This window comes from Nannobrachium achirus (genome assembly GCF_963921795.1).
Source record: "Nannobrachium achirus genome assembly, chromosome: 10".
In the NCBI taxonomy this organism is placed as follows: Eukaryota; Metazoa; Chordata; class Actinopteri; order Myctophiformes; family Myctophidae; genus Nannobrachium; species Nannobrachium achirus.
In genome coordinates, this window is record NC_137819.1 from 56255531 (window position 1) to 56327619 (window position 72089).

At 43.3% G+C, this 72089-nt stretch overlaps 1 protein-coding gene across 1 annotated transcript; it reads left to right on the forward strand.

Moving 5' to 3' along the window:
• The first annotated feature begins 3239 nt into the window (after window positions 1-3239).
• On the forward strand, window positions 3240-58887 carry epb41a (erythrocyte membrane protein band 4.1a). The gene is made up of 20 exons (XM_080734368.1): window positions 3240-3577; window positions 5738-6004; window positions 9532-9636; window positions 10379-10421; window positions 10575-10650; window positions 12526-12744; window positions 14096-14183; window positions 15401-15553; window positions 15653-15750; window positions 19605-19780; window positions 26598-26851; window positions 27677-27751; window positions 28562-28609; window positions 32387-32449; window positions 36085-36255; window positions 47566-47694; window positions 49385-49489; window positions 52126-52206; window positions 53293-53417; window positions 56395-58887. Exons 2-19 carry the CDS (start codon window positions 5951-5953, stop codon window positions 53389-53391), a joined length of 2037 nt encoding a protein of 678 aa, XP_080590494.1. The 5' UTR covers window positions 3240-3577; window positions 5738-5950; the 3' UTR covers window positions 53392-53417; window positions 56395-58887.
• Window positions 58888-72089: the final 13202 nt, after the last annotated feature.

A 72089-nucleotide genomic window follows, 5' to 3' on the forward strand; every position in this document is an offset into this window, starting at 1 on the left:
TAATCGGGAGATAAGCGACTGTCAGGTCGCATACACAAACTTTAGAAGGCAATCATAGGCAATCAGGAGGGAACATGGGAAATGGGACAGATCCATGTTGATGACATGACTTTAGAGATACTGTGTACCGCTTTTGTGATTTTAGGCCTAAATCTGTAGGAGCAGTGTCCAAAAATGTGTTTTGCAAAAGTTGGCCTGATTGGGGGCCATGTGAGAAATGAGGGGTGGATGTTGTGGTTTGCCATCCAAGGAGTGTGTGTGCAAAGTTTGGCATTGATAGGGCCAACGGTGGCAGAGAGAGAGCAGAGCAGAGCAGAGAGACTAGGGAAAAAGTGTGACATGACGTGGCTGATGTTGACAATGGTGTGTTACAAGTGTTACATGTAGTAACACTGGTTTGGTCCTTTGAGGGTTCCTCTGAGCAAACCTCTAATTTCCTGCCCAGACTGACATGCAGCTTTGTGTAAAAATGTTCCCTATATTACATGAATGAGTTGTCAGTGTGCAGCGTTGATTGCCAGGCCAGATATGGAGGCAGGAGAAGCTCAATCCTGGACCATTCTTTTGTTCCGTTCCCTTGGCTCTCTTCCCAGGCAGTAATGAGGGAAAGTGCCTTCTCGATTGAAGCAGATTAACCTGTCACCTTCATTAGTAGACAGTCCTTCTCCTGATTTCCACTGCCATGTTCTGCCAATGAGGTGACATACAGTACAAAACAAAATCCACAATGAGAATGTTGGGAAATGAATTCCTTAGAAAGTAATCAATTTCCAGAAGACTCAGTTTCCCCCAAGAATATAACCACAGTCCACGCAAGGAACCACGCACCAATAAGTCCGTTTTAAATAATTGTATTAACAGAATCCAATAATACATCAGTCAGTGGTAGATCAATATTCTTCTTCTGTATAATAGACAGTGACAAGGCTTTTATATAATGAAGACAATAGGATGGTATGATGTCATATAGTGCCAAGTGCTCCATGTCAGCCTGTGACATGACCTTCATCAGTGGATAGAATGCAGAGTTGTCGTCGTGATGGTGTAATCTTGTTGTTGACAGCTCCTAAAACCTCTCATAAGGGTAAAGATTGTTTACTTAACCAGTGAAATGTCAGACACTTGTACAGTGTCAAGGTAGCAGATTTAAGATGTTTTTATAACAATGTTAGAACAAAGAGGTTTTGTTTTGGAACACGCAGAGTGGCAACAAACACAATTAAAAGATGATCTGTTCTGTGCTTTGACCATTAGACAAAACTGGTACGCAAATCAATACTAATTATTAACCAAAAACCTTTCTATCAGAGACAAATTATTCCTCTCAATCCTCATGAAAGGAGTGAAAGGAGTGTTCTGCGACTCTCTTCAATCCTCTTGTAACGGAGGTGATCCGAACCTCCCCACCCGGCTTCGTACCCGGGTCTCCCACGCGAAAGTCCAATATAAGAGACATCTCTTTGGTCCGGGGGAGATACTTGACTTTTGAGGCTTCAAGGCTAGGGCTGCGACTCTCTCCGTCACACTCACCCCCCTTTGACCTCCTCCTACGGGGAAGCCCGAATCCGGGTCACGGCATCAATGTAACGGAGGTGATCCGAACCTCCCCACCCGGCTTCAAACCCGGGTCACCCGCGCGAAAGTCCAATATCTTAACCACTAGACCAAAGAGACATCTTTTTGCTCCGGGGGAGATACCAGACTTTTGAGGCTTCAAAGCTAGGGCTGCGACTCTCTCCGTCACACTCATGTGAACATCAGATACACTGTGTTCTGTGACTCCATCCCTCATATGAAAGGAGTATTCTGTGACTCTCTCTCCTCACAATCCTCATGGTAAAGGAGTGTTCTGTGGCTCTCTCCTCTCCTCTCTCCCCATGAGGAGAACATGGCCTCGGTGGCTCATCCATGCTGTTACTATTCTCATCCATGCTGCTACCCTGCTGAATCACCAGCTTAAGCCCTATGTGTACTTTATCATATACGGGGCGCAGTGGCCCGAAAATAGCCGATCTACAGGCTCACCACACAGCGTTGTGAGCTTATAGATTGGCTATTTTTGGCAGTCGGACGACTTGCAGAGAATAAATCAGGCAATAGAGCCAAGCAGCAAACCTCCAGCACAATGACACAGGCAGCGTCGCCACAGCGACACGCAGCCAACAGCGCTGGAGCGCGAGAGGGGGTTATACAACCTCCTTACTTCACAATACCCCTCTTCCCAAACACATGGACGTTGCTGGAGTTTAATGACTCTTCCATATTGTATGCTGTGGGACCTATCTTTGGAGCCCAGCTGCGCGCACACGCACACACACACTCACTCACTCAGTGTGTGTGTGTGTGTGTGTGTGTGTGTGTGTGTGTGTGTGTGTGTGTGTGTGTGTGTGTGTGCCTGCTACTGTACGTGCACGCTGCACACGTACAGTAGCAGTGTCAGGGCCTGCTGTGTTATTGCCTCTGATAAACGCTTATCGTTTTGTCTCAGGTCTAATAAAAGTGCTTTCTTAACGACACCTTTTGCGGTGGCAGCAGTTGTCCCTGCGCGGTGCGCTGAGCGAGCACCTTGTCAGCCCCCCTACACCCCCCCCCCCCCCCCCCCCCCTGACACCATCTGCACCTACCGGAGCAGGGCAACATCAGCAGTTTTAATTACCCGCTGACGTGTACGGTGTTCTGGGGGTCTGTCTCCCACTGTGGATACAATCATTAGGAAGGTCTCCTGCCTTCTGTCTCCTTCCTGCTCTGTGCGTGTGTGTGTGTGTGTGTGTGTGTGTGTGTGTGTGTGTGTGTGTGTGTGTGTGTGTGTGTGTGTGTGTGTGTGTGTGTGTGTGTGTGTGTGTGTGTGTGTGTGTGTGTGTGTGTGTGTGTGTGTGTGTGTGTGTGTGTGCGTGGGTTGGCATGGCATTTCACGAATAATTAACATCCTCCTGCTTCCAGTAAACATCTGTAAGAGCACTGAAAATCCCCAGTGATAATTTAATGCCGAGAGTCTAAATATGGCCCCCAAATGTACCCCGTCAAGAGTCAATTTGGGTCAATTTGAACAACAATTTGAGTCTAGCGGAGGAGGGAGGGATGTGTCCTGTTTTCCCATCATGCCACGGTGTAATGACTGTGTTTTAAGTCAACAACATGATGACGCAATCTCAGGTAAAACCACTTAACCAAAAACCTCTCTCTCTCTCTCCTCTAATTTATTCCCTTAGCTGTTGCCATGACGACAGGGGAGGCTGAAAACCAGCCGAAGAAGGCTTGTGAGCAGGAGCCAGAGCAGGGCCTGCAGGACCCCGCCGGGCCCTCGGAGCCCCAGGACCCCCAGCCGGCCGCGCCGGAGGAGGAGCAGCAGCTCAAGCCGCGCACCCGCACCTCGGCGGGACGCGGCCTCTCGCGCCTCTTCTCCTCCTTCCTGAAGCGCCGCTCGCAGTGCGAGGGGGAGGCGGCCGACAAGGGGGAGAAGGGGGCGGACGGCGACGAGCCCAAGGCCCCCATCGCCGACCCCGAGGGAGCCGAGGAGCTGAGGATCGAGGGAGACGTCGCCCCGGACCAGCACTCGGTCAGCAGCGCTGAGGCACAGGTGACACGCGGGCAACCCTTTCAATTATACAAGCCACTAATTAGGTTCTAAATAAAATGGACATTACATTTTTTTATCATTGATTCCTGACGTGGGTCCCCATCCGGAATCAATGATAAAAAATCTTCCGGAATCAATGGGGGTACATTTATTGTAGTCAATTTATTGTCTTAGGAATGTGACAAAAGTCAAAAAATATTATTGAACTCAGGTCTCCATGGCATGAGTAATCGAAGTCATTTTGGGGGTGAACTACTCCTTTAAGTAACCCCTTATTGTGTTTTAGCCTGTCGTTCAGTAATATACTGTACAAGTATGTTGTTACTATATGGGAAGCATTAAATTCAAATGTCATTATTATTTATTGAATTGTTTATTTATGGTATTTGAGAGGCCGACACTGGCAGTCTAGAACAGGGGTAATCTGTATCTCTGTCCCTACTAAAGTAGACCAATCACAGCAAAGTATGTCAGAGGAGCTCAGTTGACGTTGCTACACCAATCACAGTAACTGTGTTTGCTGTGTTAACATACTGTAAGCCAGGGGTTTTCAAAGTGGGTGACGGGGCACACTGGGGTGCCGTGACGGCAGTCCAGGGGTGCCGCGAGATAATTTGATAATATCTAGAATTTATTTGGACACTTGAAAAAACATTTAGTATAATTTTAAACTTGAAGTACAAAGTTATTTTCAATCAGTTCTAACCAAAATGGCTATTATCTCAACGTTTTCCTCGCAACATAATCACTAAAATATTGTCACTGTCGGGCAGAAACCTTGTATCTCCAAGTTTCAAACTTTTGGTAAAGCAAAGCCCTGCTTCATCATACACGACTGTCACACAACAGAACACTAGTGAAAACAGCAGATCTACAAGCACACAACGCCTCGCGATAGATCTGCTGTTTTCACTAGTTTAGTACATTTTATAGATGATAAATAGTAAATACGATATGCTATAAATATTAGGTGCTTGGAGTGAAAATTATAATGTAGGGGTGCCTCGGATTAAAAAAATATTTATGGGGTGCCCTGAGACAAAACAGTTTGGGAACCCCTGCTGTAAGCCAACACAGGTCTCTCAGTGTCCAGAGGGGGATGGATGACTAACTAGGAGACTTTAGAATAGAATATTGCATTCCGTTATTCCGTCAAATTAAGAGACTTGTTAACATTATACAGCCTAATTAAACACGGCCACGACACTATAAAACTCTGTTCTCTTCGTCCCATCTATACTATAATTTTGCGAATGTCTGTCTGAGTGAGTGAGTGAGTGAGTGAGTGAGTGAGTGAGTGTCTGTCACAGCGTTTGCGGGGGGGGGGGGGGGGGGGTTCTGGCCCTGTTAAAGATGTTGTCAAAAAATCATGCAGATCGGTACACAGTATCTCTGTAGCCGTTAAATGGAACGGGTATTTCTTACATTGATGCTCCTACATATTAGCATGCAAGCACCAGTTAAAGTTACTTTCCATCCCTCATATACTGTGTGCACATTGCACATCCCATAACCCACACACTGCACATCATTTCGGAGCTCATATCTTTGAACGGGTAAGGGCTAGTAGGAGTAATTCTCTCTCTCTCTCTCTCACTCGGTCTCTCTCAGTATTCCTGAGGCCACAGTGTGATAAGGGACTCATTTATTGTAGTCAGACTGTGCCAGCTTGTCCCCAGAGACCTGAGGTAGTAACCTAAGTAAGGTTTGTCTGTGGCTGTCTGGCTCGCCTTGCTGGTTCCTTTCCTTACCGATCGGGGCGGTTATTTTTAAAGAACCTGCTCCACCGTCAGGAACTGTGTTTTATTTGCTTCTTGCTGTGCTCAGCTCTTAATTATTCATCAACATTGCCTTGTTTAGCTTCGCCAGCACCGTATAGCAGTTTTCCTGAATACCAACTTTTGGGCTGAGGACTCAGGTTTTGCTACTCTTACGTTGTGGTACTGAGGTATTTGTTGTACCAAAACCTTTTCAGGGTATCACTTTCATCATGTAAATAAAGGTTCTATTTTTGCATCTGAATAATTATAGCCTCTCCACAGAATTTGTCAGCGTGAAGGCTTATTCTTCTCATATCGGTCCCAAAACACACTAGAACCAGCAGCTACGAAGCAGCGTATTTTTAGATGCTGTTGTTTTGATGTTGTTGTGTCTCTCCAGCCGGTCCAGGTAGACCAGAAAGAAGACGTTGACGCTGAGGACGAGGGCGGAAAGGAGAAAGAGGAAGACAAGGAGAACGGAGTGGCAGACGGTGCCCCGGAGAAAGAGAAAGAAGAGGAGGAGTCCAAACCGGAGGGAGAGGCAGACGGGGGAGAGGAGAAGACGACAGAGGAAGAGGCCAAACCTCCCAAAGCCCCTCGGCGACCCAAGATCATGCAGATCAAAGTCACACTGCTGGACGACACTCTCTTCGAGTGTGAGCTGGACGTAAGAGGCAACTCAATGATTCCCATCATTATAATCACTTGATTTATTAGCCCTGCTTCCTTGTACGACGGTGTCGTGCATCAAAATGAGCTCACAACGGGTTAATTTTATGCAAATTGATTACAACGTATCCACCTGTTTCCGCGGGAGTTTACTGGAGATTATTTGGACCACACTTCCGGTTTAACAGCAGACATATACAAGCTCACGTCGCGTCGCAGATGCAGCCCGTTGTGAGCTTGTAAATCACACTCGGCTGCGGCACCGGAAGCTCGGTACAGCGTCTGCGCAATGCACTATGGGGCGTTGGATATATAGCCGTTGGATATATAGCCGTTGGATATATAGCCGATCTACAAGCACACAACGCCTCGCACCGCGAGGCGTTGTGTGCTTGTAGATCGGCTATTTTCACTAGTTTAAATCATTTTTAAAATTATGAAAACAACTGAACGGTTTTGGACATACATGGTTTCCACCCGACAACGACGATATACTAAATGTGCATCTGCTGGAGAGACCAGTGTGCTGAAAATGTTCTATGAGTGGCCAGAATAGAAGACAAAAATAGATATCAAAGTGTTTGATGTTTCCTTTATTGTTCCACTCCACCTAGTGGTAACAGATAAGCAATACCGGTTTGAACAGCCCAACCCTAGTCTGGACCTTCCGTCCCTTATGACAGTACAGTTACAGTACGCTTGTATGTGTCTACAGGACAGCATAAGGCAGATCCGCCTCCATGTTTCTCGCTCCCAGACCACGTCCTCGACCGTCGCTCAAAAAAGACAGCGCTTCCCACAGTTGGTCCTTTGAATGAAAACAATAATAAAATAAACTCGAAATAGCCTGGATCTATTTGGACCAGCCGATCACAGTTGGACTAGTACAGACTTATGAATGAACTGCTATTGGTAGCCTACTTTTACTTTTACTGTATTACTAGAAATACATTTAGGAGACTACTTTTCCCACGCTGGCTACTTGCAGTCTCCAGAAGTTTTTTTCCCCCTCTCTCTCTCTTCCCAAAATTGTCCCTGCAGTCACACTGTGTTGTCTGAAAATAAACCCCAAACATGAAGCTATAAACTGCATACTGCAACATCGATACAATATCACGCTTTTCCCATTTTGACAAGTCTCCGCGTATTCATACATCCTTTTTAGTACTATAGCATTGTCGCCAGCAAGTATTACGGCATGCGTAGCCTTCTACACACTAGAGCGACGTGACAGCAACAGAACACACAGGACACGGCCAGGAAGTACAGCCGAGTACAGCCGGCCAATCGCGACGGTCTAGGAGCGAAAAACGGGGAGGCGGGGGTAGCGGGGGCCGATCTGCCTCATGCCGTCCTGTAGACACATACAAGCTTATAGTACGTGTCCGACATGCATGATTGTACGGTCAACAGATCTACTGATGACTGACTCATCTGCTATTTTCACTTGGATCCATGTGCTTAATTTACCAGCCCACAATTCAATTCAAGATTCAGAATAGCTTAAAGGGATACCAGTAAGACTCCCTAATCGAGAGATAAGGGACTGTTGGTCGCTTATCTCCACAAATATCACAACCTCCACCTCTCACGTCATACGGGCAGCCATAGTTACACCTGGAATGTTGAATCTCCATATATGGAGATAACCTATGCATCACACAAAGTCTGACCTCACCAGCCCATACTTGGGCATGGACGACTTATATCTCCATATACGGAGATGGCCATATATGGAGATACGATGACATCACAGAGTCCACAGCTGATGATGTGGCGTGATGTCATACAATACACAAACAAGCCCTATATAAAGGGGCAATTCTCACCAGGGAAGAGAGCATTGCCTGGAATGTTGAATCTCCATATATGGAGATAACCTACGCATCACACAAAGTCTGACCTCACCAGCCCATACTTGGGCATGGACGACTTATATCTCCATATATGGAGATGGCCATATATAGAGATACGATGACATCACAGAGTCCACAGCTGATGATGTGGCGTGATGTCATACAATACACAAACAAGCCCTATATAAAGGGGCAATTCTCACCAGGGAAGAGAGCATTGCCTGGAATGTTGAATCTCCATATATGGAGATAACCTACGCATCACACAAAGTCTGACCTCACCAGCCCATACTTGGGCATGGACGACTTATATCTCCATATACGGAGATGGCCATATATGGAGATACGATGACATCACAGAGTCCACAGCTGATGATGTGGCGTGATGTCATACAATACACAAACAAGCCCTATATAAAGGGGCAATTCTCACCAGGGAAGAGAGCATTCCTCGACTCAGACCTTATCGCCAGGACAGTTGGTTGCTAGGGTAAACAGTTGGTTGCTAGGGTAAAACCATGGTTGCTAAGGTGGTTGCTAACGTACACTAACAGACCAGCAACAACAGACTGTTGCCACAGCAACGTACACAAAGGTTTGTGTACACATGTGGTGTGATGTCATACTGATGCGGAGATATGAGCAGGGCAAAGGTGTGACGTGTGACGTGTGACCGACCGACCGACCGACCGACCGACCGACCGACCGACGGCCGGTGGAGGTTTTGATACTAAACTGCGACCTACGGCCGCAATTACACTTTCAAAAAAACATTTGGACGTTTTATCGTCTAATCAGGCTTTTGTGAACACCCTGGACAGACTTCAAGTTGATTGATTCGGTATTTAGATATTTTATATTCATTTTATAAGACAAACTCCATTTTAACCATGATAGATCATCGAATATACCCGTCCTTTTTTTCTGGTGACTCCTGACGCCCTCCTATCTGGCCGTGTTTTTTCGATAACCTTTATCATTTATTTCGAATCATTTTTTATTGTATTTATTTTGTTCATTTTCCCTAAAAAAGGATTACAAATAAATGAAAAAAGTTATCGAAAAAACACGGCCAGCTCACGTATTAGGAGGATAGTATGACACCAGAAAAAAGAACAGGTGTTTTCAATGAATCTATCATGGTTTGAAGTTACAATGGGTTTGTATAGGAAGGCGGCGTGTCTTATGACATTAATATCAAATATCTAAATACCAAATCAAGCAACTTAAAAACTCTTCAGGGTGTTCACAAAAGCCTGATTAGACGATAAAATGACAAAAAGCTTTTTTGAAAGTGAAATATCCCTTTAATGTATTTCTCCATAAAGTCGGCAATGAATGCGATCTGCATACCAGGATATTGATTTCTAGGTATTGGATAAAACCCCCACTGACTCGCTAGCATCCATGTACTAGACATTAGACAATACTTTTTGTTTGGACTCGACAGCTGCTTAATGGGCCCATGGGGAGTAACACTGAAACTGTCATGAGCCCACTGGGATACTACTCTGTTATCACCATCTGCTAATTAATGCTCTGCACATTAGCCCTCATTTTATTAAATTGTGCTTCTGTGTGTGTGTGTGTGTGTGTGTGTGTGTGTGTGTGTGTGTGTGTGTGTGTGTGCGTGTGCGTGTGCGTGTGTGTGCGTGTGTGTGTGTGACAGAAACATGCTAAAGGCCAGGATCTGTTCACGAAGGTTTGTGACCAGCTCAACATACTGGAGAGAGACTACTATGGTCTGGCCATCTGGGAGACACCTACCATGAAGGTATCACACTGTCTGCTCACTACACCACCGGGGACCCCCAAAATAATCATATTTTAACTGGGGACCACCCTGACGAGCACTAGGAGTTGAGGCATTACATTTTGTATAACACGGTTCTATTGTGAAAATAACAGATCTACACGGCTATTTTCACAAGTTCTGCCTCTAATATTTGATCATTTGGTCAATGTTTAATTTGTCATTATAGAGGTATTAAAAGTCCTTAAATTGTCACTTTAGAAATTTGCAGATACCTTCTACTGTATATACACTTAAACCTTATGTTGGTTTGTTTACTGTTGAGTGAGAAAACAGTGTTGCACATTAAGTTAATCATCTGGGGACCCCCCAAAATAATTTGGGGATCCCGAACCATAGGTTCCAGTGGGAGATACAGAGATATGATCTTACATAGATTAGTATTCATTAGTTTGTTACATTGTTCATCACTCTGACACATACTGTATTCATGTACTTTACTACTGCTGCTGCACTGAGCATGTATTACAGCACGCATTAAAGACACAATCTGTACGTTTTATGTCCATTATCTCCCTCTCCCGAAAGAGAAAGGTAATTGCAATGAACAATAAACATACTTCTTCTAACATACTCTTCCACACAGATTGGTTAAAGGTGCAAGTGATTTGGTTAGGATAAGTGTTAATTAAATAGCTCTATTTTCCTCTAATTTTCCTCTCAATTTTATTCACCCTATTTCCATTTCCATTTTGTTCATCAGGTATGGGTGGACTTGACCAAAGAGCTTCGTAGACAGATGCAAGGTGAGACAAACCAGGAACTGTAATGCTTACCGAAAACAGTAGCTCTGCTGTACAAGCTTGTACTGTTGCATTAAGTATAACTCAGGCTAAATCCACGTTCCACTATCTTTATTTTTCCAATTACTTTAACACGTCTACATGTTCTTTCTTTAGGCCCCAACTATGAATTCACATTTAATGTGAAGTTCTACCCACCTGATCCAGCTCAGCTTACTGAGGACATAACCAGGTACTATGCATGGAATGGTTCCCCGTAGAATGTCGTAGCAGTGGTGGATAGACTAAACATTTGTTTGAGGTCCATATTTCACTTTTGGTCCACTTTAACCAGATAAATGTTATTTTTTTGGGGGGAAATGTGTCTGATATTATGTTACTTAGGCCTACTTATTTTTCCTCATTTCACATACTGTATATGTACCGTAGATATTATATGCATAGGGGTATATGACTCTAAATTACATGTAAAGAATACAGTATATAAAAATATAAACCACTCTATCAGATGCCCCTACATCCATAAATGCCCTAAAATCAGGGGTCTTCAACAGGGGTCAGGGAACCCTCAGAGTTACTACAGGTGGGTCACCAAGTCTTTGTGTGATAGGACTTTTTATTTGACATGAACCACTTGAACCCTATTGAATCCCTATTCTGAGGGTAACATTAGCCAAAAATAGCAGATATACAAGCTCACAACGCCTTGCAGCTTGAAGATGGGATATTTTTGCCAAATAGATTTTGTGTAGTGGGAAAAATAGTACAACGGTCAAATGTACTTAGTATTGAGGGTTTAAGTTGGTTACATCTCTGAAATAAACTAAAAACATGAATTCACAACACTGATAGTCAATGAAGTCTGCAATCTATGAAAGATCTGCAACACAAGTGTAGTGGAGGTCCCTGTTTCATCTCTCTCCGCTAAGGGGTCCTAGTGGAGGTCCCTGTTTCATCTCTCTCCGCTAAGGGGTCCTTGTAGTGGAGGTCCCTGTTTCATCTCTCTCCGCTAAGGGGTCCTCGGTCTGAAAAACATTGAAGACCCCTGCCCTAAATCAAAACTGTTTACAGCAGGGGTCTTCAACAGGGGGTCCGGGACCCCTAGGGGGTCCTCTTACTACAGGGGGTCCTCCAAATCTTTGTGTGGTAGACACAAAAAAATCGCCTTTTTTATATTTACCACTTGAACCCTAGTGTCCATATTCTGAGAACTTTAGCCAAAAATAGCAGATCTAGCGCGAGGCGTTGTGAGCTTGTAGATCACCTATTTTTGGCAAAGAGCTTTGGTGTAGAGAGGAAAAAGAGATGGCTAACTACAGAGTGAAAGGTCACTTTTATTAAGTATTGACGGTTCAAGAATCCAAAATACACTGATTATTGTGCTGTCAAAAGATGAAACTATATGGAATCTATGAACAGGTTGTGGGGACTGGGGGTCCCTGCTTCCTCTCTCTCTCAACTAAGGGGTCCTTGGCCTGAAAACGTTGAAGACCCCTGGTGTACAGTCTGTTCCACATCTGATGCCTGTTACTGTACCTCTGCCTGCTCAACAAACACAATGTTGTGCTGACATCAGCAGTAACACCATTCAAGCCTAATTGCTGCCTACTCCATTTGTGTCTGTTATAACCGGCTTCCTGAAATTAGTTTTGTTTTGTTTATTAGCACACACAACATTTTAATCAAAGCAAAAACATAATACTTTACTTGGGCAATGCTGTGCAGGAGAAATCAGAGCCCACAAGGGTTTATGATAGGCCTCCGATAAAATGACAGAATCATTGACGGTGTGAAAATTTAAAAAACTTGAAAATGAGAAAAGAAAATGTACGTAGAATGTACAATACATGCTTACACGTAATTCAATGGGATCTAACATACAAAAACAAATCGACAGATCGACAGACAAACAAATAGGCAAACTGTGTATAGGTTAATTTATTTCATAATATCACAAGTCATGTTTTTTTTTATGAGAATTAAAAACAGGATTAGTGCTGTAGAATTCCAAAGAGTGGACTATCTGCACCTTATGGTGAACTGTCTTGACGGCCCGGAGGGATGACCAAATTCATTGCACCACTGTTTTGTTTTGGCCCATGGACAGGTATTACCTGTGTCTGCAGCTGCGTAAAGACATCCTCGCAGGCAGTCTGCCATGCTCCTTCGTCACCCTCGCCCTCCTTGGCTCCTACGCCCTGCAGTCGGAGTTGGGAGAGTACGACCCGGAGGTGCACGCGCCCGACTACGCCAAGGACATGAAGCTGGCCCAGGGTCAGACCAAGGAGCTGGAGGAGAAGATGATGGAGCTGCACCGTACATACAGGTGAGTGTGGAGCTGCACCGTACATACAGGTGATGGTGGGGATTTGTACAGAGCAGGGATTATCAACACAATCACACGCACGCACACGCTCACTCATACACACTCAGGGGCGTCACACCAAATTCTGGGCCCTGGGTACAAGGATTCACTGCGGGCCCCCCATGAATGTTAACTATTGAAAAACACCAGATATACAAGCTCACAGCGCGGCACCGAGTGCCGCGCTGCGAGCTTGTATATCTGCTATTTTTTTTAAATCGTGAAAATGTGTGCAAGAAACCTATGTCAAGGACCCCCAAGATGATATGTATTTGGCCACGGACCCCGATCTCAAAATATTTAGTTCCAGGGACACCCAGAAGCAAAATTTGAGTTAGAAATGTTCGCTTAAAAAATACATTATTCAAAGATTTTCACACATTTTCACAACTTTTCAAAAATAGCAGATCTACAAGCTCGCAGCGCGGCACTCGGTGCCGCGCTGTGAGCTTGTATATCTGCTATTTTTCAATAGATAAAGTTATTAGGGCCCCTCCACCTTGGGCCCCAGTAACTCAGTCCCACTTTCCTACCCCTTGTGACGCCCCTGTACACACTCATGGTATACAGCGGCTCTCACGTGTTGGAGCAGACGCGAGGCTGACATAACGTGTGTCCCAGTAGTTAGCGGGACAGTACCGTTACAGGAAGGTCAAAGCGTCAATCCTGGCAAAAGCCATGTGACCTTTCCAGGTCTCCTTGAGCAAGGCATTAAAGGACAACTTTGTTTTTTTTTACAACAAGGGTTCATATTTTAGATTATAATTATAGAAAAGAAAAGATGAGTGTTTAAATGTTTTCATTTACTGCTTTCTATTGTTTTAGTGATTCTAGTATTGATATCAGTGGGTGGGGGTATTTGTACAAGTGGCTAAATATGTATTTTTACTATTTTACTATAAGCCGGGAATTTCTTTGTTACTATTTACACCAGAACCCAAAGTCACATCTGCCCATGAAAGACTGTGGTGCATCTTGGGAATGGGCTTATTGTTTCTAAAAATACATATTAGCCACTTGCATGCAAATCAAAATCGTTAAAATCATCTCATCTTTTATTTTCTCTAATGACTATCTAAAATATGAGCCCTTGTTGTAAAAAAAACAAAGTTGTCCTTTAACCCCTAACATGTGCTCTCATTTTATATCGCTCTCTAGGTAAGAGTTTCAACTAAATGCCTTATACCAGATCATATGTGTGTTAGTTGTTTTGATCTATTTTGTGTTGTGTGTGGAACCATGCTGCAAGCCACATTTAATAAGATTAACTCTGAACTGACATTCTGCATCCTCTGCTCCGGTTTGCTCCAAGGTCAATGAGTCCAGCACAGGCAGACATGATGTTCCTGGAGAACGCAAAGAAACTCTCCATGTATGGAGTAGACCTCCACCAAGCCAAGGTAAACCCACACCCAAAGAAACTCTCCATGTATGGAGTAGACCTCCACCAAGCCAAGGTAAACCCACACCCAAAGAAACTCTCCATGTATGGAGTAGACCTCCACCAAGCCAAGGTAAACCCACAGCCAGCTGAGCAACTCCATGGGTTTTACATTCTTGGTTTGGGTTATGAGGCAGTCCATGAATTATACTTTGTATACTCTATGTCGATTTATTCTTGTACCTTGTGTGTATGTGTTAGAAACATTCCCTATATTATCCTCATACTTGGCAATAAAGTAATGCAGATTCTCTTGCTAGGACTAAAAATGCCATTGTTGCTGCCAAGTAAACATGCTCATATTGTATAATCTTCATTCAACAAATTATTTAAAAACTAAATCCTGGAATTACCTTACACTTTAGATTAGATCAGATGTCCTTTATTATCCACAAGGGGAAATGGTTTTGTTCGGGTCAATGCATGCATTCAAGACAATGCATAAATATACACCACCTTAAGGGTGACAGCGCTGTTTAGCTGATTAAGCTCTGCACTGCGTTTTGAGTGAAAAGCCTGCAGGGAAGACATGTCATATTTACAGACCATTTCTGTAAGACAGAGAGAGAGAGAGAGAGAGAGAGAGAGAGAGAGAGAGAGAGAGAGAGAGAGAGAGAGAGAGAGAGAGAGAGAGAGAGAGAGAGTGAGTGGACATTTCTGAAGTAGGTGTACCTGCCCCCCACAAAACACATGCTTCGTCAGTTTTCCCATTAGAAATGAGGTCAACCGGACTGAAATAAAATATGGATGTCATAATAATTATGAAAAGAAAGGGTCTGCTGCCCCCCAGTGGATGATAGTTCACATTGCAACTTGGTAGCTATAAGAGTTGCACTGATAAAATAGAACTTCCACCCTTTTCATTTCAAGGTCCATTATTCATTCAGCATTTGAGCCACGGATATTTATTTGGCCACGGGCCCCCATCTCAAAATATTTAGTTCCAGGGACCACCCAGAAGCAACATTTTTGTTACAAACGTTCGCTTTGAAAATACATATATTCAAAGATTTGCACACATTTTCACGACTTTTTCAAAAATAGCAGATCTACAAGCTCGCAGCGCGACACTCAGACAGTGCCGCGCTGTGAGCTTGTATATCTGCTATTTTTCACTGGTTAAAGCATTCAATCTAGGCCTAAATGGGTTCAAATGTTCCGTCTCCTTGTCCTCAGGATCTTGACGGGGTGGACATCATGCTTGGTGTGTGTTCCAGTGGCCTGATGGTATACAAGGACAAGCTGAGGATCAACCGGTTCCCCTGGCCCAAAGTTCTCAAGGTCTCCTACAAGCGCAGCAGCTTCTTCATCAAGATCAGGCCTTCAGAGGTACACAGGCGCTTCAACACAATACTCATTCATGTGTACGATATGGGATTACCGACCCTATTACTGTAAAAGTGCTTTTCTCTGTGTGTGTGTGTGCAGCTGGAACAATATGAAAGTGCAATTGGCTTCAAACTACCCAACTACAAGGCATCCAAGAAGCTGTGGAAAGTGTGCGTGGAGCATCACACCTTCTTCAGGTAGGAATGGACAACTCCTTCTGTACTGTCTTCCTATGGTTCCACGACAATAATTATTACTACCTTGCTTTGTGCCACTGCAGTTGTACCCTAGCCTCGCAACAGCCAGACTCTCCAAAAGGAGAGTCTGGGAGTTCTCCATAGACGATGCATTACGCGATGACATAGTTACTCACTTTGACTGACAGGTCCATTCAGTAGTCATCAGCGCATCAAAACATCGTCGGGAGAACATCAAATACGTCTTTTCCAGACAGAAATTCCAAAGGTGCAAACTGTTGTTCGTTTTTAAGTTATGAGATGCCGTTGATTTCAGATAAAACTTCGCTTAATGCAGCTTTTATTTGCGATTTGTGAACTCGCATCGGACATGGGGTCTGCCATGTTTGTTTACAAAATGCGAGAGCTGTAGCAGCCGCTCGACCAAACACGAGCAGTGTGAGGCGGGTTCGCTCGAAATGCAGCCTTTTGATTGGAAATTGAGAACCTAAATTCTCATAAAGAGACTCGATGGGAGGGACACCAGACCGAGAAAGGAAGCACTTTGGTGATGACGTAACTCGGGATGGCTTGCGAGGCTAGTTGTACCCTACTGGCTCACTTGCCACCAGTGAGGAGCCTCCAGGTTCAGGTTCAGGTTTATTGTCACACGTATCCATACAAGTACAGATACAATGAAATGCTTGTGCCAGGAGCACTCTCAGCCCTATTACACAAAGACATGGTCACAGTGACCGACAAGAGTGTGGACCCACATACCATGCAGGCCACACGATACCACCGGGAGGACGTAGCGCCTCCGTTCTGCTCCCTGGCTTTCCTCCCCCAAACACAGCCAATTGCGTTTGTGTAGATGTTCGGCAAGCCAGATGACGAAGTGTTATTGATGAAACTGTAGACAGTAGTGCAATGACAATAATACCTTCAAGGTTATACTATACCGTGAAATACTGCACATCTACCTGCGATAGTGCTTACAGGAGTGGATGGGAATTGTTGACATCAATATAGGTTTTCATACAAGGGATTTAGAGCAGTGAAAATAGAAGCGAAGCATTACATTTAGCTGATAAAATTGACTTTTAAAAACCATCTGCCTGATAACAAAAGCATCAAATGATTCAGCTAAACCTTTCCTTATCTTAGTGGCGCATTTAAAGAAGAAAAAAAACATGTTATTATTTTGTGCTATACACCTCACCTGTATTCTTTCAGTTTCCATGTTGTGTCTGCATTGGTGTATTCGTCACTGTCTGGACAAAACCTCTTAACTCCATTTTTGAGGTTTTTGATTTTTTGGCATAAATCAGGGCTATTGAATTGATTTATCCTGAGTGTTGGTTAAAATAATATTGAACCAATGGAAAGTAGTAAAAAGTGCTTGGGACAAAACTCCACACTTTATGCCAAACCAGCTAACTCCACCCGATTGGCCCTCTCTTTTTTCATAAATATGTGCTATTGAACACCCTTTACGTCTGTGTGTTGGTTAAAATAATATTGAACCAATGAAAAGTAGTAAAAAGCCCTTCGGTCAAAACCTCCTAACCTCCACTTGAGCTCTTTATCCCGAAAATGAGCATTTTTGGAGTTAGGAGGTTTCGGCCCGACAGCAGAGATATGTAGATTTACAGCACACCACAGGCATGGCAAGTGCAGTAATTGCAATGAAAAGAACAATAGAGGGTATGCACGTCCACTGGGACCCGCCCCCCTAATCTAGACTGAGTGGCAAAACATTTAGCAGCATGGAGCGTTGGAGTTTGGAAGTGCTAGTTGCAAACCACTCAACGGCCCTGCATACCACCTGTTTCTAAATTGCACATACTGCAGGAGGCAGCAGGATGTTGTGTTGTTGAAAACGAGCGCTTCCTAACTCTGACACTTGGAAAAATAATCACCTGCACAGAATGTCTTGACAGAAAGTAGCTCATAACATGCCTATGGTGGATTTTTATGAAACAAAAACTTTGCTGATAGAAAGAGGATAATTCAAGCTTTCGGTACAGCTGCAATGTTGGTGAGTTTAACTTTGTTTAATACAATCAGAAAGGACTTTTCTGTTTGGATGTATGGGCTGTCAATGGCAGAAATTAGTTTTTTGCCACTCAGTAGGCATTCCCAGACTTCCCACATATCTTCCAGCAACAGTGATGTCATGCGCATACCCTCTTCATCTCAACATGATATGATGGGAGTAATGAATATACTACCCCATCTCAGCTCATGGTGTTGTGTTACCAGGAGAAACAACAAGGTAGTTTCTGTACTGTACAGCTGTCTGTGGATGTTCAGTATGTGCAGGAGGACAGAGTGTTCAGCATGTACTGTACAATATGTACTATAATATACTGTAGTTTGAGTCATGTTTATGTATGAGTCATCTGCCATGACTCATACACACATGTACACTGTATCATTATAATATCACAACATTAAACCTCATACATTATACCGTACCTCTAACTCAGGCGTCTTCAACGTTTTCAGGCCAAGGACCCCTTAGCGGAGAGGGAGCTGATAAAGCAGGGACCTCCACGACATATTGTATAAAATTGTGTCGCAGATTTTCATCGACCTGTTTGATAGCACTGTCATCAGTATATGTTGGATTCATGTTACTGTGTTTTATTTCCCCAGACATTTAACCACGTTGATAGTAAATTTTACCTTTCACTCTGTACTTGGTCTGATATTATTTTACATCAAACCTATTTGCCAAAAATGGCAGATCTACAAGCTCTCAACGCCTAGCAGCGCGAGGCATTGAGAGCTCGTAGATCTTACATTTTTGGCTAAAGTTCTCCTCAGAATAGGGATGCTAGGGTTCAAGTTGTTCATTTAAAAGAATTATCCTATCACACAAAGATTTGGGGGGCCCCCCTGTATTAACTCTAAGGATCCCCCTAGTGGTCCCGGACCCCCTGTTGAAGACCCCTGCTCTAACTCAATATCTGACTTACTGTATGGTGTTATTTGGCAGTCAGTGGTCAAGATCAAGAAAATGGTTGATGTAACACATGTCATGGTGTGCGTAACCTCTGATGAACTATTCATCGTAGAGGGTTGACACTGAGTTCATTTGTCTGAAACTATTTCACTTCCCTGCTGCAAGGTTCCTACTGTAGATGATGTAAGATAAGTAGACCTTTACCGTTCCAATCCTGGGGAAACAGCGTGGGCTCCATATGGAGCGATGCCTTCAATGCTGTATGCTGCTGTGATGTCATCCATTGACTCCACAGTGTGAAAGTATGAAACATTTCCAAAAGTTTCCTAAAGCCGGCTCCATTCCTGAAGAAGGCAACATTTCTATGTGAAAGTATAGTTTCGTCATGTTTAGTTTTGAGGAGAATAATGAATTAAGTTATAAGTGAGAAGAACGTAACTGCAAGCTCCACTACAGTATGTAAATCGTTTTTTAAGCGGTGGAGCCGCTCCTGTGTTTCGAAACGTCTGTGTGTGTGTGTGTGTGTGTGTGTGACTTTGTCTGTCTGTAGCCTGCAATACCTCTCCTGACCACACACACACACACACACACACACACACACACACACACACAAATTTCACTACCCTTTTTGAGAGTTGGATTCGATCATTTTAAGGTATTGGTACTTGAGTATTTCCAATAGTTTTACTTCTACTACATATACCTCAACCCCTGCATGTACCTCAAGGTGCGCAGGCCTCCACCGCTCAGTTCACACAGGTGTGATTTTTTTTTACATAGTGGTATTTTGCAGCTGAACTACTGGGTGCACAACTCTACAGAATGTTGCCACATTGCTTCATGGGGTTGTGCTGTGCTGTCGTGTGAAATTGAAATACAAGCGTTCCTTGTGTTCTGTAAACAGGCTGACCTCCACGGAAGTGGCCACCACACCACGGAAGTTCCTGGCTCTGGGCTCCAAGTTTCGTTACAGCGGTAGGACCCAGGCTCAGACCCGCCAAGCCAGCTCTATGATCGACAGGCCTGCCCCCCTGTTCCAACGCTCCAACAGCAAGAGGAATTCACGGAGCATGGATGGAGGTATATTGCTGTGTGTGTGTGTGTGTGTGTGTGTGTGTGTGTGTGTGTGTGTGTGTGTGTGTGTGTGCGTGTGTGCGTGTGCGTGCGTGCGTGCGTGCGTTGCATATCGTCGTTGTCGGGTGAAAACCTCGTATCTCCAAGTTTCAAATGTGTGCGCTCTTTCGCACGCCTCGCGGTTGTGTGCTTGTAGATCGGCTGTTTTCACTAGTTTAAATCGTTTAAATGATAAATGCCAAACGAACGGTTTTGGACATACAAGGTTTTCACCCGACAACGACGATATGTCAGTGAATGATTCAGCAGAAAAAAATAGTCTTTTCCCTGTGTATCCCAGCCAGAAGTAAGTATGAGTTCCAGCCAATCCAGGATGACTGGTTCTATTTGATGGATTCACGAGCGTTCCCACCCATGATGCCACCCTCAGGTAGTGTGCTGCTGTGCACCCATCACCTTCCTACATCCCAGAGATGTGCTGATGCCCTTGCTGACAGCCGCTGCAGCGCTGGGAGGTGCTCTGGTTTCACTATGCTCTCTCTCTCTGCCTCACAGCTTTGTCATCTGGGACACGGGGTTACGTAACCTGTGCCCTGATAGCATCTGTGTTTCACTTCTGCTGACAACACGGGGTCAGCCACTCAACAGAATAAGCTAACTCACACTGAGGCGGCTTGGGAAAACAAAATGTCCCCTGGCAACTAACAAATCAAGCATCTGCCTTCTGCCAGTTTGCTCTCAACGCTTAACCCCTGGGTTTGGTCCCAGAACCCAAACAGGGATTTCTCTTTCCCGGGTCCCTAGACGCTGCCTCTTAGCCTGGTTCCTGATGATGGTAGGAACGGCTCTTTCCCAGCGTCTCATCTGGGACCATTTCTATCTCACGTGAGCTTCTGCTGGTCTTGATGCAGCAACAACTGGCTCATTATCATCTGTGCTGTGCTTGCTGTGCTGATCGCACCACGGCACTTTGTCGTACACGCTAACTGCAATTCGCAGAAGCCCCAGATATTCAGTGACTCTGGAAGCTGCTTGATTTTTTCACAGTGCTTTGTTTTTTTATATAATGCCCGTCTTTGCCATTGCACCTACCCGTGGTAGCACTGCCTTCATTGTGCCTACATGTAGAACTGTCTGCTTCTTGTGGAACATTCCGTTCTCTCTTCTGTAATATTAAATGCAAAGTAATTGTCTACGCACGCCGATGTGATTCAGCTCCTGTCCTCCAAGGCGTCTCTCCAGTCATGAATGTAAAAGAAACACGGAGCGAAGCCTCCTACTCTCTCATCACAACCACGTTCAGCTCCTCTGCTACCTACACCTCCGTGTCCACTGACCCACGACCTCCCGCACGCTCAGGTATTCACTCCGTAGTGCCCTCCGGGGAGTAATAAACTCTGATACTGACATACTGCTAACTATGAACGTACCCCCAGACATGTCTCAGGAACTTATGATCGCCACATTATCAGTGAATTCCAGAATGTGCCATAATGAGTGTAGTCAGTCAGTGTTTGACAGTGTTGTAGAGCAGGGGTCTTCAACGTTTTCAGGCCAAGGACCCCTTAGCTGAGAGAGCGATGAAGCAGGGACGCCCACAACCTGTTCATAGATTCCATATAGTTTCATTGTTTGACAGCAAAATCATCAGTGTATTTTCGATTCATGTCAATTTGTGTTTTCAGATACGTATTTAACCACTTGAATCGCCAATACATAACTTGACATTTCACTCTGTACTTAGTCTGCTCTTTTTCCCCTCTACACCAAACGTTTTTGCCGAAAATAGCCGATCTACAAGCTCACAACGCCTCGCAGCGCGAGGCGTTGTGAGCTTGTATATCTGCTATTTTTGGCTAGAGTTCTCAGAATATGGACACTAGGGTTCAAGTGGTTAATATAAAAAAGTTTCTATCACACAAAGATTTGGAGGACCCCCTGCAGTAACTCTGAGGACCCCTAGGGGTCCTGTACCCCCTGTTGAAGACCCTTGTTGTAGAGGAGAGGGGACAGGCGTCATTACTGACGTGACACGGTGGAAGGAGGGGCAGTAATCTACTCAGACTTGAACCCATTTGACCTCAGAACCCCAGAAATACAATGATCAACCTCGTAATCCTCCCCCGCCACCCCTTTTTGATATTTATGTCCAGGTGCTTTTCCCTCTCTGTTGGCCAGAGATGTTTGTGTATTCTAATGAAAGGCTGTAAAAATTTACATTTCCGTCACATTTGAGATTGCTACGGTACAGTAAGTTACCACCTAGTGGCCGTTTATGACACAGTGCAAGTATTTCATAACATGGAAGAAGCTTGTCCTGTGAGCATATTTTGTACCGGTTCAATTCCAAGCAGTCATCTGTAATATATAGGGTATAGGCCATTCATTCCCAGTATCTGCTTAGTAATTTATGTTTACAGTACATTTAGTGATTGATGTCCCTGCTGCATCAGATGTTTACAGTACATTTAGTGATTGATATCCCTACTGCATCAGATGTTTACAGTACATTTAGTGATTGATATCCCTGCTGCATCAGATGTTTACAGTACATTTAGTGATTGATATCCCTGCTGCATCAGATGTTTACAGTACATTTAGTGATTGATATCCCTGCTGCATCAGATGTTTACAGTACATTTAGTGATTGATATCCCTGCTGCATCAGATGTTTACAGTACATTTAGTGATTGATATCCCTACTGCATCAGATGTTTACAGTACATTTAGTGATTGATATCCCTGCTGCATCAGATGTTTACAGTACATTTAGTGATTGATATCCCTACTGCATCAGATGTTTACAGTACATTTAGTGATTGATATCCCTACTGCATCAGATGTTTACAGTACATTTAGTGATTGATATCCCTACTGCATCAGATGTTTACAGTACATTTAGTGATTGATATCCCTACTGCATCAGATGTTTACAGTACATTTAGTGATTGATATCCCTACTGCATCAGATGTTTACAGTACATTTAGTGATTGATATCCCTGCTGCATCAGATGTGAAGGCGGTAGTGCAGAGGGAATCCCTGGCAGAGAGTGATGATTGGTTTGTCCTCCTGGATGGCATCTCACCACCTGATGTCATCCAAACACTCAAATGTGAGTCAGCGCTCATTTCTGAAATCCACACACCGACCGATACAACACGGTCTGTTATTCTGCTACAAGGTCACAAGGTCCCTGGTACTGTAGAAACCAACTTTAAGGGCAACTTCACTGATTTCTAAACCTGAACTCTATCGTCCTATTGTGCGTTCTATTGTGCGTTCTGCTCATTCAAAGGTACTGGAAAATGGCCTCTCGCTTACATACTGTAAAAGGATTTCGTGTTTTACCACATTTAGTCGTTAGAAAACTGCGAAGTTGGCCTTTATTAAAGGAATAATTCATCCCCTAAATTACTTTTTTTCTATTGATTACTCACGCCATGGATACTTGAATTCATGGATATCTTTTCGTTTTCTGTCGCATTCCTAAGAGAATAATTTGATTACAATAAATGTACTCCCATTGATTCCGGTAGGGGACCCAAAGTGTATTTGGGTCCCCTACCGGAATCAATGGGGGCGTTATTGGCTTAGGGGGTTTATTGGCTTAGGAATGTGACAAAAACAAAAAAATCTCCATGGCGTGATTAATTAATAGAAAAAAAGGCATTATTAGGGTGAACTACTCCTTTAACACCCAAAGAATGCAAACAACACCCTTACTGTAATCATATCATAATGATTGTGATGAATTCATTGAATTTAGACATTTTCTTCTGACATGTGAAATCCACCTTGTCTCAGCCTCTTCTTCATCGTCAATGCTGCGCCGTGGCTTTCCCAAGCTCGTAGTGATAAAAAGAGCGATACCACCGCTAGTGATATCAGCAGAGAGATGTCCGGATAAGAAGAAGATAAAAGTACCAGACACTGACGACTGGTTTGAGCTGTTCAGCCCCACGTTGCTGACCCGTCTCGTCCAGACCTCCAGAGGTAGACCACATTCACTGGAGGAATTTTCTAATGAATCTGCTCTAATAGTTTTGCCTTTTCACACTCGCTGATGCTAGGAGCTGTGGGGAAATCAGTCTGAAGACTAGTGATGGCTCCCTTTGTTATATAGTAATAGTAACTGTGTGTTTTCATAGTCGACGATGAATAGTTGCAGTCGGGGACTTCTTCTACTAAAGTGTCGGTGAAAAGATATTCCTTCAGAGTGAAAAATCGTTTCAGGGCCCTAATGTTTGCAGAAACACTGAGCACCAAAACACACCACACGCCTGCGCTATTGTATGCAAGATCATGAATCATGTGTGCTGTAATCTGTTACTGGCATTATCTATGCTTTGTTGACAGATGGCAGTCAAACACATCCTCTTTCTTTCTCATTTATACAGTAACTTAAAGGTGCTTTCTGCTCTCTGCTCATCCATTTACATGACAGCTAACCCTTTTAACATGGATCCTAGCATTCTGTTTTAAGGAGTGCGTGGAAATCTGACGTGCCATTTTTCTGTGTCTCAAGAACACACTCATTAGCTGCTGGAAAACTATGTGTAATGAAATGTCATCACAATAGGATTCATCTTAAAAAAAAATCTAAAAATGTCCCTTTAATGTGGTCCCAAACAGCTCCCATAACTCAAGTTGTCTTCGCCAATCTGACACACTCTGCTAAGCTTGGTTGAGCTGTCAGTGTTCGTGGATGATTCCTGGCTTCATCAGTTCGATAGATCAGACAGCCTCTTTGTCATTATGCAGCCACTTTCCACTCCAGCTTGGGTGGGAACGAGTGCAACCAAGGCCACTGACAGAGAGATTAAGGGCTGTTGAAGGCCGTGAGCGGAGAGATCAGGGGGAAATTGGTTTTAGTTGTTCGATCGCGGCTGTTTGACACCTTTAGGTGCTGCTCAGTAGCTGGGCCAAGTTTGCTGCATCTTTCAAATGAAATCACGAATCCGCAGCCTGAACCGCAGAGCTGCCAATACTGTGCTCCCCCGCTATTCACACCTCAATTATCCTCGAGATTTAAGCCTTAACATTCATGCCTGGAGAATATGTTTGCGTATTGAAGTGAATGAAACTCCAGTATTTTGCTGAGCAGAATGACAGTGGAGCCTTACAAAACGAATTGCGGCTATAAAGTGTTTTTATATAAAGTGAAAGCTTGGGCTGCTCCGAGTCATAAATCCTTTACTCCATCGCTCTCCCCTGGTGGGTTTCTTCTCTCTTCCTACCAGCAGCGCTGCTCAAACAAGATCCCACATTCCCCCGCCAGCAAGTTCCAGTGCCAAGGACTGCACCAGGTAACGTTAGGCGGGTGGCACAGAGGAGGAAGCCGCAGACATCAGTGGCGGACGATGCTAGAACATCGTCCGCCACTGAAGCGCCAGGGAGCGCGGAGGCCAAGACTCAGCCTGCAGACCCACTTGAAGCCATGCTACTCCAGACGCTGGCGGAGCTGAGGCTGATGGAGCAGAGCGTGGCCTACCTGCAGCGGGAATGGCAGGCGTCTGCTCGCATTCTGGCGGAGAAGCAGAAGGAGGGGGAGTTGGCGGGTGTGGACGCCCAGAGGCTGGCCCTTCTGCAGGAGGAGCTGCTCTGGCTGCAGCGGCAGGTGGAGCAAGAGGGCACTCGGGCCAGAGGAAGGGCCCTGGCGCTAAGCCGAAGGATGAGGCTGCTTCAACCTTACAGCCGGAGGGGCGACGACTCCTGGTCTGTTTTGTTGGATCGAACCCCGCCCCGATCGCTCACTCCATCCACCCCAGGTACCAAATAGAGAAGCCAGCTCTTGCCGACAACTAAGGCATTGCAATGACAAGTGAACGCTCTTGCTTACTGACCCGGGATCCCGCCTTGGCATTTTCTGAAAGATGGTGATTGCGATTAACGGTAGCTTCAACAGCGCTTTTGCTCTAGCCTCGTCACTGGAAATGTTACGTCCAGGTATTTGGCCTCACTTTAGCTGCGGAGGTGCGTTGTTATTACAACTTCAGCAGAGGAGGCTGTCTTTTGTGCTTAAATGAAAATCTATATTTCTTCCCACAGGAAACAATCAGTGGTGTCTTACACCTTCTTTTGCTCTTGCTTTTCCAATAGGGAGCATTGTCAGTGGCTTCAATAACCCAGTGCTACTATGAAGAATAATGATTCTAACTTTTCACAAGTTGTAACTTTCTTCATGCTGCAGCAGCAATTGGAGTGACATACTCCAATATATATTCTTGGCTTCAGCTGCTTCCAGTGGGTATTGCTGTCGTAGCGAAGCAAGTCACAGTTATTCATCTGTCCATTGTTATCGATCACATCCATTCTCGCCTTTGCAGTTCACAGGAGCGGGTAGAGACAGTACTGTGTTGTGCTGTACTGCTCTGCTGCTAACAAACACCATGTATCTGTCTGATAACCTTTCAGTTCCTTTAGTGTCAGACAAGGATGATTGGTTTAATTTGATGGGCCGCTCACCGCCACCAGAGGCTATTACCTCCTTCAAACCTACAGGTAAAGACAGGGTGCAGAAACAAGGAAAGTGTGTGTGTGTGTGTGTGTGTGTGTGTGTGTGTGTGTGTGTGTGTGTGTGTGTGTGTGTGTGTGTGTGTGTGTGTGTGTGTGTGTGTGTGTGTGTGTGTGTGTGTGTGAGTGTGTGTGTGTGTGTGTGTGTCAGTCAGTGTGTGCCCGCGTGCGCGCACGTGTGTGGATGTAATGGATGTCATGGATTCTCATCTTGTGCTTTATTGACCAAATGATAACTCTTATATAATACATTTACATTTATATTTGATAACATCTCAGACGTGGACATCCTCTCTCTCTTCTTGCAGCCATGGCGTCTGACACTCCAGACAAGAACGCGCGTCCGGTCAGTGCTCCCATCATGTCCCCAGTGTCTCCAGGGGAGGCCGTCCCTTCGCCCCTGCCCTCTGCTCTGTCTCGCACCGACCGCCAGGAAGCGTCCACGCCAAGAGGACGCCAATCTCGCACGACGGAGAGGAGAGGCGAAAGAAAGGTGGACAGCCGTCCAGTCGAGTCCCCCAAAACCCACAGCCCCAGACCAGAGTCCACTCCGGACATCAAGGTACTGTAGAACGCATTTCAACGTTCTTGAACTGAATATGTTCCTAGTAGTCTTGTTTTTTCTCAGTTTATCACTAAATATCCTGTTACTCAATTGCACTGACCAGTTGCACACTATACAATAACACTGCCCCTCTAGGCACCCCAGAGCAACGTTCAGGATCTGAGTTAGAGCGGCTCGTATAAGTGTTTCATTGCATAGTTTGAGAGGCTCATTACGATAAACGCTCGTCCCGTTCTCACATTCCAGTCTGGAACTTCTGGATCATTTTCAAACAGTCTTAACATTCTCTTCTTCGTTCTTACAGTGTAGCATCGGTATCTGGTAACGAGCAACCCTATCGTTTGCATCTTTGGGCTATTTTTCTTTTATTTAGCCTTTATTTAACCAGGTTAGTCTCAGATTGAGATTAGAAACATCTCTTTTGTTAGAGAGATCTGATTAAAAAAGGAGCACAGAATTACAGACATGGGCAGTTTGTACATAATCTGTACATAATATAGACTGCCATGAACATTTAAAATTAATCAACAATAATAATAATTTAAAAAGATCTATGAGTAAAAACATTGACAGACCTGCATTTCATTGTTCTCCGTCAATTTTAGCTTACATTTTTATTTGGGCATTACATGAGACAGTCATTCCTGGCCAGAGGGGCAGAAAAGTGGAAGTCTTTTTTTAATTTATTCTACCAAATTCAGTACGAACCTCAGACACTTTAAGTGCCACTTACAGTATAGTGTGCTCCTGGCATTGGGGATTGATTTATAGTCTATAGTTTGTCGCAGGCCAGTGTCTTGAGCTGTATCTGTGCTACTGCAGACACTGGCCAGAAGAGAGCGAAGGCACTCCCCCTCTGTGGCAACCACCAACGGGGAGAGGGAGAAAAAGAGCCAGGTTTGTGATCGCGGCTCCACAGTGCACGCCCTAGCGCATGACACGGATGCACGGAAATTCTTTATTCTTTTTTACGAGTGCTTTGTGGCCGTATTGTATGTGCTTTGATTTAGAGTTAACCACTTTCTCCCTGATGTCCCTATTTTGGGCACGTCATTATAGGCGATAAAGTAAAAAAAAAAAAAGAATTCCAACACTCATTAATAATACCACAAAAGTTTCTCAATTTCATTTGTTTTTTGGAAGTATAAAATAGGGCTTAAGTAGCCTCGGATCGCTTCCAATTTCTGGCTTTTGATCCGGTTGGGAGCGGATGGCGTCCTATGTCATTTTGTAGTCAAAATGGACTACACTTTGGCAGGAAATACCAAACCGGTTTGAACCCAAAACAATTCCCTGCGCTCAAGGACATAATTTTAGTACCTACCCAATAAAACCCTTGATGCTGCGTTTTGCTTCTTTTTTGAAAAGTTTGTTTGGTATATCCATCTTTTAGTCCAACTCACAGCGACTGGCAAGACTACACTGCATTTAAATAGAGATTTGGGAAACAAGCGGAGGAGCCAAAACAAAGCGACGCCGCTTCTGCCGTCTGCAGTCTAGGATGCCATCCGGTCTAGACCGGATCAAACGACCTGTTTAGTATGAGCACCAGGCTTTCCCCTGAGAAAGCCTGGTGACGCGAGGTTAGGGCTTAAGTGGTTAATGGTATGGCTATGGATTGGATTAAAATAGAATACAATAAAAAAGGTGTAAGGCACCCGAAATGTCAACGCAATGATTTGTTTCTTTCCTCCTGTGGGGGAGCAGCACTCGCCCAGAGACAGAAGCAATGCGGACATGGCGCGAGTCAGGAAGGTTAGAAAGTGTTCCGTCCTTCCTCCCGCATGAGGATCCAGTCACCCTCCTCATCCTCGCCTCACCGGCACATCAGTGGATTTGTTACATTTTCATGCGAGCTTTTTTTCCTTTCTTACCCCGACTGTACGAACCAAGCAGCTCTCCTTTCCGTTTGTGCACCTGCTGTGCGTTTTGTTTGCTTTCCCGCTGTTTGTGTGTCCTGCAAGGTCTTGTATAGCTTCCCCAGGGATATACAAGGGAACCGCACAAATCACTTGACCAGATTGTTCCCTGAAAGTCACTGTTCTGAAAACCATCTAACATTTACTGTTGTTTAATGTTATTTAAGTTACATCTCTTATGAAAAGAACTGAAGAGAGTTTGGTGTAGTATTTTACTTATTTAGGCCTAGGATTATTGAATGCTTTAACTATTGAAAAATAGCAGATATACAAGCTCACAGCACGGCACAGAGTACCGTGCTGCGAGCATGTAGATCTGCTATTTTTGAAAAGTCGTGAAAATGTGTGAAAATCTTTGAATATATGTCTTTTTTAAGCGAACTTTTGTAACTCAAATTTTGCTTCTGGGTGGTCCCTGGAACTAAATATTTTGAGATGGGGGTCCATGGCCAAATACATATAATTTTGGGGGTCCTTCACATGAAAAGGTTTCAGAACCACGGACATACAGTAGAAACAGAGTTTTTTTTTTTTAAACCTTAGAAGAACACTTATGGAATCGGGTCAAAATCGGTCAAAATTCCAATGTTCACAATTTAAAAAAAATAGCAGATCTACAAGCTCGCAGCCGTGCTGTGAGCTTGTATATCTGCTATTTTTCAATAGTTAAAGCATAAAATAATTATACACAATACTGTGTACCCGTTCTGAATGGGTTAAAATGTAACAGCACTACAGCTTTGTAAATACAATACCTTCAGATGTCAGCTTTAAAGAAGTGAAGTGAAATAAAGGAGTCAAAATAATGTCCTTTCATATATAATGATATTATGTAATATAACATTAGTATATCATATGTCACATGTATATAAAGAATTCATGTTATGGTTATGAAAACCCCTGGTTTCTGGTGATTCAAGTCCAGCAAACCATCCAGACGAGGCAGTGATGACAAGCGTTAAAGGAGTAATTCACCCTCAAAATGGCTTTTTTTCTATTGATTTCTCATGCCATGGAGACTTGAGTTCAATTAACTTTTTTTGTAATTCTCGCTTTCCTAATTGATTATAGTAAACTTACCTCAATTGATTCCGGATGGGAATCAATGGGGGTACATTTATTGTAACCAAATTATTAGGAATGCGACAAAACCCCAAATATTATTGAACTCAAATCTTCATGGCGTGAGTAATCAATAGGGAAAAAAATGGGGTGAACTACTCCTGTAAACACCTGGTTCTGTTTACCGTGCACTGCACTGCAGCACCCAACCTCTCCCTGATGTGTGCACCACCACCACCGTTTGAGACACTTTCCCTTGTGCACTTTGTGTCACGTTAACTCTGAGAGTGCACAGAGTCAATGTAACATTGTGCACTCTCAGAGTTACAAATGGATACATTAACACTGATGATTTTACTGAGTACCTGAGGCCTGCCAAGGCAAATGTACTGTATGTTTCCTCACAAGACCATTTCCACCCAGCGTCACTCCACACAGGTGATGCCTTTCAACAATTGAGTACCTGAGAAAAAAAAATATATATCTTTTTTTGATTTACCAGACTGTAAACCACAAACTAGAAGTTTTTAGTCTGTTAAATTATTAATGCAGTCCCCCCTAATTTTTTTTCTTAACTCATATATATTAGGAAGTATGTACATAATACTTATGGAAAGTGGAAAAACAGTACTGTATATCTCCAACAGTTTGTGAAACAACAGTATAAAGGTGGTTGCACACTGGTGCGTTTTTCGTTGCGAAATGCGTTTTTCAGGGCAAGGAGAGAGAGAGAGATAGAGAGAGCAAGGGACCGAGTGGTGCGCGAAACGGGCGGCAGTGTGCAAACGTGACTGACAACGTGAGGTTGATTTTTTTATTCACGCGCTCCGAAATTCACTCCGATATTCGGCCCGAAAAACGCAGCAGTGTGCAACCAGCTTGAGTCCGTACAAGCAATATACAGCAGACAAAGGGAGCAGATAAACTTAAAACAGACAATTGAACAAAATGAGGGGAGAGTGCATTAAGAATTTAAAAGATTAAAAATGACTACCGGTAGTTTGTTTTTTACAGTTTGGTAAATCAAAAAATATCTCTATAAAAAAAAAATATATATATATATATATATATATATATATATATATATATAATACCTATATAAGCACCTGAGATGACTGTTATTTGTCTCAGGTACTCAATTGTTGTTCTGTTTCAATATTTTTATTAAACAAAAAGCTAGGCGATACATCATCATGCGCATGACAACACATAGGGCACAACATAACAATGCGATAAAGACATTAAGAACAAAAGGACAAACAAATCATAAAATATTTACTCCCACCAAATACAGAATATAATGATCATCACACACTATTGCTGTCAACAACATCTCTCCCATATGCAGCTCAGCCATTTGTATCCATATCCCCTAACAACTATGTCTAGTTCGTCACTTTGTTCAGGTGAAAATGCATCACCTACCGGTATGTTGAGCCAAAAGTGCCACGGTATAAATCCACCTGTGAAGGCATCTCATTGCAGAGCACTGGCCTGTGGTTTCAGTTTAAATCTGTTAGCTGTTCCTCCTTGCATTGAACTCAATGCACACCACCCCTGGCCCGCTCTCTTGTGAAGTTGCTACTGTACAAGTCCCATATATACAGTCTATCTATATTAAGGAAATGCTTTGCTGATTTTCAACCGAAATCCTGTCTTTCTGTTGTGAGGGGAACAATGATATAATGCGGCAAAAATACCCTGTGTCTTCTGTTTATTTCTTTGAGAAATGTCAAATGCTATGACAAGAGTCGTTTCACATTGAGCACACGGAACATATGCCCGATATAGTGAATCGTTTGACTTCATTTTGAAATTCTATAAATTAAGAGAAGACAGAAGTTATTCTTTGCAACATTATATTACTGGCGATCTCCTTGCTGTACATCAGAACAACGGCATGGGACGATATGAAAATGTCATATCACGATTATTGTGACAAAAGAAATAGCGATTTACGATATTATCACGATAATCAAAATCCATTATCTTGGGCGGAACGTTTGCCAAAAAATAGCAGATCTACAAGCTCACAACGCGCCGCCTTGCGACGCGTTGTGAGCTTGTAGATCGGCTAATTTCACAATAGAGCTTGTAGATCAGCTTGTAGATCGGCTAAGACATTTGATAGAGAGTGAAAAAAAAGACTATCAAGTACGTATACTATAAGTACCTTTTACCAATTATAGGGTTGAAGTGGCACCGGATATGCAGCTCTGCAAATAAAAGGTGAATTGATCCCAGTGCATGACAGAGGGCGATATCCACGATACGATTATCGTGAGTGTATTTTATCACGATAAACGATAATATCGCGAATCGTCCCATCCCTAATCAGAACAACGGGATTTAGGTTGAAAATTGGCAACATTTTCCTTTAATTTGTCATTCATGCAACTACTCCCTTGGTCAGCAATGCACGCTGGATGCACAATTGCACGTGCAAGTCAAACAGTAAAAAGTTAGACAAGAACAGGGTTTTTTTGTATTATTTGTTTTATTTTGAGAGACCAACCAACTGTTCCCTTTTTCCCTCCCCCGTTTCCCACAGAAAAGAGCTAAGAAACTCGAGGGTGAAACAATATATATCAGACATAGCAATTTAATGTTGGAGGTTTGTATTCAATCCTGGAAATGTCCTCTTGCTTTTTGACTGTTTTCCCGCTGCATGCTTCTTTCTTTGCATGGTGTTTTTATTTCTAATTTGTTCTTTCTCTGACACCCTTTTTTAATCTTTTGTTCTCTTCAGCCACTTTATTTTCTTCTAAACCCTAAAGCCTTGTCATGCACTATTTACCTGCATAATTTGAATGCAAGTAGACTAATTACTTCTTCTTTCTGTGTTTCATTTGTCATTTGTCATTTTGCTCATATATGTATACCCTATATATATGATTGGGAGTGGTCACTTTGTCAATATTATTTAGTGTGTACGGCTACTGCCTCAAGCTTGTTCTTTGAAAGGAAGTCAAAAACGCCTAAAGTTGTTGTCCATAATAATATTATTCATGTTTTGACCTGCTTTCAAAGATATATTACACTGCTGTTTCTTGCTATGCGGTACAGTTTCAAAATAATGAAAAATAAAAAGTATTAGTGCTGAAACGATTAATCAAGTTTGATTGACCAAAGAGGTATGGATTTTATTTTGTATAATTGTTTAATTGCTTGTCATTTATCAAGTATAAATAAACACTAAACATTTGATACAGCAGTTGCAGCTTCACAAACGCTAACATTTGCTTGCTTTTATGTTTCATATATTTCAAAAAAATTATACTTTGCTGCAAGTATAGTAAAGACATGCCCTGGTAACTCGTGATGGGCATTTGCCATGAGTTTTTACATTTGACTGAAACAACCAATATTTTCTGCTATTTTCACAATATTTATCTGCGGAACCGAGTCACATTAAATGTAATACCGACAGTTCCAAGTGCTTGTCAGGGTGAGGACCCCAGTTAAATATGTTTATTTTGGGGGTCACTAAAAAGGTTTGAGCATTAACAAATTCCTCCACCAGGGGCATTGACAACTCATTCTTATGACTTCCTATCTAGCCAAGCTTTATAAACTATATATTTTTTAAAGAGAAAACAATAAAAAATAAAAATAATAAAAAAGCGAATATTCGACTTCGGTGAACAATGTCGAATAGTGACTTTGATATTCGAATATTCGATTATTTGGTGAATGCCCTAGTATAGATGAGTCTTTCCTTCCCAGTCATGTATGAATCCGTAATGTGATAGACTGCTCACTAACTACAGTAGTCTTCATTCTCACTGTGTGGTCATACACTACTGTACTAATGTCGTGGTAACTGGCGTGGTGTTCACTGCGTGTTAGGGCTGGGCGATACAACTTCAAATCAATATCATGATTATTTCAAAGGTTTGCCTCGATTATGATTCATGAACGATTGTTCAAAAGAATAGAGAAAATAGCCGACCTATAATAGCTCGACCTACAAGCTCACAACATGGCGCACTGCAACACGTTGTGAGTTTGTAGATCAGATGTTTTTTTTCTGTTTTTGCCCACCGACATAATACAGGGAAGTACTGTATAATATGGGTCTTTCAGACTAACTGATTTAGTCCATTGTATAAAAAAAGAAAATCTGTTCTATTGTGAAAATAGCAGATCTACATGCTCACAACGCCTCGCGTTGCGAGGCGTTGTGAGCATGTAGATCGGCTATTTTCACGAATCGATTACATGAGCAAGGTTAAGTCAGTTCAAGGTTCTACTTTTGGGGTTTGATTTATTTTGGATTAATTGCCCAGCCCTACTGTGTTTGTCTCTGTGTGACTAATGAGTGTGTTGGGCTTCATTTATACCTTGTCTAATGACCCTTTCGCTCTCCAAAAAAATGCTGTATTTTCAACAGATTTTTGTCAAGTGAAAGGGTTGTGCAGAACCAAGTGGAACAATAGGCCTTTCTTTCTCTCCCTCGTGTTCCTGTTCCAGTATTTAAATGTGTGACATTTCATCTCTGTTGTGTTTCAATCTGTGCCTGATCGCTGCTTGCTGGCTTGAATAGCTTTTGGAGAAAGCTGGCAGAGTGTGGTGATGATGATGATGATGGTGTGTGTGTGTGTGTGTGTGTGTGTGTGTGTGTGTGTGTGTGTGTGTGTGTGTGTGTGTGTGTGTGTGTGTGTGTGTGTGTGTGTGTGTGTGTGTGTGTGTGTGTGTGTGTGTGTGTGTGTGTGTGTGTGTGTGTGTGTGTGTGTGTGTGTGTGAGAGACAGCTTGTGTGCAACAGCGTGGGTTGTGTTGTGAGTCCTCTTTAACACCCATTCATCTGAATGCCAGCAAACTCCCTGGGAAAAGGTCATGTGGTCTATCAAATTAACCCACATTTAGCTTCACAACAGCGTCATTCTTTATCGTCTTACACGGCTACAATTGCCTAAATGGATTATAATTAATACAAAAACAATTAGTGAAAGTTTGAGTTTTGGAACTCAGTAAAAAGACTTTTATGTCTGTCAAGTTCAAATTAAGGACTTTACGAGCCAAATTAAGGACTTTATGAGCAGATGTCTCTGACGAGAATGGGGATTTATAGCACAGAATTAAATTTCATCTTGAGATACCACGGGACCTTTTCTCCTGTGACAGAGTCACACAGATGTTCCTCAGACAAGCAAGACACCACATCGTCTCTCTAGAACAGTGGTTCTCAACCTGTGGGTCGGGACCCCCAGGGAGGTCCCCAAATTATTTTGGGGGGTCCCCAGATGATTACCTTAATGTGCAACATAAAGTTTATAGAGGCTGTGTATAGTGTAAAGAGGCTATAGAGTATAGAGGCTACCTGCACATTTCTAAAGTGAACATTTTTAATACCTCTAAACCTCTCTAAAATGAAAAATTAAATATTGGTCAAAATGTCAAATGTTAGAGTCAGAAAGTGTGAAAATAGCCGATCTACACCGTTGTGAGCATGTAGATCTGCTATTTTCACAATAGAACCGAGAATGCAATGCCTCAACTCTTAGTGCTCGTCAGGGTGCGGGGTCCCCGGTTAAAATATGTTTATTTGGGGGGTCGCGGCCTGAAAAGGTTGAGAACCACTGCTCTAGAAGTCTAGATGCTTTATTGTTGCCAAAAACCCAGAGCAAACCACAGAGCAAGCCAAAACACCCGCTCTCAGACTCTTCGTTACGGTGTGCTTTTCCCAATCACACCAATCCATAGTGGACTCAGATAAGCCAAAGTTTGCTTTGGCTGGAGGGTATAGCATAGCACAGATATGGATAAACACAGACTGTTAAAAGTCTACTCATCTGCGAGGCATAACAGGTCAGATCTGTGTCTTGCTTGCCAGTGGAATCGTTTGTGTGGTTTGACTTAAGGAAGTAACATTGGTCCAAGCCAACAGCGTCTGTTCTGAACACTGAAGGTGAATGTTCCCTGTCACGTTTGAAGAAGGCGCCTGGCATGACCTTTCCTATCTGCTGCCTCTGGCAGCTTCCATGTGTGGCCTACTGCGCCCTCCTTTGCCACCCAATGCACTCATCTTTACTTTACTGTTCTCTTCTCCTCTCTGCACATTGTTTCTCCTCCATCCATCCGTCCTCCTTTTCCTTCTTTCTTTTCTTTTTTCACCCATTTTCTCTTCCCTCCTAGTTTGGTAATTTAAGTCTCTCTCTCTCTCTGTGTCCTTTGTGTCCCTATGCTGTCCTTCTGTCACTCTCCTCTGTCTTTCTGTCTCTCTTTGCTTCCGGCTGTCTTGTCTCAGGACGTGGATAAGACTCAGACTGAGATCATGCGCCACCACACCAGCATCAGCGAGCTGAAGAGGAGTTTCATGGAGTCTGTACCGGAGCCAAGGCCCAGCGAGTGGGACAAGCGCCTGTCCACCAACTCGCCCTTCCGCACCGCGAGCTTCAACGGCCAGATGCCGCCAGGGGTGAGTCTGCTGCCTGTGTGTACAATGCCTTGAACCGTCTGCTGGCAATTAGAAATGACTGTTTAGGCATTTTAGTACTGATCCAGAGCAACTCACAGAAGTGCACCATAGTCGTAATCTCGTAAATGCCATGAATATTTGTCAAACAACAGGGCAGAAGGCCATGGCATTAAAGTTCTGTGAGACATGCAATGAAGAGATAAGTAAACAATAAGGTCATGTTATAACAAGCTCGTCCATTATTTCTACGCTGTTTACTTTAAGGGCTTTTCAAACCTTTTCATGTCACAAACCATGGGGGTTTGTAATAATTGACTTTATTGGCCATGGACCCCCATTTCAAATGATACTGTAGTACTAGATATGAAAATATGTTTGTGTTTATATTAAATGTCACGCAATGTCATTTTCCTTTAAACATTTTTATTGAAGGATTGTCAGAGCTTACAGAGTAGGACAAACAGTGGGGAAAAGAAACCCTTCTAGTTTTCTGAAAATACAAACACACAGGACATACACAATCCCTCGATCCCCTCCCAAAAAGTGTACATTCGACAGTAATTAAAAAGGGTCAATGGAGAAGAAAGTAAAAAAAAAAGAAAAAAAAACAAAAACACTAAATGTCATAATGTACTTTAGAAGTCGTAATGATTTCCAAACATATTCTGCATAATAATAGTCACTGGAACTGTACATGCTTTGTGTCGTTATCATTTCAAGTGTATTATAGTGAAATTGTATTACTGCTCATTTGGTTGGGGACCCACTGGAACCTGCTCAGTGGCCGCTGGGGGTCCTCGGCCCTCACTTTTGTGTTAGTGAAAAAATGTCCCTCTGAGAGTTTGCAGTGGCTTTTGAATGGCTCATTGATATATCTTCCACTAGATGGTGCTGTGCGTCCTTTTTTTTCCATGACCTGTAATGCTGCTGTAGTGATGATAATTGCAGCCACTGTGGGAATTTACAAGCATCTTTTATTACAGTAGATTGTGAAATGAGTTTCCTCTGAATGTGATGCTGTCAAGATGCAGTGCAAAGCTAGACACGCCGGGAGACAATCTGTCCCACTGTATCAGCTTATGCTCACATGTGCGTGTGTGTGTGTGTAGGGCTGTCAAAATTATTACATAATCGTCTAATTGCAATTATTTGAGGTAATCGCAATTATTTTGCATAATCGTCATAATCGTTTCCATGTTGAAAAATGTTCATATACATGAATATACATATACAAAATTTTCAAAAACAGTGGAAATAGCCAATCTACAAGCTCACAACGCGTCGTGATGCGACGCTTTGTGAGCTTGTAGATTGGCTATTTCCACTATCAATGTTCTTTTTTAAGTATAAAGTTGTCGAATATGTCAGTAATTTCTTTGTATTTAGGTTATGTGTCATATCTGCCATGCATGTGCAACTTCAAAGCCTACAAGCCAAACAGAAATGTAATTGTCAGCGACACAAAACACAATTAAATCGTTAATCGCAGTTATTTGAGTGACAATTAATCGTCATGTAAAATGTCATGATCGTGACAGCCCTACGTATGTGTGTGTCTGTGCGTGCGTGCGTGCAGGTGAAGAAGTCCGGTGTTGCACCTGCGTACGTAGCGGGTGGCGCGTCCGAGGTAACGGTACTTTTTGGTTTTGATGCTTTGCGTCGGCGGCTGCAGAAAGGCCTTACAACACGTTGTGTTTCTTTATGAACTCTTATAAAGAACAGACTGTTAGTGTGAATGGCAGCTGCTGGAGGCTGTGGCCCGAGAAAGATCACTGGATTGCGCTCGCCCGGCCCGCAACCCTTCCATTCCCCCATCCTAACCTTACAAGCCCACTCCTCATCTCCCCCTCGAAACCCCGCCTCTTTGAATGACGGCTGCCGGCTTTGTCTTTTCTGCTTGATCTGCCAATCAATCGCATGGCTGGTGTTTTCCATCCGTTAATGATAATCGATCGCATGAAACTTGCAGTGAACGTGTCTGAAATGAGAGCTATTGAGAGAAAAGAACGATAGAAGGAAATAAAAAAGACCGACGCAGGAAAAAAAAATGCATTAGCAAAAGAAAAGAAACAGCAACTGACCCCAACCTCCTCCTCCTCCTCCTCATCGTCTTCATCTCATTGTCTTACCCCCCCCCCCCTCTTCTGTATCTGCCCCCGTCCCTCGCCTCCCAACCTGTATCTGCCCCTCACTTATGTCTTGTATCTTATGTATCTCTCTTCTCCCCCCACACCTTTCTCACTGTCCGTGTCTGTCTCTCAATCTCTACCGTCTCCCGATCTCTCACTCTTCTTATCTTTCTTCTCATCCCCATCTCCTATCCTTTCTCTCCTTCTCCTTCTCAAGTCCTGTCCCGGCTCCCCACTGAGATCCCTGTCCTCTGCATCTCCTTCTCCGCCTCCCCTCCCTCTCTTCCCTCATTCTCCCCGCGCCGCGGAGACGGACGCTGGGCCTCAGACCTCCTCCGGCCAGGCAGTGCTCTCCTCCTCCTCCTTCCTGCGCCCGCGACCCTCGTCCGCCCACAGCGTCAGGACACAGTTCCTGTCCCAGACCTGAGCCACTCCGGGGTGGCCCGGGTTCTCCTGCCAAGCCCCCCCCAAGTTCACCCAGAGGGCACCGCACAATAAACCACCATAATCATCTTTTTAATGACTTTCACAACCAACGGGACACTTTTTTCTTAAAGGTTACAGCCTCTAGAGCACAATTAACGGTCTCTGATAGCCTACCGCTGATGTCCAAGAATTATAATGAGTATTTGATGGGGAGAGGAAGAAAAAAAAGGACATCTTTGTGTCATCGCCAAAAAACGATTTAAAAATAACTTTATCAAAACTGTCAGGTCGTCAGAACAGAACAGTCTGACCTTGCATACACTTTACAAGAAAAAAAAGAGCATATTATTATGGCATCTCCTCCGGGCGTATCACGGGAAATGACAAGCCAATTACAAGACTAATGGTATGGCCTGCAGCAGTGATGATGGCACAGCCCTTACGTCTTGCCCAGCCCATACCAGGGCCTGTTTCTATGGTGTCACCTCCATCCCTCTTGTTGGCATTTAGAAGACGTTGTTGCACTGCCAAAATGGTTTGCACTAGCTAGCGTTTCAGCTGCCAGAGAATGCCTTTCCAATCCCCCACCCGCCATAGAGCAGAACCCCATAAAAACTCAGCGCTCCCCTTCTCTTCCTGGCCCCCCACCCCAACAACCACCACCTAAGGTACGGTCTGGTTAGACCACCTACAGTACAGTAGAATGAATGCCCTCACTGTCCGCCCTTGCCCACGTCTCCCCCCCTTCCCTTAGCCACAGCGGCTGCACTGTCACCTTGGAGTTCTCTCCAGACATTCATCACTGTCAGACTTCTGTCGGATAACTCAGACGGCGTGAAAAGTCTTCGTCCGATCTTCCTCCTTTATACCTGACGAACACGTGGAGAGCCCTGCCATTACTACTGACCCCCCCTCCCTTTCCATTCCATCGCTGACCCGCCGCCTGTCCCCTCATTTGCCCTCCCTTCTGCCAACCCCCCCAACCCCCAACCCTCCCCCTCTTCTTCCTCTCTGTTGGCCATTCCCCCACTCGTCTGTTCATTGTCTCTCTGTCTCTCCTTGGTCTCCTGCTGCTTGCTGAGCACAGCGAGGGAAAAAGCGTCCTCTATTTGCACACAAGGTAAGAGCATGGTGCGCCGGTGCCTCCGCTCCGGGAGGGCCGCCTCTCCGTAGCCACGGCTACCTGCTGGAGGAAGATGAGGAGGAGGAGGAAGAGGAAGAGAGTGATGAGTACGATGAGATGGATTCTGAGGACGAGGTTGAGGGGAAGCAAGCCTGCAGTCACACTGTGAGGGTGTCTGTCGATCTGTCGGAGGAAGACAAGAATCCGCTTCATCCATGCGCTCTGGCCCCGGCCAAGCTCCAGCAGACTCGTATGTCATTCTTCCTGTCAAGCCTGCTGGTGATGGCGCTGACTCTTCTGTGGCTAGCCTTCATTTAGGAGTGCAAGGACGACGACAACATAGACGGCTTAGATTTCAGAGCTTCTTCTACACAGCAAAAGTTATAATTTAACTGTAGTTAAATTAAGAGTCCAATGAACACACAGGATTTTGGGTTAAGTTCTGCGTCGCATCCATCGGCCCGCTACAAACTACAAAATGCTGTTTCACCCTCTACCTCTAATCGCGTTCTATCGGTACTACAGTATAGCTTCCCTCCAGCTTTTACCTTATGACCCAGTAACCCACCCACCAAGCCACCCACCAAGCCACCCACTCCCACACCGCACTGTCCTCAGGACTTTGGCAGTGTTGTAATTCTTTCAGAAACCACCGTAAATTGTGCTCCATGAACAAACACGTACTGTATGCCATCATTATGAAGAACTAACGTTTACATCAGTATCCCATAGGGAAAAGCCAATGCGTGTTATGAACAAATGCTTGAATATTTACTGTTATTGTTGTTTTATATTTTCTCTCATTGAGGACTCATCTGTTGATGCCCCCCCCCCCCCCCCCCTCCCTTGAGTATAATTCCAGTGTGCCGTTCTTTTGAGTGGCAAGAGATTTGATGTATCACAAGCGTTTATGGTTAATTGGTCAACTAATCATTCAGGAAGTGTTAAAGAAATGGGTTTGCAACCGAGCAGAGTGCTGTTGTGTGTGACGTGCTTGCAGCACTATGCCTCTGTTGTTCAAGGCCTCAGCATTGAGAGCAATCAGGCCCCTTTTCCACCGGAGTCGAACCGGTTCAGTTATTTTTCCCCCTGATATTGAACCAGTTCAGAGTGTTTCCACTGAAAATGAATTGGTTCAGAACCCTAAAGTTTGTTTTGGAACTGGTAACCAAAAGATGGCCGCCTGTTCCGTGAAAGCACCAAGGTTCCAAGAATCTAGAACAGAACCAGTCCTAGAACCAAAGGTCTCTTGGTGGAAAAGGGGCCTCAGTGAGGAATCAAAAGAACCCTAGCGTCTCTATCCTGGGGTTGGACGTTCTGGGAAAATAGCCGATCTACAAGCTCCCAGCGCGCCGCAAAGCGCCGTGTTGTGAACTTGTAGATCGGCTATTGTCGCCGAAGAGATGTGGTATAGAGGAAAGAAAGGGGCTGACCAATTGTAGACCCCTGGGGGACAACAGTCAACCAATTGTATACTGTAGGGTTTAAGTGGTTTGTGCTTATGTATAAGTTATGCTTCATCGCACGTCAGTGTTGCTTCTCATTTTCATTAAACAAGACAGGGTCTAAACATTCTTTAAGTGATGTGAAAGTGAAAACGTGGTCACATACTGTCACTGGCCATTGCCTGGAGTGACTGTGGATCTGAGGTTATACATTCACAAAGATAACCTACGTGTAGTTGCTGACTGCGTGCACAAGAAATGTGATGCTGATCGGTGTAGTGAATTGCGACATCAGCCATGCCGTAAAACTTTGAAATATTATTTTTCGGGGGAGCGATACAGGCGGGCGATGAAGTATGATTTAGGCTTTAGCATTAGCATCACCTTCTGCTCATGCGACTTCAATGGCCTTAAATTTATGCTTTTGTCCTTCTCTGCAGTCGTTTAACTTCAATAACCACTAGTTACCAAAACAACAAAAGACGAGAGATTAGACGGATACTGGTCGCTATGTGTTGCTGCACAACTGTTCATGACACTGTATGCTGTTTACTTTGCTTGCTTCAAATTAGATGTGTGTATTGTACCAATCACTACCGTCGTCACTTAACCAGAGAGAAGATCTTAGCATTTTAAACACCTTGTCTAGACCCATCACCTTAAAGGAGTAGTTCACCCCAAAAGGACTTTTTTTTCTATTGATTACTCATGCCATGGAGAGTAGAGTTCAATAATATTTTTTGTTTTTTGTCACATTCCCAAGACAAAAATTTGATTAGAGTAAATTTACCCCCATTGATTCCGGATGGGGACCCGTTTCGAAACGGGTCCCCATCCAGAACGAATGGGGGCAAATTTATTGTTATCACATTTTTGTCTTAGGAATGCGACAAAAAACTAAAAATATTATTGAACTCTAGTCTCCATGGCGTAACTAATCAATAGAAAAAAAGTCATTTTGGGGGTGAACTACTCCTTTAAGGGTTATGTCAAAATAACTCTTTTGGATGGTTCACATACTTTAGAATAGTGCATTTCCTAATGATGGTGGCATTAATGACGCACCAAGCACAGGCCTCCAAAAGAAAACTGATTGGTTGGTTCAAAACACTCTACCCTTTAGTAAAGAAATCACATGGCCAGAGCCTCGGAGTTCAACTGTTTGTTGGTGAGGTTTTACTGCACATTTGAAAGGTTCTTAAGTCTAAACAAACCTTATAGTCTAGTAGCCAGCCCATAGAGCCCCATTGTGAACCCGGACATTTTGAGTACCCTAAAGTTTTATGTTAGAAATGTTGAGTATGGGTCCCCAGCATGTAGAAACTGCCGGATGCTAACTTGTATATGTTGAGCAATTTTCATAATTAGCATAATTAGCTTTAATTAGCATAATCACCTATAATAATGGATAATATGTCAAAAACTGATTGGCTGATTTGAACAATATTGGAGTGGTTTTGGGGGTTATTGAGGATGCTGAATCCATTTCTGACATTTTCTAAATTCAAAATGGCTGTTTTAAACCGGAAATGGCCATATACCAACTTAAATTGGGATGATTTTGATCATTTTTTGTTGATTTTCCAAATGATGAAGTGACTATTTTTGCTAGGCTATTGTGGCAGTCATTGTTCTAATCATTTTGTGTGGATTGTCTATATTTGGCTTTTTAAATGCAGATAATGTATAAGCATATAAATAACCACATTTATAATTTAATTCATAATCAAAATCAACAAAAAAGTATCAAAATCATCCCAATTTAAGTTGGTATATGGCCATTTCTGTTTTAAAACAGCCATTTTGAATTTAGAAAATGTCAGAAATGGATTCAGCATCCTCAATAACCCCCAAAACCACTCCAATATTGTTCAAATCGTCCTATCAGTTTTTGACATATTATCCATATAGGTGATTATGCTAATTAAAGCTTATTATGCAAATTGCTCAACATTTTACAAGTTAGCATCCGGCAGTTTCTACATGCTGGGGACCCATACTCAACATTTCTAACATAAAACTTTAGGGTACTCAAAATGTTCAGGTTCACATTTTGGCTACTAGACTATTACAGTGTATTCAATGCTGATGTAGACCAGCTGGAATGTTGAAACTAATAGCAGATATACAAGCTCACAGCGCGGCACCGAGTGCCGCACTGCGAGCTTGTAGATCTGCTATGTATGGTACAAAACCTAACTACTGTATTATACTTGGGAAGTTATATTTGTATTTAGTTGTATTTACATGCAGTAGATTGCATTTGCCTGTATGGCCAATGACATGCAGTTAAGATGGGTTCTTCCTGCGTCGGGTCACACTAGTTCTCTGAGGCCCAAAAGGCTCATGTCGTACTCGTACCTCTTTATGCTCTTTATGCTCTTCTGGCCCTCTCTATCGTCAAGGTTTGCACTCAGAATATTCTAACTATATCCCAGGTTTGATGCCTTTGAAATTATATTTGTACCATTCAAGTGGCTTTACTGAAACCTTCTCCGTCCCTACAGCACAGTGACATTAATAGCAACTTGTACCTAATATGATATATCATGATGTATACAGACTCTATTCACGTCTAAGCTTCAAAAATGGGCACTGGACAATTCCTTTTCTTAATTCTACAGGTCTGTCAGGTTAGACAAGTGCTCTGAGCCTTTATAATATTGACAGGGAAACGCTGAGCCCAAAGGCTCATTTTAGGAAAAAGATCTGAACGGGTCTGCTATAACTCTGGGAAAGTATAATGTTTACCCTTTGAAAACAGTGACAGGCGTGGACTCGTCGAACGAAGCTAAAATGTGTCTTTACTGCATCATAACAGCAGGCTTTAATTGACCATGAAAGACTGTGCATGCAAGTCTGAGCACGCGGTGCATTTGGGGCGTGCATGCAGGGGCGTCACAAGGGGTAGGAAAGTGGGACTGAGTTACCGGGGCCCAAGGTGGAGGGGCCCTAATAACTTTATCTTTTGAAAAATAGCAGATATACAAGCTCACAGCGCGGCACCGAGTGCCGCGCTGCGAGCTTGTAGATCTGCTATTTTTGAAAAGTTGTGAAAATGTGTGAAAATCTTTGAATATATCTATGTTTTAAGCGAAACATTTCTAACTCAAATGTTGCTTCTGGGGGTCCCTGGAACTAAATATTTTGAGATCGGGGTCCGTGGCCAAATACATATCATCTTGGGGGTCCTTGACATAGCTTTCTTGCACGCATTTTCGCTATTTTTCAAAAATAGCAGATATACAAGCTCGCAGCGCGGCACTCGGTGCCGCGCTGTGAGCTTGTATATCTGCTATTTTTCAATAGTTAACATTCATGGGGGGCCCGCAGTGAATCCTTGCACCCAGGGCCCAGAATTTGGTGTGACGCCCCTGCGTGCGTGTGATCTGTTTTGTGTGCACTTTCACAACCTAACGATGATGTGGTGTCAATGGACTTTCTGAGGAACCCGGGGACCTGTAAGCCTGTTACTCTCACTGTGATAATGTCTATAGGAAACCTGCCCTGATCAGGTTCTCTTGTCTTCTGGTGGATTCCATCGTTGTTCTCATTTAGGCTATTATTAATTCCTTCTCACTTTGTTTCATATTATATTCTCTTTAATTGCAGTGAGACTTTTGAGTATTCATCTGAACCTAGGCGTAACTTGTGACTTGAGTAGTGTATGAATAAATGCATCAAATTTGTGTGCATGTGTATTTTTGATTTTGTGCTCATGTAAAAACAGAACAGAACAGCTTAATGCTGTTATAAACGTCCTTCTCACCTTCCATGGCTTTGATCAGTTTTTAGACCCTTTGGCGTTTTGTCCGTCTACAATCAATTGGGCAGATTGCCATTGCTGAGCGCGTTCAAGCTGATGCCCGGAGGATGAACCCATGTCCTTTCCTACACCGCATCCCTTTGGCCAAACATTTTCTACTTAAATGTGTTATTTTTTATCTCCACTTCTTTAATTGGTTAGTTTAAACCACTTTGATCTGGCTGGGTGTAAAAAGCTGCAGGACCTCTAGGGGCTGCAGGCAGGGCTTGTAGACTCTTTCTTGAACACCCCCATCCATAGAAATCACCATATTTGATTAAAATGCCATGTTGTTAGAGTCAGATGTGTCTGTGCTTACAATACTTGCTCCATTGCAGCTTGCACAGCGTCTGTGGAAGAGCCTATTGTGTAGGGCTGTCACAATTATTACATAATCGTCTAATCGTGATTATTTGACATTATCGCAATTATTTTGTCATAATCGTCATAATCGTGAATGTTGAAAAATGTCAGAAATAGTGGAAATAGCAGATCTACAAGCTCACAACGCGTCGCATCGCGACGCGTTGTGAGCTTGTAGATCGGCTATTTCCACTATCAATGTTATTTTTTAAGTAATAAGTTGTCAAATATGTCAGTAATGTATTTGTATATTTAGGTTATGTGTCATATCTACCATGTACAACTTCAAAGCCTAAAAGCCAAACAGAAATGTAATCATCAACGACAAAAACACAATTAAATCGTTAATCACCAATTATTTGAGTGACAATTAATCGTCATGTAAAATGTCATATCGTGACAGCCCTACTATTGTGTCTGAGGAATCTTTAAGTGACAACTGCAAATATAGCTGACAGTTTGATCAAAGCAAGAGGTTCCATGGGGGTTGGTGGTAAGGTACTGTATATTATCAGTCTAACTTTAACCTTGTGGCCGGGGGTGAGTTTGTGCAGAATGACTGGCAAATATCTCAAAAGACTCTGAACTCCCAGCTGAGGTTTAAAGTCCTTTTAAGGTGAAGATGAAATTCAACCCACATGTCAAAAGTTACCATTTAAATTGAGTCATTCTCTATGACTGTGTTATGGAGGGGAAAGAATGGTTTTTCTCCCTACTCTGTTTGGCATGGACGTGCAGAGAATGTTAGAGAGGCAGGGGCTGAAATGTCTAAAAGTGCCCTTTGGTGAAAATATCGAAAATAGCCGACCTCCAAGCTCACAACGCGTCAAAGAGCGACGCGTTGTCATCTTGTAGGTCGGCTATTTTCCATGCTCGATTTCTACATAGGGAGTGCAATTCAACATAAGTTGCTGCATTCAAGTTCAGGAGAGTAAGTTTGGACAAGGCCGAGTTTGAATGCTGCCTTCAGGTATGGCATGGAAAGAGGGCATTTGTATTTTTTTTCACCATAGTAAAAACTGCATTCATGGTCTGGAGATGGCACCTTTTCACAGACGGATAAAAGGGCAGGGGATCAAGCCCCCCTTTGATGTCTATGTGTGCACATGCCGTTTGGGATTCAACAGCTCTTTATCTCTTGAAATATGAAGTGAATTCTCGCTCCTATCTTTATTTTGCCATGCTAGTTTAGTCTTCCACTCCACAAAAAAACGTGTATGCTTCCCTTAATGAAAGATGACCTTGGCGCTGAAAATCCCTCCTCATCCATCTTATCTTTCTCCGTATTAAAAAGATATGTAACCGATCTCCATAACTATCAAATCAAGATCTCTTTATAGCATGGAACTTGAAGATGAAAGATGAACGAGGCAAAATGAAAGCAATTTCTCAAAGTAGTGCTCTGCATAATCTGCATATCTAAGGAGTGGTGTGTGGGTAATTGGCGAGCTAGCCTGAGGCTTGATTGACTGATCATTCCCACAGGAGGGCTCTCATTATGGAAGTCACATGCTGGCCCTTAGGGGAGACTCCTCTTGATTTACTGTAATTATTGATCATACCATCACAGTTTTCACCCTTAACTTAATTCTTACTCAGATTATTCTGCAGTTGTTATTATATAAAAAATGTATTCCAATCATAGATGGCCAAATAATGCATGCACGCTGTTGATTCAGTTCAGACTGAACATGCATGCGGTTCTAGCCATAAATCATTATTTTTGTTTGAAAACATGTTTCAAGTGATTGCAGCAGTTACAGTAAGTGTGCGTCTTTGTCTCTTGACGGCTGGTTTAGATTTAATTGGATCACCAGCAGCATGCTGTCGGCGAGAGAATGAAAACCACAGCCGCAACATTGGGCCGAAATGATTGGCAGAATAATAATCATAGCGTCATAATGCGGTTCCTTCCAACAGACCCTTAGTAGTTTATAGTTTGACTGATAGCTTAGCCTTAGAGGCTCAGAATAGATTACCTTTGTTGCTGACTGCGTGTCTGATTCCCTTTCCTCGCAGTCTCCCCTGCTGAAGACCCAGACAATCACCATCTCCGACATCACCAACTCCCTGCGAGGAACTGTGGCCAACAAAGAAGTCCCAATTGTGCACACGGAGACTAAGACCATCATGTACGAGTCGGCGCAGGTGAGTGGATTTCCGGGAACCGCAGTGCCTTAAACAGTGGTTCTCAAACTTCTTCATTGACTGCCAGGATTCAAAGCGTTTTTCATCAAACTTTGACAAATCGCCGGATATTCTGCGTCGCTCCGATACGCCCACGGGAGCCATCAAAAGAAGCCCACGGGTGTGCTGGAATGGGAAAATAATCCTCGTCCATACGCGACCATCCATTTGAAAGATGGAGGTTTCCACATCAACATACGTACACACATTATGTGATTGCTTTTTTCTTCTTTTTTTAAAAAAAAGAAAGGGAAAGCTTTTCTGTTCCGTTTACATCATCGACAACACAGTTGTGAGCTAATCAGGATAGCCAATGTATATGGGATTAAAGGGCCCCACCATGCTTTTCAAAATATATATTTTATATAAATATCGGTCCATAATACGTTTTTTTTTTCTGGAAGAGAGACTGGGATGACCAAAAAACAAGAAAAAAAAATCTAACACATTATGCAGAGATCCCTGAGGGTCCCCAGACCCCACTTTGAGAATCACTGGCCTAAAATCATACACTAAAAAAGAGATGGACCTATGCCCATATACTCTACAGACGATAAATGAAGCCTATTTAGCAAGCGTGTGCATGCCGCCATCTTTCTACATCCTGTCCTGAAAATGGAAATGGTACCCGGATTCTATTGGTTGGGACAAAGCGGGGGGTGGGTCAATACATGCTATTGGTTGGGAGCGTGTCAATGAAGCTAGCCCCGCCCCTCCTACGGCATACACTATTTTATCATCAATTTTAAAATACATGGGACCATAATTTAACAAAACGCATATCATGGTGATTGAAAGAAGACTTTAAACTAGTGTCTGGAAGCATAAAGTATTTCTGACAATGTTTATTAAGGTAATAAAATCACGTGTAAAGTTTGGCAAAAACCCATATTCTTTCAATGGAGCATAATACCTTTTGGTACCAGGAGAGGGGAAAACAGCGAAACTAGCGGCCATTCATAGGAACCTTCTCTTGAAGTCTCTTCTCTATATCGCCTCAACTTGCAAGCCGGATATCATACGCATGCCTAAAAACAATACCCACACTTATTTGACACATTTTCAACCGTACGCCGTGCAGTGTTGATTTCGTCGACTAAAACTATGACGAAAAATGTTTGTCGACTGAGTTTTTTTCATTGGCGAAGACTAAATAAAAACTAAGCTGTGATGACTAAAACTAAGACTAAATATATTGACAATTTCGTCAACAAAATAAAAACTAGACTAAAACGTTAGGGAGGGACTAGTGGAGAAGAGAGTCATTTTATGTTTGGTTGCTCTCAGGTGTTGCGTGCTGAAAATAGCCGATCTTCAAGCTCACAACGTGTCGCAGCGCGACGCGTTGTTTGCTTGTAGATCTGCTATTTTCAGCATTATTATTATGCCATCAAGGCCTGCCAAAATATATCTTAGTTGACTAAATCAACCGTAGATTTAGTCGCCTAAAAAACGTATGATATTTAGTCGACTAAAATTAGACTAAAACTAAAACCTTTCGGGTGACAAAATTATGACTAAAACTAAATGACATTTTATTCAAAAGACTATGACTAAAACTATATCAAAATCTGCTGTCAAAAAACAACACTTGACGCCGTGGGCCAGTGACAGGCTCTCGTCTAACACCGCAAAGGTTTCTGTCCCGCAGCCCGTGGACAGCCTGGCCGGGGGGGACTCAGGAGGAGTGCTGCTGAGTGCCCAGACCATCACCTCTGAGACCGTCAGCACCACCACCACCACCCAGATCACCAAGGTCCGTCCCTCTAAGCCCCCCTCTCTGCTCCACTCCCCACAGCCAGGGGTGTCGCACCAAATTCTGGGCCCTGGGTACAAGGATTCACTGCGGGCCACCCCATGAATGTTCTTCATAGGGGGAACTGGGAACGCGTTATTATTTTGTGCTTTAACTATTGAAAAATAGCAGATATACTGAACAAGCTCACAGCGTGGCACTCGGTGCCGCGCTGCACCCTTGTAGATCTGCTATTTTTTGGAAAAATCGTGAAAATGTGTGCAAGTCTTTGAACATTTCAAATCCTTCTAAGGTTTTTTGAAAAACGTATGTTTCTATGTCAGTGGTGCTCAAACTCTTTCACGTGAAGGACCCCCAAAATGATATGTATTTGGCCACGGACACCCATCTCAAAATTTTTAGTTCCAGGGACCCCCCAGAAGCAAAATTGTAGTTATAAATGTTCGCTACATATATTCAAAGATTTGCACATATTTTCACGACTTTTCAAAAATAGCAGATCTACAAGCTTGCAGGGCGGCACTTGGTGCCGCGCTTTGAGCTTGTATATCTGCTATTTGTCAATAGCTAAAGTATAAAATAATTAAGGCCCCTCCAGTCTCCACCTTGGGCCCTAGTAACTCAGCCCCACTTCCCCCCCCCCCCTTGTGACGCCCCTGGTCCCCACAGCAACAATCAATAGAAATCAATGAGAGGAAATGACTTGTCATGCTGCACTGCATGCTCTATTACTGTACTGTGCATCAGTCATGTCCCATCGATGACCACCAAGTTTTAAAGCAACAAGCCGGAACGTTTTCTTTAGGAAATATAATATTCGGAAAGACTATAATATATGAAGGTCAGGTCTATAATGCATTATACGGCTGGACTACCCCAAGGCTTTTCACGTGCGACTGTTGGTAGAATTTACTGCGCGGGGAGTGCACGCGTACAGCGCGTTTGGAAAGATCCAGTGATTTCGGCTACACCAGGCGCACGGATAGCGCGGCCCCCGGATACGCATGCTCTAAAATAAGATTGGTTCTATTTTGTCAGACGCACGTATGCCCGTGTGAGCATATATATTGTCTCCAAAAACAGCCTGGCTATGTTTATGGGCATATAGTTGAAATGTAAAGGTTTGAGAAACACTGGTCGAAACAATGTTGAAGTAAATAAGTTTATTTTCTGAAATTATAGACAACACAATTGCAATCATTAAGGTTTGTGTGTAACAAGACATGCTACACTATACAGGACCAGGTAATACTACAGTTAGAATTAATAAGGCGACCCATATATAGAGACCCCTGGTACCCATATATGGAGATCCATGTCTGAATCAGACACACAGATATGGGCTGTCTTCCTCCATATTTGGGCATTCCCATATGAAGTCCTGTTAGATATGGGCTTAATATTGATGACATCAGGGATCTCCATATATGGGCATAAAAGGGATTCTGTTAGAGTGGCTCCCATTTATGCCCATACATGGAGATCTGAACCAGCCACACCACTGTGATGTCACCTGTTTATGCCCATATATGGAGATCCCTGCTCTGAGTATCTGAGTGTGATGTCACCTGTGATGTCACAGTGATGTGTCAGGGGAACCACAGTATCAGGCGTTATCCCTGCTCTGAGCCTGTGATGTCACAGTGATGTGTCAGGGGAACCACAGCATCAGGCGTGACATACAGACAGACAGACAGAGATACGTGGACAAGATGTGCCGGTTTCCATAGTTAACTGCGACCTACGGTCGCAATAAATATATAAAGTGAATATGAAGTGTACATATACCCACCCATCGATGCACATTGCCAATACTTGACTGATAGTGAGGCTCATATCATATGTATATCAATCAATAGACGATTCTATTCCAGCCGACTCTCTCCCGCACAAATACGCGCGACGCGCCCTTGGTGTAGCCCAGGGCGTTTCGTACGTATCTTCACGGACAGCACGCGCGTGCACGTACATTTTCTGGTGTAGTCCGGCCGATAAGCACATTTATAAAGCATTATAATGTCTTATAATTATGCATAACAACCATAACAAGGTTTATGAAGTATTAGAAGTGCTGGTCATATTGCATTATAACTTCAGCAGAACAGCACTTTATAGCTACCATAACTTAGTCAGTAATAAAGTGTCTTTGTTATAAGTTGTTATTTAGAATTATAAACATTTATAATGATTGTTATGAAGCCTTTTAAGTGTATTATAATGCATTATAAAAGCGCTTTTAATCCATTATAGACTGACCTTTGGTAGAAACACTATTGGCAGCACTACACCTGAACTCAAGAAGCAATATCGTGTGTGTTATTTCAGCAGTAGAACTTCCAGCCCTCGTGTGGGAAAACTGGGTTTGAATTCTATGTAGAACATATGGATTGCAGCTTTAAATAGTTTGAAGATAGTTTGTTGAGCGTTTCTTGCTTTAATTGCCTGACTGGAAGTAATTCCACTGTAATGTTTAGCATCTCAACGTAGATGCTAAACATTATGGTGTCTGTTTGCCTGGGGGAGCTTTTGTTTTGGCTGTAAAAATGCCAAAATGTCTCTCCCTTGTATTTATGTATGTGGGAGAATGTGTGTGAATGTGTTCTCACATCTCTGATCCTCTCCTCCGCATGCTGTAGACGGTGAAAGGTGGAATCTCTGAGACGCGCATTGAGAAGAGGATTGTTATCACGGGCGACACAGAGATCGATCACGATAAGGTGAGGAGTTGTAATTCCTCAGCTCTCGGCTCTTTGCCCTCTCAAATTGAGTTAGCCAAATCATTTTTCACGCTAAATGTAAGCTCATTTGTGCCATAATGAAATTTACTAAAATATTTAATGGAGTCTGTGCCTGTGGGCTTGGCTTTCCAGCACTTGACGGACGTTAGCTATGATAATGAGGGTTTGCAGCGGTAGGGTTAGTGAGACTGATCACAATTGTACATGGGGGTTTTATTGTTTATTGACTAAACGTGTCCAGAGGAGCAATTGGGTTTGCATAACAAGTAGGTTTAATTTTTCCACATGCATAGTATTTTTATTACGGTCATTACTTCTGTTCTGTTTAACCACTTTCAAACTGTCATGCCTATTTGGGGCATGTCTGTTATAGGCAACGTTCTTGAAATTAGAAAATAAAATGCGAACGTTTTCAGAAATACATTTTCAAATAGCAATGATAGAATTGCGTCATGTTGGGAGCTTGTACATTGGTTATTCTTGCTATTCATTTATTAATATTTATTTATTCTAAGTGGTTAACCAGTGTTCATTTTGTCGACTAAGACTAAAGACTAAAGCCCTTTGCACACAGGACAGTTTCGTTTTTTTCGTTTGCTGCATGAATAAAACGCATTGGATTTGGTGTGCAATGCTGTGCGGAATCGGCGCTGCGGATCCAAAAGGAGTCATAAAAGGACTGATGAGTTTTTTACCGGATGCGACAAGACGCACGAATCGAACTGGGTTCGATCGAGAAAAAAACGCACGGCCGCAGCCACTCGTAGCACGGCTAATTCGGATCCGGTGTGCATGAGGTCGTAGAGAATCATTGTTTTCTTAAAAAAAAAAAAATTGACCGTTTTATCCATGCGGATAAACACGCCTGTGTGCAAAGGGCTTAAGTCGACTAAGTATTTTGATATTTAGTCGACTAAGACTAGACTAGACTTAAAACTATTTCAGAAGACTAAACCGGACTAAGACTAAATTGTATGATTTAGTTTTAAGACTAAGACTAAATAAAATTATTCTGTAAAATGTAACACTGTTGTTAACTGGCTGTCTTCTTCTTTCACCTCTCAGGCTTTGGCCCAGGCTATCAAGGAAGCCAAGGAGCAACATCCTGACATGTCTGTTACCAAAGTGGTGGTGCACCAGGAAACAGAGATCACCCCAGAGTGAGACACACTCCTTCACATGCCACCCAGGTGAGGCATTGATTGATTGATTGAACAGTTTACAGGTACAAGGTACAGGTAAAGAAAGCTTTTGGCTTTGACAACTTTAGTTTTTTACAAGTGTTCAAATTTTAGATTGTAATCAGAGAAAAGAAAAGACGAGGGTTAAAATGTTTTCAATTACTGCTTTCTATCGTTTTAGTGATTTTAACTATTTTGATTTCAGTGGGTGGGGGCATGTGTTCAAGTGGCTAAATCTGTCTTTTAGGCACAATAAGCCCATTCCCAAGATGCACCGCAATCCTTCATGGGCAAGACTTGACTTATGGGGGCTAGTAGTGTTACTGTAAACAGTAATAAATCACAGGCTTATTGTGTCTAATAAGACAGAGAAGGTTGTCCTTTAAATTGGGGTCCCTTTTGCAAGTGGTTACACACGCTGGAACCTCACTGGAGCTCCGCCTGAGACGTAACCTCATGAACTCCAGTGTCCCTATATATTCTGGCTTGGACATACTGCGAAAATATCCAATCTCAGCTATTTTAGGCGAGACAGAGATTTGATGTAGTGGGAAAAAGGACACAGCCTAATATAGATCCCTGGGGGACTCCGGTAAGGGTTTAAGTGGGACCATACCGGTTGTCTGGCAGGTTTAGGCTGTTGACTGCGACTCGTGGTATATTGACGACTAGATTCTGTTCATTTCAGCACCTTATGAAAATCTGAAACCTGTTGCGTTTTAATGCATTTTAATTATTTGAAAAATGCATTCCCTGTATTAATCTTAACCATGTAATGTTGTTTGGCCAATTCACTCCGGTAACGTTTTAAAAACTATGGAGAAAATGCAAACAAACAGACCCTAAATCAATGCCATTAACAAACAAATGGCCTATGTTTACATGTATGTTCAATATACGGTCAAAGCTGCTGAAAAAGTGATACGTTGCTTGACAAAAATGACCTATTTTCACCTGAAAATAGTGCTTTGCCTCTACTCCATTAACACCACTGGCCGTCCACCTCCTCTCCTCTAGTGCATGTTGTAGCTGTAGCTCTACTCCTCACCTCCCTCCTCTGCCACTGTGTGAGTGTGTGTCTGTGTGTGTGTGTGTGTGTGTGTGTGTGTGTGTGTGTGTGTGTGTGTGTGTGTGTGTGTGTGTGTGCGTGCGTGTGCGCGTGCACATCACTGCTCAGACAGCAATCCCTTGCTGCTCAGATCTCTGCCTTGACCTGTACTGTGGAGACAAAGCATTGCTGCTGCTAGTAGTATGAAATGGGCGAACCTCATTCCCTGGGACAAATGGACATAATAAAATAGATGAACAGAGTGGGTGAGGGTACTGCCCTTACTCTGCACTGTAAATCAGTTAAGATCGGCTAACTGTGCCGTGGTTGGTACCGCAAATCACACACCAGCTATTTTGCTCCGTGGGGTTTTACGAACAAAGTCTGTGTTTTGATGTGGCTGAGATGTACCCTTTACACTGCCGATGACACAGAGCTCCAGTTGGGTTGCTTAAAAAAAGAAAGAAGCTATCCCAAGGGGTTTATCAAGACCGCAGTGGTTAAACACAATACATTGCACTAAATGAATCCATAAAGACCTATTGAGGAGGTAATGGTAGCAGTCGCCAGCCTAATTGCAACAGCAAAGCAATTACCAGTTACAATGACATACAAAGTGTTCCACCGGAGACTAAACAGAATCGGGTAAACAATGTTGACGGTGATGATCAAAGGAGGGCTCTGTTACAATCATCAGTAATATGAGTCGGTCGACATCTGCGCCTTGCTGACAAGACCCTCGCTGCATCGCTCCGAATCAATGTAGCACCAAAACACTTAGCTGCAGGGATTTTTCTTATAACAGTGTACTCACACGTATTCCAACATGAAACAAGGCTTTCGCAGCATGAGGTATGTTAAATAGTGGTGCCCATGTGGCTTTAATTGTGGCCTTGTTTGTGCAAGTCGAGGCGTCCAGGCCGGGAGTCTGGTGCTGTTTAGCCAGCTGCCAGGGCGGTATGTAAACACTGTGTGCCTGCCTCGGCCTCGCTCTGCGCTCTCGCCGAAGGGGAAAAGTTGCCCTCTCCGAAGAAATCGGCATGGCGTCCCCATATCGCTTTGCGAGCGCCGCTTTGTTTTACTTACACATTCAATCAACTCCACTGTGTGTTTACATCAGGGTGAAGTCTGAGAAGCCCCTTTCCCCCACCACCAGCCTAACAATCCCTCCCTCGGCCGCCCCACATTCATCCCTCCCGTCTCTCATCCTAAACACCACCGTCTTTACTCCTGGCTTTGCTTGAGCCCGGGCCCCTGCCCTGGGGGGGCCCTTAATTCCTTGCATTTTCCGCTCTCTATTAGAGTGTCCTACTTTTTCGAAGCCAAGACATGTTAAACATCGCCGTCGACATGACTGGGTGTGGTTCCACTTAAAGTCCTCGCATGTTTAATTTGTCCTTTCTGCTTTCGCTCACGCTCCCATTTGCTGAGTGCTGAGTCGAGGTTGGTTGTATAAATCTGTGGTTCTCAACCTTTTCAGGCCGCGACCCACAAAATAATCACATTTTAACTGGGGACCCCCCCCCACCTTGACGTGCACTAAGAGTTGAGGAATTACATTTTGTACATCACAGTTCTATTGTGAAAATAGCCGATCTATATGCTCACAACGCCTCGCAACGCGAGGCGTTGTGAGCATGTAGATAGGCTATTTTCACAATTTCTGCGTCTAATATTTGACAATTTGGCCAATGTTTAATTTGTCATTTTATTAAAAAGTCCATAAATTGTCAGTTTAGAAATGTACACATACCCTCTATACACTTAAACTCTATGTTGGTTTGTTTACTCTTGAGAGAGAAAACAATGTTGCACATTAAGTTAATCATCTGGGGACCCCCAAAATAAGGTTGAGAACCACTGGTATAAATTGAATCTGCTGAAGATCTTCTCTCTCTCTCTCTCTTCCCTCTTTCCCTTTCTTTGTTCATTTTCAAGCTGGGGCGCATGCAGTGACAACGCCTGGGCGACAGGAACACGCAGTCTCACCCCCTCTCTCTCTCTCTCCGACCTCTCCCTCTCCACTGTGTCACCATTCCCACTTTTATCTCAGAGCCCTCCCGCCCGCCCACCGCCCCAAGCACACCCAACTGCACTGCCTTGGACACACACACACACACACACACACACACACACACACCAGACTACAGCACAGGGAGCACGTTTCAACTTTGAACTTTAACCTCTGACCTCTGCGCCTCTCGACGTCAACCGAAGAAGGAGACCGAAGGAGTTGTTCTCACGAGACTTAACCAGGATTCCCCACAATCCCCCCTGCTCCCGTTCCGCACACTGCCAAAAGCCGAACCACTGGACGGCCCACAAAAGCCGAACCACACTGAACGGATTTCAATCGTTTTTTCTAAAGTGAAATGAAAGTAAAAACCTTACTGCATTTGTAAATTTGTTCCTCTCTCTCTCTCCAATTTGTCTGGAGATTTTAAGAAATTTTTTCAAGGGCATTTGGTCTTTTAAACGTATTGAGATTGCTGGTACTTTATTCATATTTTTCTACAGAGTTTCTTACAGTCCTAATTGGTTACCTTGGAGATCAATTTTTTTAGCAACTCGGCATTACTATTAGGGGTTGTGGGTGATTCTTCTTGGGACTGTACGTACGCCGCCAGAACATCGAGGATCCCTCTTTAAATTCCCTCTTAAACGCTCGACATAGTGTCGTGTCATCTCTTGTACAGCAAAAAGTTTATTTTATTCTCCCTCTCAGTGTTAAAAATATTTTTTCAATTCATCTGTAAAAAAGATTGATTTTATCAAAGCAGGGGGCCAATTGAGTCTTTCTCTCTTTTGATGTTTTGACTTGATAATCTGGTGAATGATATTTCCCATCTTCTTGATTGTTTTATTTTAGTCGTCGTCTTTATTATTATTGTTGTCGTTGTTGTTGTTGTTTGTGTGTCACCTTAGAGCACTTCTTTATCATGGCGGAGGAGACACCCTTACAGTATATCGCAATGACAAGATTTTTATGTTCACTATTTATTTCATTATTCTTGTGTGTATTTCGCATTTTAGAACGCCTGTCTTTTCAGTGTCAGGCTCGTGTCCATGTTTTTTTTTTTGCATTAGGCAGATCTCGGAGCATTCCAAGCACCAGCTTTGCAGCAGCATTCAATTCTGCTGGGCAAGGCAGTGGCATCATTATATCGCTGTTGTTGTCGGGTGGAAACCTTGTATGTCCAAAACCGTTCCTTTTTTATTATTATTTAAAAAACAAATTAAAATTGTGAAAATAGACGATCTACTATCTGCTATTTTCACTACTCGTGTGCCACACTCTTGTATGATGAAGTAGGGATTTAATTTAGAAAAAACACACTCATTTGAACTTGGAGATGCAAGTTTTCTGCCTGACGACAAGGATATCCTTACATTCATCCATTTCATGATTTATTTCTCCCTTCCTACCAAAGGGGGCAGTGTGTACTCGCCCACAGAGGTGGCAATGAAGGCAGCTAGCAGGTGTCTCCAAACCGGCCAGGTTCGGTCTTAATTAAGGTTGATTATTAGTAGGGTGACCAGATGTCCCCCTTTGTGAGGGACAGTCCCACATTTCCATGACTTTTCAGGCGTCCCCAAAATTGAGACTCTGTCCCACATTGTGACTGGCAGGTGTTGATATAGGTGCACTGATTGTTGCTGAAGCTCTTTAACATGAGCTCACAGCAAGCTAGACTGGACCACACTGGACTACTGGAATATATTATAGGTCAGTGTATTCCGCTGTTATGTAAATCTCATTGCCTCTTTTCCCCGCAAGATATGTTTTTAAGCCTGTTATTAAAATAACATGAGAAAGATCCCCTATAGGGGGGTAAATAACAAATTAATAGGCAGTATTGGGGCTATGGTCGAATATGACATCAAAGCATAAGCATTTATTAGCAACTAAAGTAATAATTTGCTATCAACCCCGGCCCGCCCGTCCCACATTGTCCCACACAAGTGGTACTTCTGTCCCTCAAATGAACAGTTTGGATCTGGTCACCCTATTGATTGGTTAGAGTAGACGTGATTGGCAATAAAAGCACATGCAAACTGAGAAACTTTCCTGCATGAATGGCAACAAATGGCAGAAGCCACAGCTGTGGATTCAGCTTAGTTGCTGACGTTTCCCACCACCCTCCTTATGCTAAAAGCACCATACCATACCAGAGAGCTTCTGTAAATTCAATGACATGCTTCTTTTATGCTTTTGTGTTTACAGACAAACCGTAATGTCTTTCTTTCAAGTCTCAAATGTGAACCTCATGTGATTTACGTACGCACTGTCCCTCAAAACAAGCATATTCATTTAGTATATATGGCACATACGGTATGTTTTTGGTCTATTTTAAAACATGATGCTTTTTTAGTACAAGTATTCCTCTGTACAGAACCTTTCTGTGTTGTAGCGTTGTCCTTTTCATTGTGACACTCCCTTTTCGTTAGGAGACAAGCAAACCGATGTTTACAGTATAGTTTCCTGTTTATTTCATAGTGGACTCATCACCAACACCCCGAAAGAGAAACGTGTAATAAAAGAGCACCATGCACTGAATAATAAACACAAATGTAGACACCTTTGTTTCCACTCTTTGCCTTCCCTTCTGTTTTCTAACTATCTTTTTTGTCCATAATGACAAAGAGATACCGTTGATATGATTGAAAATGTTCCGTCAGCATTTGCCTCCGAGAGTCAGAGAATGTTATTCATCACTTGAACCCTAGCACCCCTATAGTCTGGGCATTTAGAATTATTCAACCTCAAAGTATTCGAATAGTCGAATATTCGACAGCATACCGTAAATATATATTTTTTTCATCCAATAAAAACGAGCAATTCTCGGTCTAGTAGTGACAGTTGCATTAGCTGGCTCTTCCTCCATCATGACATAGAGTTTGCCGGCTGGCCGCTGTTTTTCCCACTGTAATTAGCTCTGGGAGACGAAACGTGACGCATGACAACAGTATAGAGCATTAACCAATTCATCCACCGCTGGCTTTTCCAACTCATTCTTATGACTTCCTATCTAGCAAAGCTGTATAAACCATGAAGAAATAAACATTTTTAAAAAAGAGAGATTTATTTTAAAATAAATAAGCGAATATTCGCCTTCGGTGTACAACATCGAATTGTGACTTTGATATTCGAATATTCGAATATTTGATGAATGCCCTACTGGGCATGTCATAATGTGTGAATGTTTGGTGACAATAGCTGCTCCAGACTTCGCGCTGCGACGCCTTGTGAGCTTGTTGATCGGCTCTTTTCAGCAAAGAGATACCGGTAGGTGCGGAGGGAAAAAGGGGAGACAGCCGGGTGTCCCAAGATGACCCCGGTCAACAAAGTGAATAGGGTCAAAGGAGTTTAACTCATTGAGCCTCAATGTATCTGTCCTCAATGACTAAGGGGGTGAGGAGAATGAACGGCCGGAGATTTGAAAGAGACATGCGGGGAATTAGAGAGAGAAAGATCCATTATCTGGCCATATTGATTCCTCTATCACCACAGAGGACTTTCTGCTGTTTTGCAGGTAGATTGTATCTTCAACTCCCTGTTGTCAAGAAGCCTGCCGGCTGCTTGTGAGTGAACTTTCCGTCCGTTCTGGTCTGTCCGGGGCACTTTTTCATGAAATATTGAATTTTCTCTGCTGGGCTAAAGTAGAGCTGAACGGATATCCCTTGACAGGTTTAGAGATAAATTCCATAATTCATTTTCTTTTTGTTCTGACGCCACTGTCACAGGCCACAGTCTGGTGGAGACGTTTTCAAGAGAGATGAGAAATAAATAAATTCCTTTTCCCGGTCGGCCAAATACAGACACACACACAAATGGAGCCACATAATGTATTGGCATAATGTCAGACCATGAAAGGTCTTGCATTTTATTTTATGCAGTGCTTTTCTCGTCTGTATGCGTGAAATGTATGCATCACATTCACCCTTTCAAACACGCTATTGGCAGAGGCAACCATGCAAGGAACCAAACTGCTTGTCGGGAACAGTTAGGGTTTCAGTGTCTTACTCAAGGGCACTTTTACACGATGCAAGGAAGAGCAGGGGGATTAAACCAAGAACCTTCCTGTTTACTTTCCAGAAGCCTCCTCAGCCTCCTGAGCACCCATAGGCGATTTTAGCCTCTGCTAGCAAGGGTCGTACAAGGCATGCTGGGTTCCTCATGCACGCACACGTGCGTAGAATTTAGGGTTTTGTACGGTTTTGTCCTGTTGTTTTAACAGGTTTCTATAGTTATTTTTTTCCTAAATGTAACACGACATAAACAAAAAAAGTGCAAAACCGCATCAGCATGTCAAGGTCAGGTTTTGCAACGTACAGTAGGCTAACAGTGTCAAAGAATTCAAACAAATAATTGAGTAGGCTGCATGACAAATGTATCTGCCTTATTATACAATGAATTGCAGCCTCCTGTCTTTTGCTCTTGCATACCGTTCAATTATTTGAACAGTATGGAAATCAAGGCAGGGAAGACATAAATACAACTCATTTGTAGTTTACGGCCGTAAAGCCCGTTAATTTCTCTATGTCTTTCACTGCCGGCTTCTCCGAGTCCTACCTGTTAACGTGGGCGCTCGTCCAGTTCCCATCGTGCGTGATCGGACACTGCTCGTGTGTTCGCGTATTCCATCAGCTTCTCAAATCCGTTGAAACTTTTTCAATTGATCAATAAATTCTCCATCTGTAAGCCGCGGAGTGTAGACAGTAAGCTGGGCCAAAATAGAGGACGGACTTCCGCTTCCGGTTCAGGGACTCCAATGTTAAAGGTGTCCGCTCAATAATGTGTCCGTGTAGAAACCGATCACGGAGCATTAGTTCCGGCCTATTTTAGTTGCGCTTCGATAAAAAAATGTTTTTTTATTAATTTTTATTACATTTACGGGCTCTACGGGCATGGCAGAGAAGGGGTACAAAGGGGTATTTTGATGGCAGAGTTTGTGTTAATGCCCGGATACTTAAAGGGATACTGTCACCTAAAGGGGTTGAGGGGCAGATTACACTGTGACTTGAGCTTCTCTGAAAACGGTCTGAAACAGTCTGAAGCTCATGTCAAAGTGTAATCTGCCCCTCGCCCCCCAACAACAGCTGACCAGTACAGTAAGTAGTCATACAGTCAGGCTATACAGACAATTAATTTGATTGGCTTATAATTGTGCATCCCCACAATGACATCATAAAAATATTAACTTGTTTTTTAAGATGATTCTTAAAGTGACAGTAACCCTTTGGCAGGCCCCCTTTAACCCATTTAGGCCTAACCTATAGTTAGGCCTAAATCAGAATTTAGCCTACAAAAACAAATATGTTGCAACATACTGTACATGTACTGTAAGCCCCTCCCATACACTAAAATGTGTACCCGGCCTGAATGGGTTAATGAAAGATGTGACCTTTCACCTTTACATTCACACTCTTGTCACATAACACCTTTCCGACTTTCTTCCCTGATGTCGTGTGTCCTTTTACTTTGACCTCTAGATATTTCACAGAGGAACATCTGTAAAAAATGTAATGCAAATCGTGAACCCTCAGACCCCATGTTAATGGTATTGTTATTCACGTGAGGGAGCCTGACTTCATGCCCTGCATAATCAGATTTGAATTGCACTCTTCTTTCATTCATGACAGTGCAGTGAAGAGTATGGTGTGCCTGTGCCACCAGTCAGTAAAAGTAACAACTTGTTTGGGCAACTTTGTTGGCTTAGTAGATTATTTTCCGACTTGTGTGCAATATGCAGAAGCTGTCATCTGTCATTATTTTAATGTGGTAGATCCACTCTGAGGCTCAGCCCTCAGTATATTATGAGCTCTCAGGAGTCAATAACCAGCTACCACTTAGAAGACATATTTTGGATGAGAATATTGATTGAATGTGAAGAGAACTACAGCACGGCACTCTCAGTAAATAACGCCTGTCCGCTGGCTTTGACAGGCAATATCTTACTTTTAATGCCCAGAAATCGTTGCAGCCTGCAGATCCTATGTGAAAAGTACAGGGACCCGCAGCTTGTTTCTGCCCTCTCATTCCATTTGTCTTCCGTGGAGTTGTACTTTCGTGCTGTTTACTGTAGGCTATCTCTCTTGAGCTGAGCGGCTGACTCACACAATTAATGCTGCCCCCATTTAACTCACCTTCGGGGGCTCGTAGATTTACAAAATTCAATCTCCTGATTGTTTCACTTGTTTGTTTCTTTTCCTCAGAAAGTGTGTTCGTTTGTTTCTTTTCCTCGCCAGTCCCGTTCTGCTGCCTCATCACAGGAGTCTTCAACGTTTTCAGGCCAAGGACCCCTTAGCTGAGAGAGAGATGAATCAGGGACCCCCACTACATAATGTATACAATTGTGTTGCAGATTGAAAATGTTCATAGATTACTTGAACTGTCAAATACTTTAGTCTGCTCTTCTTTTCCCTCTACAAACCTCTTTGCCAAAAGCTTGTAGATCTGCTATTTTTGGCCAATGTTCCACTCAGAATAGGGATGCTAGGGTTCACATGGTTAATGTAAAAAACATGATCCACACAAAGATTTGGCGGCCCCCCTGTAGTAACTCTGAGGACCCCCTAGGGGTCCCGGACCCCCTGTTGAAGACTCTATCACATACTGTATATTCAGCTGTACAGATGCATTATACCTCTCACGTTAAGCCTGCACCAGGACCCAGAGCAGGCCTGCTGACTCTGAGACAATAAATAATGTAATGAAATAATGTATGTTTCCAACCCCGAGTAGGAGGCTGTTCATGACAGGTCTGCACATGGCCTTGAATTCATATTCATATATACGCTGAGGGAAACCATTAGTATTTATCAAAGGCAGCTGGTGTACCATATGTGACTGTGTTCAGCCATGAAATCTATGCACAAGATGAGCCATTTTGAATACACAGGTTTCAGCGTTGCTCTCTTTGTGTTGTCTGACACTTTGCTAGGCTTTACAGACGAGACGTGTCATGATTGCCAAAGCCGAGCTAACAGTGTAGTGCAGCAAGTCCTGCTTTACCATCACTGTATCTCATCCCGACGTTTATATGTGTAGTGGTTTTGTGGATATGTGTAAATAATTAAATTGCATTTTGAATGGATTCTCCTCCGCAGAACAGTGCCAGCACTGGTCTTTTATTGGATGCCCAGTCTCCCAGTTCAAATGATGTAAAACTGCTGAGTGGAGGTTCCCCCGCGAGGTGAGTCACTTAAGGGATGAGCATTTAATCACTTCTTGTTGGAGGAGTGCCAATCAAGTCCATTTCCCTTCGGGACGCATTAAATGGTGACTCTGCTGATTTCCAACCTGGGAATCCTACTGTATCCTCTTCTGTTGTGAGTAGACTACATGTGAAAATCGGACATAAAACTCGCCAATGTGTTCCGTGCACTGAAAAAATCTCTGCCCAACCTACGCCACCTAAATGGATTACCTCACCTGTTATCAACGGGACCGTGTTCCCCAGGTTCTATGTTCCCCAGGTTCTATGTTCCCCACTTTCTTACCACCTAAACCTACCCCTAACCTCACTAAAACTAATGCTGTGAGGTGGGGAACATAGAGGGGGGAACATAGAACCTGGGGAACATAGGGTGGACCCCTTATCAACTATTAATCTGGTAGCACAGACAGCATCACAATAAAACTCTTAGCTAATTGTGCCCTCATCAAAATATGGAAATTAAATGTTTTATATCACAGCTCAATTAGAACAACTCTCTCATGTCTTTCTTTGGTGTATTTAGTGTCCATGACCGGAGGAAATAGCTTCTGTAGCCTATATATGCTCTAAGTGTTAGCTTCCTGTAGACGTCTCTTTGGTTGACTTAAAAGCATTGCCGAGGGAGGGAACGGCGTCCCCAGGGAGTGTTCTGTCTGTCTGCCTGTATGCATGCATGCTGCGTTTAACTGCTCACAGACGCCATATAGGCTGCACTAAGTGGAATGCAGGGTCATTGTAAACCATCTTTAAACATCCCACTCTCTCACTCTATGGGAAAATAGAATACAGAAGGATAGATGGAACCTGAAATCGGCGATGAAATATTGATGCGCGCCATAACTCTTTTTCCGTGGCACTTACGGTAGCTTTCTAGATCATATTCATTTTCACCTTTTTTGAAGAGGATAATGATTTGAATTGCCTCGAGGCTATACCTAAAGCACCGTTCTCAAGCCTTGGTTATTTAACTTTATGTGAGCTCTTTGGATAAGAAAAGCAACTTAAATGTGTTTTGACAGCCACTGTTGCCTCCATCAAATATTTAGTTGCATAACTACAGGTTGGGGGGGGGGAGTGTTGAACGAGAGAAAGCTACTCTTACTCTCAATATGAGGTGCACCTGTACGCAGTTAACCACTTTCAACTCCCTATCAGCATGTCATTATATAGGCATAGACATTTTCCAAAACCTTACAAAATAAAAAGCAAAGCTATCTGACCTACAAGCTCACAATGCATCATGACTCATCGTGCGACGAGGCATATGGGGCTAAGTGGTCAACACTTTCCCTTTCTAAGCCATATTTTGAGTAGGTTCTCAAGGGATTCGCAGATGGGAAACTTGCCCTGAGTTCAGTTTTCTTTGGCGTCTTTCTTTTTAATGAGGTTTTATGGGTGGACTCTCTGAGCTTGTTAACTGGTTAAGCAGGTCAAACCACCAGTGGCACTGGCTTTTATGTTCAGAGATGCAGAGTGATGTTTTCTGGAAGGAAATGAAGACTGTTCCTTCAAATTCTAGTTGTCCCTGCCTTTCTGGCTATTTAGTGTTACATCGTGTGTACAGTTACATAAGAGTAAAACTCAATTTAGAAGCAGTGCTCTTCCGAGCACAGGTCTCCGCCAGGTCAGGAAGGTTAGTGTGGCCTCCTGGTGGCGCTATAATAGGCCATTGTGAAAAGGGGAAGCATGCCTTTCACGGCAATCAGACGCTAAAACAGAAACAAATTTAAAGAAACAGAAACGCAAAAAAGAAAATTGCAATTTTTTTGCACATGCATAATAAGCTTGGTAAATACACCAACAGCATTTTCAGTAGCTGCCACTCCGATATATGTTGCAAACAACTGTGATCTGAATAGTACAGTACACCTTGTAGAACACCAGATGTGACTGCTTTATTAGGAAATATACAAACCTCCTGGCAAGGGAATGCCTCCCATGCAGGAAAGCTTTGAGTGACAACAACAATTAAAAGTCTCCGTGGGCACAGTGGCTAAAAATGACGGACGACATTGTTGAATATAAAGGCTATTAAACTTTGCCGGTATAGAAATGTTTTGTCTGCTTACAGTCAGATGAGAAACAGAGCAGTGCAAGTTGTACTGTTAACTGAAACAACACAGCAACAAACCATAGCAATGCCACGGTATCAACATCTTTCATCACACATAGACATCAAATGGGGCTTGAGCCCCTGCCCTTTTACTTGTCTATGAAAAGTGCCCTCTCCAGACCTTGAATGCTGTTTTTACTATGGTGAAGGAAATGCAAAAATGCCCTCTTTCCATGTCATACCTTAAGGCAGCATTCAAGAGACGCTGCGACGCGTTGTGAGCTTGGAGGTCTGCTATTTTCAATATTTTCACCAAAAGGCCCTTTTAGAAATTTCAGCCCCTGCCTAACATTCTCTGCACGTCCCTGCAGCAACAAAGCCTAGCAATGCCACGGTACGTGCGTCTTTCATCATTTGAAACAGTATCATCCTACAGTACAGAATGCACTACAATGCATACCGTTGTAGACCACAACAAGCACTGGTACATGAAGCTAACGTGTTCCAGCACCGTGGCTTAAAGAAAGACTAGGCAAATTCCACGGCATATTGCATTACGAAAGACATGCTGCCGGTGAACTTTGTCATGTTCTAAACCTGTGGTTTCCACCCCCCCCCCCCCCCCACTCACCCCCTTCTTACATCTGACAAAAGACCCCCCCCACATGTGCAGTCGCGCATGCACGCACGTTGGACTACCTCCAAATATCCCCCCCTGTGATCTTTGGCGCCCAAGACCTCCCAGCCACAGTTCTAAAACAAGTTTTAAACTTTACAGGTTTACTGTAAAATAGCGTTAAATTCTAGAACACAAGTGCCTGAATGGACAGAATGTGAGTGCTGGCTGTCATTCTCTTTTGAAACTACAGAAATAATCATGTGATATACGCGTTGTATCCATGATTCTTGAGGATTCTCGATCTCGGCCAGTTTAAAACGCTTATGGCATAATAACGTCTTTTGGCAATGCCTGCCAGTTCTCCACCCTCAGTGGAGACATCAACTCTGTTATCCTCTCTTTACTCATTTTAGACAGAAGCTCCAGCCAAGGCTTCCCCCCAAGTTGTCCTAAGTTTAAGTCTCTTATTGCTTCCATTTGTCTTCTGAATACACGGTCTGCCACCTCAACTTCGAGGATGTCACATCTCTCAAATATGCCCATTGCTTTGGAGGGATGCATATGTCCCCAACACAGCATGGGTCGCTGTATTTAGTGCCTGAAAAGGGTCCAAAAAACATACGTGTTTCTGTAGCTATTGCCAGCTGTGCAAACTCTCCACCACCTGTTCATCGTCAGGCAGGCCTCTGGGCGACATGCACCGTAGCTGGCTGATGTTAGATGTCCGCAGGGCCCTGAGCCATGCAGTTGCACTGGGGCCTGACTAATTGTGACGATAGAGGGGGTGTAATTGATGCAACCAGCCAAGCCTGCCCTCTCCCTGCAGCAGTGGTGGAAGAAGTACTCAGATGTTTTACTCCAGTAAAAGTAGCAACAGCCTAGCACAAACTCCAAAAGTATTGGAATACAAATATACAGTACCAAAGTAAAATTCATTTTACAATCTTTTCGACCTTTTTCGAAAATGATCTACAAGCTAATAACCCGTTGTGAAGCGATGCGGTTTGAGCTTGTAGATCTGCTATTTATTTACGAATAGCTGGAGTATAAAATAGGGCTTAATTGTTTAATATATGATTGGTATTAATAATCTAAATCTGCAAATAATAACTAGAAACTAAAGGGGTCCGCGTCAATATGCCGACGTGCAGGTATATGCAGACGACATAACCTAACCTTAACCCTAACCTTAAGTTAGTAAAACTAACGCTGGTGAGTAGCTAACCTGCCGACGCTGGTGAGTAACTAACCTGCCGACGGTCATCCTACTCGGACCAACGGACCTGCGGAACAATATGTTCTTCCCAAACTAAAGCTGCCAAATAATTGTAGTGGAGTGAAAGTGCAATATTTGCCTCTGAGATGTAGTGGAGTAGAAGTATAAAGTATAAAAATAACGTAATACTCAAATAAAGTAAATGTGCAATACTGCACTTTCCAGCAGTGCCCTGCAGAAACCTGTCCTGTCCATAATGATCTGGAGCCCATGTGACTCTCCAATGCATATTTAAACACCCATCTGTAGATGCCACAATGTTGTTTATCCTTTATCTCAGTTATTCCTCTCTCTGCATTTTGGCCTGTTTTTCTCTCTTTTCCATGAACACCAGTGCTATTCAGCCCAAGTTTGCTTTTGTTTGTTATTTTTGAACAACTGTTTCTATTCTTTCCATTTTCTACAATTTAGTTCTTGCCAAATCTCTCCATGTGTACTCAGGTCTCTGTCGCTGCTACAGTAACTGCACAGTCCTGTGGAGGCTGTATACAACCACACATGGAGTCACCTGATGTAGAGCTCTTGGCGGGTCCACCGATTCTGAAAATGTAATCCAATTCAATTAAAATGCGTGACTATCTTCTGATTCCAATCAGATCCGAATGACTCAAAAGGAAACTTTGAGTGTTAGATTTTATAGGGGGCATGCGCGTGCATAAAGTGAATGGGAAATTGAGTGGCAAATCGAGTGGCAAAGTGAGGTGCAAACGTCATGTAATGCAATCAGATAGGACTTTGTTTGGGCTGTCTAGGTCAGTAAAAGTATTTTTTTGCCACTCAGTAGGCGTTCCCGCATAACTTCCCGGGTATGATGATGATGTCACATGCATACCCTCTAGTGATTATAATTTTAATTAACTAACTTCACGATCTGGTTCAATAGGCTAATCAGAGGCAGGTGGGAGCGGGTTGTTTCGTAACCCGGATGCAGAATGTATACGCGCATACCCCCATGGAATCAAAATGTGCACTTGGATTGTGTGATCATGTACTGTGTTCCGCTATCTACTGTATGAACACAGCCAAATCCTGTGTTCACTATACTCGCATTGTGTAAAAAAAAATTGGTCAGTTTGGTTCATTTTGTAGTCAGGATTTTGCTGTGCAGACAGCGCAATGTGCTGCCATCACAGTCTAATAAGCCTACTACTGTACGTAACAGTGTTGGAGTCTCGAACAGGTCCATAGCCTATATAATATCCAACTGTCTGGGTCGGGTTCCCAGAACTAATCGGATCTCACGCCAAATCGTCACGGGTCCACCCGGGTTCGGTTCTGTTATTTGAAAACGATTGGGACCTGTGAAGAGCTCTAACCTGATGCCCTGACAGTGAAGCCATTCACCAGGGACAGAGTAACACTATCTAAGTTCTCCTCCCCAGACGACCAGTAGGAGTCGCTAGTGATAGCTGAGTGGTTAGTGTCCATACCTAGGACTCCGGAGGTCCCAGAGGACGCAGGTACGATTCCCCGCTCCAGCTATCACTGCTCCCCTCCCCCCGCGCGCCTTGTGCGAAGCACTGGTTTAAGCTGAGAACGGAATTTCCCTTGTGGGATGACGTAGGTAAATTCTTCTTCTTCTTCTTCTAGTGCTGCGATAAAGAACACCATTTCCTGCAGACTTCCCAACTGCAAACACAGTCGACCGTGTTCGTTGGCAGCGCTGCCGGGAATCCAACCTGGGATACCTCCTCCATGTTAATCAGCCTAGACTGTTTTCTTTAATTGTAGCTTTCCCCTCATCATTCATTACTCCTCTTTCACTCCAACTGCACATGCCCTTTCCTCCTCTCTTGCTTGCTCTCCTTGTTCATTCACAGCCTTTCCTTCCTTTCGGCCAGGGGCGTCACAAGGGGTAGGAAAGTGGGACTGAGTTACTGGGGCCCAAGGTGGAGGGGCCCTTATAACGTTATCTATTGAAAAATAGCAGATATACAAGCTCGCAGCGCGGCACCGAGTGCCGCGCTGCGAGCTTGTAGATCTGCTATTTTTGAAAAGTTGTGAAAATGTGTGAAAATCTTTGAATATATATATAAATATATATATTTTTTAAGCGAACATTTCTAACTAAAATTTTGCTTCTGGGCGTCCCTGGAACTAAATATTTTGAGATCGGGGTCCGTGGCCAAATACATATCATCTTGGGGGTCCTTGACATAGGTTTCTTGCACACATTTTCACGATTTTTCAAAAAATAGCAGATATACAAGCTTGCAGCGCGGCACTCGGTGCCGCGCTGTGAGCTTGTATATCTGCTATTTTTCAATAGTTAACATTCATGGGGGGCCCGCAGTGAATCCTTGTACCCAGGGCCCAGAATTTGGTGTGACACCCCTGCTTTCGGCTGTCTGTTGTCTAGGACTGATTGCGAGTGACACATGTGCGTGCACACTCGCACACAGTCCTGCAGTCAACCCCTAATGCTCTCTGAGGTGGCGTGTCACACCGTTCAAACATGCATGCCACCGTGTGGTTTTCGTGACACAAACAATGAGGCCGTTTCCCCCTGCTGAGCCATGACAGGCGTGGATTAATATTCCAGAGTGAGGTCATTTTACTGGGCCTTTGCCGTGATTTGTTAAACAAATGAATATGTTGTCAACTTTGTCTGCGTCGGTACTCTCTTGCAAAGCCTGAGGGCAAGAAGCCGAGTTTTGGCTCGATAATACCTAATACTTCCTGGAGGTTGGAGAAAACAGCTTGGAGGCAGTTATTATTTCATAATGTATTCCAGCATTGCATTAGGAATACAGAATAGCCACATGAAGACCTCAGGCGCTGTAGTGTACTAACAGGAGAAAGGTCCACTCTGTCATTCTTTTGCCAATGCAATGGTACCGCTAACCAGGCACGTGTAGGGCTGTCACAATTTTTACATAATTGTCTAATCGTGATTATTTGACATTATCACACTTATTTTGTCATAATCGTCATAATCGTGAATGTTGAAAAATGACAGAAATAGTGGAAATAGCAGATCTACAAGCTCACAACGCGTCGCATCTTGTAGATCGGCTATTTCCACTATCAATGTAATTTTTTAAGTAATAAGTTGTCAAATATGTCAGTAATTTATTTGTGTGTTTAGGTTATGTGTCATATCTACCATATGCAACTTCAAAGCCTAAAAGCCAAACAGAAATGTAATTAGCAACGTCAAAAACACAATTAAATCGTTAATCGCCAATTATTTGAGTGACAATTAATCGTCATGTAAAATGTCATATCGTGACAGCCCTAGGCACGTGCACACATAGACATCAAATGGGGCTTGAGCCCCTGCCCTTTTACCCGTCTCCAGACCATGAATAAGTACCGAAAATATATATATATTTATTTCAGTCCCTGCCTCTCTAACATTCTCTGCACGTCCCTGCCGCTAACATGTTATTGATTATAAGGTATGTATAGTTATGACAGCCTTATGTTTATGCAATACTAGTAAACATATTCCAAAACAAAAACAATGCCATTATGCCTTTAATACCATTAATGAGTTGTCTCAAAGCCCTGGGAGCGATGCTCGGAAAGAGTGTTCCCCCAGAGGCTGGGACAAAAAATGAAAACAATAGAACCAAAAAAAACAAATGAACCACAAAACAAAATAAAACAGAAACTGCCTTCAATCTGCAAGAATCCCAAATTTGTTGCACAATACTTGCATCAATGTACAGAGATAAGTATAATTGATGTACCGGTACTGTATGTATACCTTCTGCACATTCAATAACTCAGTATTCTAAACCAGTAAGACTCCCTAATCGGGAGAAGCGACCGTCAGGTCGCAGCGTGATTTTAGGGCAAAATGTGTAGGAGTAGTGTCCAGAAATGTGTTTGAAAAAATCTGCCTGATGGTGGCGCTATATGGGAGAGATCCATGTTGATGAGATGAGTGTAGACATACTGTGTACCGATTTGCGTGATTTTAGGGCAAAATCTGTAGGAGCAATTTCCAAAAATGTGTTTGAAAAAATCGGCCTGATGGTGGCGCTATATGGGACAGATCCATGTTGATGACATGAGTGTAGACATACTGTGTAGCGATTTCCGTGATTTTAGGGAAAAATCTGTAGGAGCAGTGTCCAAAAATGTGTTTTAAAAAATCGGCCTGAAGGTGGCGCTAAATGGGACAGATCCATATTGATGACATGAGTGTAGACATACTGTGTACCGATTTGCGTGATTTTTGGCCAAAAATTTTAGGAGCTGTGTCCATAAATGTGTTTTGCAAGAACCGGCCTCATGGTGGCGCTAGAACAGGGGTCTTCAACGTTTTCAGGCCGGGGACCCCCAAACTGATGGGGAGATGGAGCAGGGACCCCCTACCACCTCGAAGGGTGGGGGGGTCGGGGCTACGACATATTTTTTATTTTAAACAAGTACAAGTTACAGCGAGCAGGGTGGGCCGTACCACTACCATTTCTAAACATACTACTTATTAACTGAGAACCAATGTCAATACTA

Excerpts from the sequence above, each read along its gene's own strand:
- epb41a (XM_080734368.1), top strand. The coding sequence starts at position 5,951 with ATGCAGATCAAAGTCACACTGCTGGACGACACTCTCTTCGAGTGTGAG. Across the intron at positions 10,651-12,525 it reads CTTACTGAGGACATAACCAG|GTATTACCTGTGTCTGCAGC; the intron begins GTACTATGCATG and ends GCCCATGGACAG. Across the intron at positions 12,745-14,095 it reads GAGCTGCACCGTACATACAG|GTCAATGAGTCCAGCACAGG; the intron begins GTGAGTGTGGAG and ends GTTTGCTCCAAG.